This window comes from Protopterus annectens, chromosome 3.part0 (assembly GCF_019279795.1).
Source record: "Protopterus annectens isolate FY-2018-M chromosome 3.part0, PAN1.0, whole genome shotgun sequence".
NCBI lineage: Eukaryota > Metazoa > Chordata > Ceratodontiformes > Protopteridae > Protopterus > Protopterus annectens.
In genome coordinates this window covers 1,400,519,516-1,400,591,604 of record NC_056731.1, presented here as the reverse complement: position 1 = coordinate 1,400,591,604, position 72,089 = coordinate 1,400,519,516, and positions in this window count along the sequence as shown.

Below are 72,089 nucleotides of genomic sequence, written 5' to 3'. Positions count from 1 at the left end.
CTCACAGCTAGGGTGGAAGAAGTATAGACTTTCTTTCCCCATCTATCCAAAGCCCTGGCCTCTTTATCTGGAGGAACCGGATTTTTAACAACAGAAGCCTTAACACCCTTAGGCCCCTGACTAACAGTTTTTGGGTCCGCCCTAGGACTCTTAAAAAGATACTTATGGGCTTCAGGCACCCTATAATACCTATCCGGCTTAACAGGAGCAGGAGGCAAAGAATCAGGATTAAGAGAAGCCTCTGCAAACACATCCTCCACAACATCCAGAACAGGAGGTATAGCCAAAGGCCTATGCTGGGGTAAAAACAAAAATTCCCTAAGCCTCTTCCTAGAATCAGAGAAGTCCTGACCTTCCCACTTAAAATGCTCCCTCATGGAATGAAGAGTCTCTGAAAAAGAAAAATCCTCAGGAGGAGAAGCAGAAGGAGTAGAATCATCCACATCAGAATCAGAATAAGGAGAATACTCCTGCAAGTCTTCAGCCGAAGACTCTGAAACATCTGAAGCCTGCTCAAAACTCCCCAACTCAGGTTCCACCCTAGGCCTCTTATCAGGAGGGGGCAAAGAACCCCTAATCAAGGTAATCAAATCTTCTGCCATTTTAAGCATATGCTTCTTGGGCACAGATCCTGAAGAACTAGGAGTGACACCAACTGAAGCTAAACCTGGCCTGCCTCTGGGAGAAGCCTTGGAAACAGAAGGAGAAGGCCTAACCACCCTAGGAAGGGAGGGGAGGGGAGTACAGTAACCTGAGAAGCCCCTTCAGCCTGACCTGCCTCCTGAGAGGCCACATCCTGCAATAACAAGGTCTCCCCCTGGGACTCCAGAGAAACCTCCGGTGGAACCACCGGCTCCACCGACACCTCTAAAGAACCGGCGTCCGGTACAGACGACTCGTCTAACCTGGGCTTAGCTGCCTTATCCTTGCGCTTCTTCGAAGAAGCGGACGCCGGAGCATCCGGCGGCATATTATAATTGCACCGCTTCCCGAAGACTAACCTGGCACAATCTAACCTTCTCTTAATAGTGCACTTATTGAATCTAGCACAAAGCGACACCCAACAACGTCGTGCTCAGGCCCTAAACAAGGAATACACAAAGTATGATAATCTCTATGCGGTATCTGTTTCCCACAAGAAATACAGTTATTCACTTTTTTCTGACATCCGGTAAACCACTGAGGCAAGAAAAAACTAAAATATTCCCCAACGGGGTACTTAGCCAACTTTGACTCGGTCTGAAACTCAATTGAAAAATTTCAGAACGCCGAACGGCACTTGCAACGCTGCTTCTGCATCGGACCATGCGGCAAAAAAGACTGAGGATATGACGTCGGTCATGCGCATTTGTACCCTGACGTCCTGATGTCAGTCTAATGCGCCTTGACCGACGTCAGCCTTATACTTTGATATTCGGGCTGACCGAGGACAGCGGACTACCCAAGTGTAAGGACTGCAGCAATGTGAGATGAAGAACATGTGAATGAACAAGATGTTATACAACTTGCACAGAAAATCACAAAAATATTCTAAATGCTGAAATTTGAAACTTGGTCACATGAACTTTGAAACTTTTTACATATGATATGTTATTAGATTCAGTACTACTGGAAATAACTCATGTCATAAGTCAGAGCTGAAATTTGAGTGTTATACTGCTGAATCAGTACATCCATTCTGACAGAAAGTAAAGCAGATTGTTCAAGATGTTTGAACATAGGAAGGGGGGGGGGCGTAGTTTGAATTAAGTAAACTGGAACTTTTAAATGCAATATAGAATGCAAATGTTTTTGACACTGTAGAAATAGCAAGATATTCTCTTTGATCTTAGTAATGCACATATTTTATAAATTAATGAGCTAAAGGATGTTTAAATATTTTGATATCTGCCATATTAAAAGTGTTATAGAATGTTAAGATAGAGACACCTGTAATTTTAAAATGAAATCAGAGCTTTTGTTACATGTATAATATAGGTATCTTTTGGCATGATAAATTTATACATGCATCAATTTTCCTACTGTATAATAGTTTGGCAATATAACATTACCTGCAAGTTTACAGAAATTTTTACCTCTTCATGTCGGACTCTGTTCAGTTTATTTACAGATTTAATTATGATAATATTGAATGAGCGAATAATTTAGGAATATTCAATAAATAATTATACCATTACAGAAATATATAGTACATTATGTGGCAGATTTAACATTTACAATATAAATGGATTAGTTAAACTTTTACGTAGTGATGGGAAGGCAAATGGTTTTAAAAGGCAAAATGTATAACTAAGTCAGCATTCTCATTATTTTTAACTTGCACATATACATACATGAAAAGAAGATGAAATCTTTTCTCCTTGTCACTATGGCTATAACTAAGGAACTTCCTGCTTTCATAGGAAACAGTGATGAACTTTGAACTCTTCCAGGACACAGATTTTCATCAAAACAGGTCGAGAAACAGGTGGGAAAGCAAGCAAGCAAAAATCAAGTTTCTCATAATATATTAATTATTTTTAAGTCACAGTAGCTTTTGGCTACTTTTTGATGAAATTATAAGTATTGGTAGTGTGGAGTCTGCATATCCTCCCTGTGGTCACATGGTTCCCTCCGGGTGGTCCGGTTTTCTCCCACATCACAAAGACATGCTGTAGGTGGTTTGTATACTCTAAATTGGCCCTAGGCATGAATGCGTGCACCTTCCGTGGAAGGTTGGGCGCTGGGCTGGCAACTCAACACCGTAAAACTCCACTGCCAATCATGAGCGGACAGGTGATCTGCTGTGGCGACCTCCTAACCAGGAAAAGCCAAAAGAAGTAGTTTGTAGAAATGAAGAATTTACAAAATATGGAATGTTAAGATAGTGTTGGAGAAATGCATTAGCCTTACATACAACTACAGTAATATGGTGGACAAATGTGTCATATCTCTTGATAAAATAAATCTTTTTAGAATACACAGTATGGATAGTTTTAATCTATTATCTATCAATGTAAGTGGATTAAATGATGGCAATAAAAGGAAATCATTAATGAGATATTTAAAATTAAATGGAGATGTATTATATTCTTGCAAGATACTCACCTGATATAAAGAGATAAAATATTTAAATAAGTTAAGTTACAAAATATTACCTTTTGCTTCTTTTAACAAAAAAGAGGAGAGGAAATGCTATACTTTGGAGAAAATATACTGTAATGCCCAAGGTCATGGAATCCATTAACAACTGCAAAGGAATGTAAACATTTGCAGTGATTAAATATAATGACAAACATTATACATTAGCGAATTTTAATGGATTCCTGTATTTGGTGAAAGAGTGACTATTACCACAAATTCATTTTAGCAAGTAATTTTAACTGCATATCTAGTACAGAAGACAAGTAAACAGAAGAAAGCTAAAATTCTAGCATCAGCTAAAGCACTAAACAGTAACAACAATAATTTACTTGATTTAATAGTAAAAGCAGATGACAAGATACTGTTCTTCACACATTATTTTTGTGTATATGGGATGCAAACTAGAATTAATAGGATTCATACCTCGACAGATTTACTTAATAAAGCGAAGAATTTTAAAATTATTTCTTGTCCTTTATCTGATGATAATGCACAAAGTATTAATATATTAATGGAAGCAAGGAAATTTTAGACTTATAGAATCCCAGTATACATGTGATGAAATTAGAATAATTTAAGGGTTACCTTAAGGAAAAAATCAAGAATTGTATTTCTGACTGATGGTCAGGTTAGTAAGGTCATATCATGGGACTCCTTAAAAATGCACATTTAAGGTACAATGGCAAAGAAGGCTAGTAATAATATGAAAGAGTTGGATACAGAGTTGTTAGAAATACAAGATGGAATACACAAAGCGAGGTTTGAGCAACAAACAAATTAGATAATAGTGGTCATTAAAATTAATGACAAAAATATCAAACAATTTTAACATAAAGTGGAGATAGCTTTATAAAAAAATAAAATTACACAGTTATGCAAAGACTCCTAAAAATCTTCATAGAGTAGCTGCTAACAGAAGCAAGAAGTTAAGCAAAAAGGCACAACTCAATAATATCCAAAATCCTCACACTAATAAGCTTACATCAGATATAAAAATTCAATGAGATCTTAAGATAAAAATAATAATCCTGACGATTATAAAATTAAGTGTTTAAAGAAAAATGTTACAAATAAACAATGACCAGCAAAAATCTGTACTGAATAAGCATATTACCCTAAAATAAAAATCAGTATTAAACAGGTATCGGAGCGAAACACAGCTGCAATAGTCCAAAAGCATCCAAGAACGATGACTCAGTCCAAGACCAATTCTTTTATTACAGCAACAGGACAAGTTCAGTAAGCGCTTTCACTCAGTAAGGCTTCATCAGACCATAAATCATTCCATATAAATTCTTATTATATACAAAAAAAGGCTCCAAAACTACAACTAAAACCATTTTTAAAGTGACGGCCCCCCATTCATATACAAATACACTCATCTAAACATACTTTGATATAAATTCATATAATCTACTCACTTAACACATATAATAAAAAACATCTATATAAAATCATAAAATGTACATATTTTCTACACAAGACCCTAGGATAAGATGTATAAAAAACAAATATATTTATCTAAAAAATATAGTATCACCAAAAGTGTTCAAAACTACTGAAATATATTAGGTCACTGTATACATAATGAGTACTATCTTAGATCTCTAGATTTCAAGAAAAGTTTCAGGAGTATACATAATTAAAACTACCTTAAACCTCTAGATTTTAAAAAAGGTTTCAGGGGTATCTTGTCATTAAGACCTGGATAGGAGTCTGCCCTAAATCTGATTATCCATTTAGCCTCCTGTGTTTCTGCTTGATTCCTAACGTCACCACCTCTGGAGCTGGTACATATCACTTCAATGACTCTAAAGGTGAACATGTGTATATCACCTCTCTCTAGCACATGTTTAGAGAATGCCTTAATCTTAATCTGATACATATGCTCACATATCCGGTCTCTAAGCTTCCTGTCTGTCTTACCAATGTAGTATCCATCACATGCTACACACGTAGCAAGATAAACCACATGTTCCGATACAGTTGACAGAGACATGAAAATCATACCTAATACCATGCAGAGGGTGTACAAAACTACCCCCAGAATCTATTAATTGGCAGAAATTACATCGGTTACAGGGAAATATTCCAAACTCACAATAATCATTCTCTTTCCTTCCATTCTTAGGGTAACACAACAACTTCAAGTTGGATCTATTTTTATATACGAAACATGGCGTGTCACCTACTACCTCCCTAATATCAGGGTCCATAATCAGCACATCCCAATGTGACCTGATGACGTCTTTAACATCACCCACATCCTTGGTATAAAAAAGGGGTACTCTAGCACTATTGTGCTTCGGTGAAACTACTGAGCACTCAAATTCTCCCTGGTCCGTAACAGTACCTAAAAAATAGGGAGTAGCCACACCTCTTCTCAAAGTGGATATCCCACTAATGCCTGTTACAATCTCCTCATTCTTATATGCCCTTGACCTAAATCTTTCACAAAGGTCATTCAACTCAGTGATAAAGCCTTCCTGGGAGGGATTGTAACAAGATGTCCTCATGGCTTGACCTCTGACCATATTCTTGAATATATATCCTGGGTGCATACTATATCTATGCAATAAAGCATTACAATGGCATGACTTCCTCAACACCCCAGTGTTCAACACCCCATTGGCCATTCTCTCCACATACACATCCAAAAATGAGATCCATACATCTGAGAACTCATAGGTGAACTTCAAAACCCTGGAAAGGCCATTCACTTTATTAAAGAATGTAGTTAAATTCACCTGCAGTCCCTGTCCAGATGAAAAATAGGTCATACACAAAACATCTATAAAAGGATACCCTCCGAAAATCTATCAACTTAAACAATCCTCCTCCCAGGCAGCTCTATTGAGCTGCCATATGTGCCTATAACAGTTGGTGATAGTTCACCATGTATGGGTCGCTTCTTAAATTGTGTTTCTGGGACTGTTGATCCACTACTTCTGTACAAAGTGACTAGCGATGATGTCACAGATGTGCCTGAAGAGGCATTTGATCGAGCGGAGTTATGTTCAGTTGTTGAGAAGCTGGAAGCTGATTTTATGAAGCTGAAAAGGCTTCAAACCCAGCGGCAACAATTTGAGGTGTGCTTGCAGAGGAGGATTATACTGAGGGGACTCAGGGTCCTGAAGATGCCAACTACAGGGACTATGTATCCGGAATTTCTGTACAGATGGCAGCAGCTAAACATTGAGGTAAGCCTTAAATATATGGCTCTCCTTAATTTTTTATGCCTGAAGAGGAGGCATTGTGTATGTCAGTAAGAAATCAACAGAAGTTTTTGTTTGATCGCTTCCCCGAGAGAGGTGGTGGATAGAGTGTTTGTCAACGACAATGTGCTACTTTATGAAAAGCGTTTGTTTGAGCAGAAACGCCACAAGCTCCAAAGAGACATTAGAGACTTTTGATTGGGTCAGGTCTTTTTACTTGGCCTACAACTGATGTTGTAATCCGTGATAATGTTAACTGGACCATGGGGTCTGAGGGTGCACGCAATAATGTCCCTGACAAAGGGAAGTTACGTATTAATAAAGCTAGAAATGTTATTAATGATGATAGTGTTATTAATGTGATTGGTAATAATAATAATTTATGTATGAGTGCAAGTAAATCAATAGCTGATAATGCAATTTTAGTGGAGTTAGCAGGACCTTCGGGTTTGAAGCTTGATAAAAATATTGAAACCAGTAGTTTAGGGAAAATAGATAAAATTAATCAACCCAGTGTCCGTAGAAAAGTGCCTAATAGCACTGATCCAGTTGATTTACAGGTTGGTGTACAGTCTAATGGTGCTAATGATGCTCATTACCCTTTCCCCATCAATGCTACCTAGGAGGGAGGATGAGATCAATGAGAAGGGGGCAGGCAGAAGAAGAAGTTATCTGCAGAGCCCCAAACCAACCACAGTTTGAAGAAAATGTGGGGGAAGACAGGGACGTATTAATGGTTAACATTTTGTCACGTCCTTTGACAGGACGAGATTGCTATCCTATCTAAAGGGCTTACTTTTATTCCCACCTGTTATAGTGACTTTACTGATACCTTAGTTGATTTAAGATGCTTGTCAGGAATTTGTATTTGAAATTAGAGTTTAGGGATAGGACATTTGATTGTTATGATGGGTTCATAGGTAGGTAACCAGGTTCATAGGTAGGTAACCAGGCTATTGGCCCAAGGGCCTACATAAGCCTAGCCAACAAGGTTCCCTGGCTTACGCCACCCAAGAAAGTTATTTTCCTGTGCCACTGTCGAGCAGAGACACAGAAGTGATCCCAGTGTGTATTTCCTATTTCCCATCCACTCATCAAAATTTTTCTTGAAGAGTGCTAATGAAGAAATTTGCTTAACATAGATGGGTAGCCTGTTCCAGAGTATGGAAAGTCTCTGGGACAGGAATCTATCCCTCCAGCATGTCCTGTTTATTGTGGTGACAAGGTTTAGGTCCCTAGAGTGTGTAGCTTGGCGGGATTGGGATTTCTTTAGGTGTAGCATGTCCAACAACTCTGGGTTTGACATAGCTTTATATGTTAGGCAGAGATCACCTCGGAGTAGGCGATATGCTACAGAGTAAAACTGGAGTGTTTTTGAGACTGTCAGTGTAGGGCATTTGTTTGAGGCCAGTAATCCTCTTTGTGAGGTACTTCTGTGGCCTTTCCAGCTGCTGCAAATGTCTTGTGAGGTACATTCCAAAAGGGGCATTGTACTCCTTAATGGGTCTAATGACTGTTTAGTACAGGGGAACAATAACCTCTTTTTTCCTGGATGAGAACCCTTTTATGATGAGGTGTGCCACGTAGAAGGACTTCCTGACTACTGTGGCGATGTGACTATCAAATGAGAGACTACTGTCCACCTGGGTCCCAAGGTCTCTCATCACGCATTTGGTGTTAAGTAGATTGCTGCCTATGTGGTAGTTCATGGGTACAGAGTTTTTACCAAAGGGGATGACACTGCACTTTTTGGCATTGAACTTGAGGCCATGGCTCTGACACCAGGTATCTGTCTCAGCGAGGCCCTTCTGTAGGATGTCCACATCATTTGGGGACTTGACTATGGCTCCTAGTTTGCAGTCATCTGCGAACTTCATTAGCCAGAGGCCTTCTGTGTTAGGCTGTACTTCACAGAAGTAGATACCAAACAGGAGAGGTCCCAGGACGGAACCCTGTGGTACTCCACTTGTCACTGCTTTGAGGTCAGATTTGGAGTCTGCAACTTTTACATTGTGGGTTCTGTCAGTGAGCCAGTTGGCAACCCATCTTGTGACGTAGGGATTTATACCTAGTTTAGTGAGTTTAGCTGTAATTCCAGAATGGGGGATAGTGTTGAAAGCCTTGGTGTGGTCAAGATAGGCGGTGTGAACCACCTTACCTTCATCTACGGCTTTGGTGACTGCCTCAAAGAAGTCAATCAGGTTCAGGAAGCACGATCTGCCTTTCACAAACCCGAACTGGGTGGTATCCAGAGTTTGGAGGTTACCAATGCCTTTGTTTATGAGTTCCATGATGATATGTTCCATGGCCTTGCAGACCAGGCTCATCAGGCTAATAGATCGATAGTTCCCGGGATCAGTGGTGGCTCCCACTTTGTGGAGTGGGATAACTGCTGCTGTGTGCCATTCAGTGGGTACAAAGCCTGATGTGAGGCTATTTGAACATGGTGCTTACGTGGGGAGCCAGTTCGTTCTGAAGTTAGTGTAAAACGCAGCCTGGGATGTTGTCCGGTCCCCCATGGATGCTGTGTTTATGGCTTTAGAGTGTGCAGCTTTTACCTGCGTAGTTGTGATGACAGGGTCTCTGCATTCCTCCTGTATAGATATGGGCTCTTTAGGGGGTGGGATAAAGTTAGCACTCAACCTATCTTTAAGAGACCCAGCCTCTAAGTTCGTAATGCACCACCTCTTGTAGCAGCCTTTAGTAGGTTGGTGGAGAATGACTTATATAAGATGAGATATGACAGTAATTGTTATAGAAGTAGAAAATGGAATTTGACGTTGAAACAAAGGAGAGCCCTGATCGCGCTGAAAAATGATAGTATGTTAGCAATTAGACCTGCTAAGGGGGCAGTGTGGTTGTGATGGATCACAAGTTTTATGATGATACTATGAAAAATATGTTGAGAGATGATAGGTTCTATTATGCTATAGAAAGTGAAACAGTGGAATTGCACATAAGTAGGTTATCCACGATGTTAGATGACTTAAGAGTCATATTACTGAAGGACTGTATGACTATTTAACGGTTAGTGACCCCCTCATACCTTTGATGCAGGGCCTCCCTAACATACACAAGGATGGCAACAGGCCTCCCATGAGGCCTATTGCATCAGGCAGAGGATGGTCAACTGAACACTTGTCCATTTACGTTGAAAAGTTTTTACGTCCAGTTGTGGACATGAATATATATGTGTTAAAGGATACAAAACCGTTTTTATTAGACCTGTATAAGCATATGCAGGGAGTGGCTGCTGACTCCAATTATGTTATGGTAACAATGGATGTTCAATCCCTCTTCACAGTTATCCCCAATGGTGAAGGAGTGCAGAGGGTGCATGATTACCTTGGGTGCCACACTGAGTTGAGTGCTAATGTCATGGATCTCATAGTTTTGTCTTTAGAGGTTGTGGAGAACAACATCTTTTGTTTGGATTCTCAGTGTTATTTACAGAGGGATGGCGTAGCTATGGGCACTTCTTGTGCCAATAGCTACGCCAACCTCTATATGGCCGCCTGGGAGGAGGATTGTTTAAGGTGATAGATTTTCAGAGGGTATCTTTTTACAGAAGTTTTGCGGATAACCTATTTTTCATCTGGACAGGGACTACAGGTGAATTAACTACATTCTTTAATACAGTGAATGGCCTTTCCAGGGTTTTGGAGTTCACCTATGAGTTCTCAGATGTATGGATCTCATTTCTGGATGTGTATGTGGACAGAATGGCCAATGGGATGATGAACCACTGGTGTATTTAGGAAATCATGCCATTGTAATGCTTTATTGCATAGATATAGTATGCGCCCAGGATTTTTATTCAAGAATGTGATCAGAGGTCAAGCCATGAGGACATCTCATTACAATCCCTCCCACAAAGGCTTTATCACTGAGATGAATGACCTTTGTGAGAGATTTAGGTCAAGTGCAAATAAGAATGAGGAGACTGAAAGAGGGACTAGTGGGATATCCACTTTGAGAAGAGGTGCGGCTACTCCCTATTTTTCAGGTTTTAAGGGAACTGTTACAAACCAGAGAGAATTTGAGTGCTCAGTAGTTTCAGCAAAGCACAATAGTGTTAAGAGTACCCCTTTTTTATACCAAGGATGTGGGTGATGTTAAAGATGTCATCAGGTCACATTGGGATGTGCTGACTGTGGACCCTGACATTAGGGAGGTAGTAGGTGACATGCCATGTTTCGTATATAAAAATAGATCTAACTTGAAGAAGTTGTTGTGTTACCCTAAGAATGGAAGGAAAGATAATGATTATTGTGAGTTTTGCACATTTCCCTGTAACCAATGCTATTTCTGCCATTTAATAGATTCTGGGGGTAGTTTTGTACACCCTCTGCATAGTATTAAGTATGATTTTCATGTCTCTGTCAACTGTCTGTTGGAACATGTGGTTTAACTTGCTACGTGTGTAGCATGTGATGGATACTACATTGGTAAGACAGACAGGAAGTTTAGAGACCGGATACGTGAGCATATGTATCAGATTAAGATTAAGTCTATGGTTAATGCACTCTCTAAACATATGCTACAGAGAGGTGATATGCACATGTTCACCTTTAGAGTCACTGAAGTGATATCTACCAGCGCCAGAGGTGGTGACATTAGAAATCGAACAGAAACACAGGAGGCTAAATGGATAATCAGGTTTAGGGCAGACTCCTATCCAGGTCTTAATGACAAGGTACCCCTGAAACTTTCTTTAAAATCTAGAGGTTTAAGGTAGTTTTAATTATATATACCCCTGAAACTAAATCTAGAGATCTAAGATAGTATTAATTATGTATAAAGTGACCCAATATATTTCAGTAGTTTTTAACACTTTTGGTGATAATATATTTTTTAAATAAATGTATTTATGCTTTTTTATACATCTTATCCTAGGGTCGTATGTAGAGAATATGTCTATTTTATGATTTTATATAGATGTTTTTTACTATATGTATTAAGTGACTAGATTATATGAATTTATATCAAGGTATGTTTAGAAGAGTGTATTTGTATATGAATGGGGGGGCCGTCACTTTAAAAATGGTTTTAGTTGTAGTTTTGGCGCCTTTTTTGTATATAATAAGAATTTGTATGGAATGATTTATGGTCTGATGAAGCCTACTGGGTGAAAGTGCTTACCGAACTTGTCCTGTTGATGCAATAAAAAGAATTGGTCTTGGATTGAGTCATCGTTCTTGGATGCTTTTGGACTATTGCAGCTGTGTTTCGCTCCAATACTTGTTTGTATTACTGATTTTCATTACTGGATTGTGTGGGGTGTAGAGAGTACTCCTTGTGAGTTTCTACTTTTTGGATTTACCCTAAAATAAGTTAAAGAAGCTTTAAAAAAGGGGAAAATGGTAAAGCTGCACGGTTAGATTGTTTAAGTATGGAATTATACAGTCTGCTTACATTAAACATTTTAGAACTACTGAGCGACATTTTCAGGATAATTCAGTGACAAAATAAATCCTCCCTCATGGAAATGTTCTGTAATCTCATCTATACTTAAGCAAGGCAAGGATAATAAGTCAGTTTTCTTATATGGAGACTTTAAATATTTACTTCCATCTTTGCTAGAAGATTAAGAAATATTATAGATTAATTAATAATGATCAAACAAGATTTATACTCAATAGATTAACCTATGACAATGTAAAAAAGGAGTAACTATCTTAGATTTAGCAGAAGGAATGAAGAAAAAACTTAGCCCTAACAAACTCAGACACTGAAACAGCTTTTGATTCTACAGACTGGAACTACTTGTTTAAAACTTTAGAAGTGTTTGCATTTCCAGAAAAATTTACTGGAATATTAAAAAATGTGTATAGAGACTCGAAAAAAGAAGTTATGTCCTTACCATAATGTTCCATCTGTGTTGTCGATTTGCATTCATTCTTGACTGATGGGTTCAGTTCTGACCCCTTGGAACCAACTCAGCTGTTGTACATAGCTTGTGCCAGCCAAAATACTCTTGAGCTAAGGCTCTACCCCACAATACCCCTCTTACCATTACCCCAGAATGAGTTTGCAGAGAAGTAGAGAAAATACGGAAACCATGTCTAAGATATAACCCTATAGCATCAAAGGACTAGGTCTGATCCTCCATAAGTCTCCTGGAGGGAGCAAGAGGGTGGGATATCAAGAATGAATGAAGATCAACAACACAGATGGAATGTTATGGTAAGGACATAACTTCTTTACCTGATTATGTCAATCTTCATTCATTCTTGACTGATGGGACAAAGTCCCCAGCTACTTTTGAACCTGAGTGGCCCTAAGGAAAGATTACCCAGAGTACCACAGAGCCAAAGGATGCTCTTCCACTGGAAACCATGTCTAATTTGTAATGATTGATAAAGGTACAAGTAGCCCATGTTGCAGCTGCACATATTTCTTCCATAGAGGCCTTGGAATGAAAGACCGCAAAAGTGGAAACAGACCTGGTAGAATGCACCCTAAGTGTAGTAGGCAATTTGCATTTATTTTAATTGTAGACAAAGGTAACACGGTCTCTGAGCCATTTTGATAAGTTAACCTTTGAAATAGGTTTGCCCAATCTGTGGCCTGAAAAGAAAAGAAATAACTGGCTTGATCTTTTAGAAGATTTTTGTTCTGTCCAAGTAAAAACATAATTGTCTGTGGACATCCAGTAGATGCAAACAGTATTCACCTAAGTTTGAAAAATATGGAAAGAAAACTGGCAAGTCTACAGACTGGTTAAATATTAGATTCTGATACCACTTTGTGAAGGAATTTTGGGAAGGAAGGACGGGTTGGTTCTTAGGGAAACTCTCTCCTTGTGAAAAATGATGCAAGGATGTTTTACACAAAGCTTGTAACTCAAAGTCTTCTAGCAGATGTGATAGCTACGAGGAAGATGTTTTTTCAAGACAAAAACTTCATGTCGCAAGTAGCTGCTGGCTCAAATGGCTGTAGAACTAGGCTTTGTAAGACTAAGGTCAAATCCCATGGAATCAAAGGATCTTTGAATGGAGGTTTTAAATGTAAAGCTCCTTTAAAAAAAAATTCTGCATAAATGGTGAGACATCAAGTCCGTCATTTAAATTAGAAATAGCGGGTAAATGAACCTTAACTGTGGAAGTAGAGGTTCCTGATTCAAATAAGGTTGCTAAATATTCCAGGACCTTATCAACTGGAGCTAAGAAGGGGTCTATATTGTTTGTACACGACCGAATTAAAAATCTTTGCCATTTGCTTTGGTAAAGCTTTCTGGTGAATGTTTTACAGGAAGCTAGAAGAATCCTTTGTACTGAAGAGGATAAGTTATTGTCTGGCAATCACTGGAATTGGAGATATCAAGCGGTCAGCTTAAGATTTTGGAGATTGGGATGCACCAAGCCCTGAGGGTGAGATATCAGGTCCGGAGCTGGGTCCAAAAACCAAGGGTGGTGAACCAGATGAAGTGAAAGAAAGGGAAACCAGACTTGGCAGGGCCAATAGGGTGCAATGATAATTACTCTGCTTCTCAACCTTTAGCTATCCTCAAAAACTAGGGAATCAGTGAGATGGGGGGAAGGGATAAAGAAGCCCTAGGGGCCAATCGAGGAGAAGTATCTCTCTCAGGGACTCCCCCTGAGGGGAAATTAGGGCAACACTGCTGCATTTGTTTATCGGAGAGGCAAAGAGCTCACAGCACGGCTGTCCCCAACAACGAAATATCTTTATCGCTATGTTGTGGTTGAGAGACAACGGGATATGCACTGCTACTAGAAAGAGGTTGGAAGCAACATCCCACTGCTAAATTCTTAGAGCTTCCCGACATAGCGGCCAAGATCTGGTTCCTCCTTGTTTGTTGATATACCAGGCCACCGACATGTTGTCTGACTGAATTGCAATTGTTCCTGAAGGAAGGACAGACTGGAATGCTTGCAATGCTAAAAGCACTGTCCTCAATTCTAGGACGTTGATATGCAGAGTGACCTCTTGCAAGGACCAAGTGCCATTAACAGTCTTTCCCAGATAATCCCCACCCCAAATCAGGGAAACATTTGTGGTTACTATGGCTTTGGGTGTAGGAGGAGAAAAGATGTGACCCCATATTTTTTCTTCTGGCTTCATCCACCAAGATAAATCCTTTTTTCAGCAATTTATTAGGATTGGATGATGCACTGGATGCATTAGAATCGACCACTGTGACACCAAGAGCCACTGAAGCAGCCTTATGTGATACCTTGCTAGGGGTACTAAGGGTATAGTTGCTGCCACGTTCCCCAGAGTTTGCAGTACCAGGCGAGCAGGAACTTTGTTTTGGGAAATGATGGCTTGAACTTGTAACCTTAGCTTCATTAGCCTGTGGAGGGGAAGGGAGGCTGTGCCGGAGATTGTATTCAGTTTCGTTCCGATGAATTCTAGATCCTGTGTAGGACTAGACAGTGAATTTTCAATGCCTCGGCTAGGTGTAGCACAAAGTCTGTGGCATGAATCAGTAGATGGCTGGAGGAAGCGGTGAGCAGCCAGTCATTTAGATACAGAAACACTCGGACTCCTCGCAGTCTCAAGTGAGCTGTTATGACTGCCATGCATTTGGTGAACACCCTGGGGGCTGTAGCGAGACCAAAGGTCAGTGCTCAAAATTGGTAATGACTGGCTGCTAGCCGGAAGCGGAGATATCTTCTGGAGCATCTGTCCATCTATATGTAGTAATACGCATCCTGAAGATCTATAGAGCACATCCAATCGTCCTTCTCCAGAAAGGGAAGGATGGACTGAACCGTGACCATCTGGAATTCTGTCTGTTGCACAAATTTGTTCAATAGGCTAAGATCCAGAATTGGCCTCCAGTCCCCTGAATTCTGTCTGTTGCACAAATTTGTTCAATAGGCTAAGATCCAGAATTGGCCTCCAGTCCCCTGTCTTTTTGACATGAAAAGGAATCCTGAGTAAAATCCAGATCCTATTTGGTCTGGCGGGACTTCTTGGATAACTCTTTCTAGAAGCAGCTTTTGGATTTCAACTGCTGCTAGATCCCTCTGACTGGGTGGAATATCAGTGATTTGCTTTCAAAGTCTTGGAAAGAGATTGAATAGAATACGGTAACCTCTGGTGATAATTTTCTGCACCCAGATATCTGAAGTTATCGTAAGCCAGGCTTGACTGGTGTAGTGAAAATCTTTCCCCAACCGCTTCCACAGGTAAGCAATCAGACCTCCTTTCAGTAACACTGGTAGGGTTGTCCAAAAAATGAATCTCTGGAACCCTGATTATGCAGACCCGTTCTGTCACGAGGAGGACATCTTCCGGTAGAGGTTCCCCCCTCTACCCCGGGGGGAGTACTCACCCATCTGTGTCGCAAAAAGAATCATTGAGTAGTGGAAAAATGAATGCCCACAGCAGAAAGGGTCTTTCCTTCCTTCTCGCACCTGGCTAGTGTTTCTCTAGCTTTTGAGCCAAACAATGAGGCGGCGTCAACGGGAGCATTGCCAAAGGAAGACTTGAAGGGTTCCGCAAAGTCACACAAGCGCATCCAGGCATGTCGCCTTATGGCCATGCCTGTACCAGCTGACCTAGATGTCCCTTTGGCTGAATGGGCGATAAGCCACATGGATGAAGTTGAAATAGACTTCAGGGTAGCAAGCTGCAAAGCAACTTTGCCCCGAACCTCGTCAGATACTCCTACTATAAGGGTGTCCGAAAGCTCAGTTATCAGATCTCTTTGGAGTCTAGTAAAATATGCCAAGAAGTTCAAAGGCCTAACAGTGAAGGTTGATGATGCAAAAAAACACTTCCCAAATCTGTCCATCATCCTAGACTCTTGGTTAGGGGGATGGACAGTAGAACTCTCCTCGGCAAGATCCTTTTTGGTGGCCGCCACCACAGCATCCACTACTAGACCCTTTGTCCAATGGAGTTGATTATCTGGGGCACTTAAGAATTTATCTGGCTTCCAGGGAATGAGCCTTCCACACCCGCTGAACAATCAGTTTAATTAGATCATCAGTGGGTGGGGTCACCCAGGAAGTAGACGGGTGGGCACAAAAAGCTTGCAAGAACACGGACTCCTCAGATGATGGGTTTCAGAGCTTCCAATCATCCCTCTGGTTTTAGTACTTCTAGGATGTTTCCAAACAAGACATCTTCAGTGGGTGACCGTGAAATCCTTCCCCTTCATTGTAATCTGCATCTTCTGTGACTGATCTTTTGGAGAATCGAGGTGCTTCCTCTTTCATGTCCTCTTATGGGGTGGCTCTTCGGGGGGAAATTCTGAAGAAGACTCCAAAGAGCAGGGACCCTGAACAGGGGTGTCTTGAAGCTCTTGTGCCCACTGTCTAGACAAAGTAGATTGTGACAGCTATGAGCCAGAGGATATGAAAATATGGCACTTTGACGAGGAAGGAGCCAGCTGGGAACCTGCTGAAATCAAACTTCTCTCCATGATCTGGAAGGCAGGCCCACCTGAAGAGGAATGGAAGCCCGGAACAGAGAAAGACAACCTTGGAACTGGAGTCACACCCCACTGCAATGAGCCTCCATCCAGAAGCAGGGGGAGGGCATGAAACCGTCAAGGTCCCAACAGCCAAAGATGGCACCATAGGAACAACTGGAACTGTACAAAGGGTCTCAGAACAGACAGCTGAGCCATGATCCCATGTATGCAACAGATCCGAAGGAGCCGAAGACAGCAGAGATGGCCCTGGTGCATAGGTGAGGTCCACAGTCGGCACTGAGGTAGCTGGCACCAGGAATGTCAAAGTGGAGGGCTCCAAACCTTTGAAGGAGGATAAATTGGTGGAGTCTTTGGAGAGTAAGCCTTGGTTCTAGGATGAACAGAGGTCTGAGTAGGTGCAGGAAGACCCCTAGCTGCCAAAAGCTGGTCTATCAATCTAACTACATCTAATTCAGACAGACTCCTGGAAGAACAGATCGACATTCCTGAAGGGGACTCTAGGCCTATAAACAAAGAGGTTGGGGAGTTGACCCAAGAAGGGGAATATCTAGTCCTAGAAGCTATTACTTGTTCGACTTTTGGCACTATCGGATGTTGTGCAGAAGGGGAAGCCGGCACCGAATGAGAAGAGAGTGATGCTGGTGCAGAAACTATTGTTGGTGCCAAAGATGTCGTAGGTGCCAAAACAATGGTCAGTGCTGAGGTAGTCTGTATCTGTTTCATAATGATCGGTACCAAAGACGTCGGTGCCGAAGGTGCTGATTCGGTCAGTTTAGGCATTTTGGCCTTCGGTTCTGAGAGGAAGGATGGAACATGAGCTTTGTGAGGCTTTGCCTCATGTGCCGATGGTGAGATCGGCACAGAATGGCTTTTTCTTTTTGTGTCTGGGTTAGAGGATTTAGAAGACGCAGCCTTAGAGAGGGATTCACTAAAAGAACATTTTAACAAACCTTTCAGGATGAGCTTGTTTCGTCTCTCCGCTAATGTACAGGCAACTAAAGCCCTGACAAATTTTACATGTAATGTCTAGATGTGGGGCACCCAAACAGTATACGCGAGAAAGATGTCCATCTGAACTGGGCATCTTTCTGCCACAGTCCTGACACTGCTTGAAACTGGATGTCCCTTTTTCTCTGCCATATTCATTTCAGAAAGGAGAAAGGAAAATTAAAAAAAAAAAAAAAGCCTTATTCTAAGATCTACCCAGCAATGGTATACCAGAAGTGCCCAAAGTAATAAGACAGAAAGAAAGATACCAACGCTGGTATCCAAAGATTACCAACGGTAAAAAAAGAGGGGAAGGCCTGTTACCACCAATGACTAGAATTGGCTTACGGTAAGGGGGTGGGTAAAATACAGTTGAAGATAGTCAAACTCACAAATAACGGCAAGACTATCAGAGAGGAAATACAAGCACCTTTTAGTCAAAAAACACTAGTATTGGCTGAGTCCAATTTTCAGAGAGGCAAACGAGATCTGAGGTAATGGAAAGAGGGGTGCTGTGGGTAGAGCTTTAGCTAGAGGGTGTTTTGGCTGGCGCGAGCTATGTACAATGGCTGAGACTGTTCCGAAGGGTCAGAAACGAACCAAACAGTCAAGAATGAATGAAGACTGACAACATCAGATACATATGTTAAAATTGGATCTTATATTTCTTAAGGATTGACTTTAAAGAAAGGCACAAACCAAGGGTGCCCCTTGTCCCCTCTACTATTTGCATTAGTTATCGAACAAACCCTTAGCTAGTAGTACAAGAAGCAATGAAAAACTTGATGGATTCTCAATTAATGGATTAATCTAAAATGAATATTTCTCCAAGTTTAGTTTGAGACACCCATAAAAGCATTATATGCAAAAAAAATCAAAATCATGTAGAATTAATCAGGAAAACATATACACACATACATAAATACACAATGAATTTAAAGGTTTTGTTCATTTTACTGTCAATTCTAGTAATGTCCAGAAAAAAAATTGCATGTTACTTAAGCAGTCTTGGTCCCAGATTAATTTTTATAGCCTGATAAGAATTTCCTCATTTACAGAACTAAACAAAACTCCAGGCAACTCAAAAATTCATCACTAGCAAGCATACAACTCCACAGTTAATAACAAATCACAACTTTTACAATAAAATTAATGGAATTAATAATCCAAACATCCACAAATAAAATTATTCTGTTACAAAAATCTGCCTTTTTCTAACAATCAAGGAAAGAACTATACTTTATTCCAGCTCTGTGACAGAGAGGGACAACCAGAAGAACCTGGATCAATAAGTATCCCAGGTACTGGAAGAAATGGGCAGTAAAGCGTGAATGTAAGTGGCCTCTGCCAGCTTTACTATCCTGGTAATGTGAGAAGATGGTAGTCCAGGTGAACCAAATGCTCATGTACAATAGCTGTATGATGTGGACTTAGCAATCCCAATGGAAGTTCACATGAAGCATGTGTATGGAAGCAAGTGCATGCCACAGGGGTAACGCAAGATGCCCCTGCGGTGATGCAGTTGCCCACATCAGATACCAGAACTACAGCCATTCAAGGAAAAAAAAAAAAAACAGGTGCATGACTGATTACACTATCAGCTCCCACCCACAGGATGAAGGCCAAAGTCCTAGTGAAGCTTGCTAGTCAGGAGACAATGGGGAGAAAAAAGATAAGAACTTTATATGTATACCTTTTGTTTCCGATGAGCATGATGACCATGTTGGAATTGGAATGCTGACGAGCATCTTCTAACCAGGTTGTTAAATGGTTGAAAGTGTCTCTTCTGCAAGAAGTAATCATACATCTGAGTGAGACTGTATTTGCTCTATGACTACCATCAAGCCAATATAAATAAGCAAATGTAAATACATGTAAATAATCACAGTACAGTGAACCCACAATTACATCAGTAAAAAAAGAGAGAGAAACACAAAAATGAATGTAATGCATTCTATTCTTATCTCAGTTTCACAAGCTCTGTGGGACAACAGAACGAAGCAATAAACAAATACCTTATACATAAGCATCTGCAAAATAAGCTTATACTGAGGATGCTAAATACTGCTTTATTACTTTTATCCTTTGTTCTTGTAATGCTGTGTTATCAGATATCCAGAACCTCTGCCCCATAGTATATAATGCAATTAGTACGTTTCAGTCACTAAAAATGTGGACCATTCACTACTCATCATACTGTCTGTGACAAAAGTGACATCAAACTGCGCTTTTGTCACTCAAACAGCAGGATCTCTGCCACATGTCAAATCACCAAGAACTGGCCTTATGCAAAAGGTGTACCTGTGATTAGCAGCCTACTGGATTTGTTATTGCGCAATGTAAGCAAGTTTAACAAGAAGGGTCTTAGCTGTATATAAAAAGTAAAGCAATAAAAAGGTCATACAAACAAATCAGTAAAAACTGCAGAGAACTCAGCCAAGCTAGAGTTTTCACTGCATAGTACCTTAATGACTCCTTAAGGACATACACTTTTTCAGCTTACATGGCTTCTGAAAGCCCAACTCTATGGGTACACTCAGGCCAATAAAACTAAATCCTACTAGCTTCAACCATGCAACTTTCAGACTTTTTATTGATCCCATCACTACAATGTAAATGGATTGGATTATATGGCTATACTTAAGACACAACTTAAAATAAGCCTGATTTTGGCTTTATCGGCTTTATCTACTTCCTCTCCTAGATAGTACTACCTCTGATTAACAACAACAATAATGCATCCCTCTCTCTTCCCCAATGCTGTCCTAACCTGCCACATTCATTCTCCTTCCTTGTTGTCTCCACATCTACTATAACAAAACTTCTTTTTGTTTTTCAACTTCTCCCGTTAGGGGGTCACCACAGCAGATCACTGGTCTGCAGACTGATTGACAGTGCAATTTTTATGGTGTTGAACTGCCAGCCCAGTGCCCAACCTTCACAGAAAGCACACGCACACACACACACACACACACACACACACACAAACACACACACACACACACACACACACATCTTTAAAACTCTCTCGACCGCATGGAAGACATGCGGACTCCGTACAGAATGAGCTCCAGCCGAGAACTGAACCACAGAACGTCTTGTTGTGAGGCAACAACTCTAATCGATGCACTACCATGGCTGACTTACTATAAGAAAACTTCTACAGAAAGAAACATCAACCTCTTTAGCTGTTGACCAACTTCCAACAGAACACCTGCAAACAGCAGCAGCTGATACAGAGGCTTTCTCTGTAGCCATAGTGAAACTGATCCACCTCTGAGAACCATGTCCCCTTCATCTAGAACAAAATCCAATATAATACCCCTCAAACTGCACAAACCACAGACACTCTTATGCAAAACGTACGTACGGAAGTTTATTATAAGCATTTTCATCCAAATGTAAACAATGGACTTCGTCAGATCATACAATACCACTCTACAAAGGTGGCACATCAGAATTTTCCAACTAGAAGCCTACTGCCATCCTATCCCCTGTATCAAAATACTACAAAAATGCATCCACTAGCAACTTATGCAGTACATTAACAACCGTCTCTCAAAATCCCAGCATGGTTTTACATCTCACAATAGTATTACCACTGCTCTCAACTTGACTAATATCATAAACCAATACAAGAATGCCTGCATCTTCACTATTCTTAGATTTATCAAAAGCTTTCAACATCATAGCCCATTAACATTATCTTACTGAACTTTCTTCCCACTTGGTCTCACCCAGCCCTTTTCTCTCTCTCAGCCATCTGACTGACAGGCAACAAGCAGTCAAATGGACATAAAATATGTCCTTCCTACCAGTCACAGTCAGTATTGAACAAGGATCAATATTAGACCCTCCTTTACTCAACACAAACTATATACTGACATCCTCTTTGCTAGCACAGCAATTCAACCCTGAAATATGCAGCCACATCCTTCCCAATAGTTCAGGAAATTACCTAAAATTTGTTTACTGCTAATGAAACTTGGTTAAAAATATAAATCTCTTAAATCTGGAAAAAATATATATGCTTTACACAACTAAACAATACCAAAATGAAGCACAATCTTGAACCTCATCCAGCAACACAAAAATTGAAACTGTAACCCAAACAAAACTTGTGGGCATCCTAATTGGCAATGCACTTAAATTTGACTAAAACATATTGCAAGCCATAAACAAAACACCATAAACTAGGCTCCCTATACAGAACCAAACACTACCTGATATACGATACAAGGCAAGCACTAGCATCTGCTTACCTTCTTCCATCTTTATATGCCTTGCCTGTTCTTACAAAACTTAATACACAAACGATAAAATCTCTGCCTTTTACAATAAAATATCCAAGTCTGCTGTCAGTCTTACAGGACTCATCATTTCAGAGCCCTGAAATAACTAAACTGGTTTGAGCTAGCCAACTATTTAATAATCTCAACTTATTTCTGCATACAGTCTTGTACCTATACAAGAAAAATGTCTAGCACTACTCATCAGAAAGAGATCCTTGTTCAACCAATAAGCTCCTAGTAAACATTGCAAAGTCTAAACTCAGCGAGCGACTCACTATTTACTCGTGGTTTGTTTAACATTTGTTAACAAGGAAAGTCCGACTTGGAACAAAGCCATTTTTCACTGGAGGCCCGGGGAGAAATGCTCCAGACGCATGTCTTTCTAATGTGGGAGGAAACCGGTGTACCTGGAGGAAACGCAGGGAGGACATGCAGACTCCACACAGAAGGTACCCCAGCCGAGAATCGAACCGGAGAACCTCTTGCTGTGAGGCGACAATGCTACCACTGCAAAACTGCGCCGTCCAATCTCTCATGGTACAAATCTAAACTCTGGAACACCATCCCAACACACCCAAAACGGACCATAAAACTTTCTGCCTCCAAGCCCTTACTAAAACATCTAACTGCATGTGGTCATCCACACACTCCTCCCCGGTCACTATTTTTTGTCATCTCATATTCCTTATCCCTTTATAAAGAACAGTTATATAAAATCTTACCATAACCATAGATGTCCTCTTTCATGTTGCAGTATTCTCAACACTCGGGTCTCCTCTCTTGCTACCTGAACATCTAGCCAGTATAAAAGCTTGCAGTCACTGCTGGGTACCTGGGACGTCTGATGGTGGCCTCTAGAATGTGGGCCATAAAAGTGAAGCCTACACATATCAGACCTCAGAACTGAGCATCCCAGTCAGACCACAGTCCTAGGAAACTGTGCAGGTCCAATGCCATCCAGTAAAAGGAAGAAGAGGGGAAGGGGGGGGGATACTGCAACATGGAAGAGAAGGACATCTATGGTTATGGTAAGATTTTACAAAACTATTCTATGTCTTTCTATTCTCATGTTGCAGTATTCTCAACATTTGGGGGAGTGCCAAAGCTCACTGGGAAGAAGAGTGGGGTGGCATGGAAATATTTTCAATAAATCCATGCAGGATTGCCCTGGCAAATCCAGCCCTGGATTTGGAAATATTGTCCAATTTGTAATGCTTGGTAAAGGTGTGGACAGAGGTCCATGTAGCTGCCTTTGAAACTTTGGCAGTGTCCATACCTTTAAAGTAAGCTCCAGATGAAGCCATAGCCCTAGTGGAGTGTGCTTTGATTTTTTGATCCTAAGGATTTCTCATGGTATGCATAGCAGAAGGAAACTGCTGTGGAAATCCAGGCTGATATTGTCTGCTTTGTCACAGCTTTCCCCTCTGGGATGAAAGCAGACAAAACAACTGGTCTGATTTTCTGACATGTTTGGTTTTGTCCCGATAGAACCAAAGCTGTCTATGTGCATCAAGGAAATGTAAGACTCTCTCACTGTCACCCTGAGGGTGAGGAAAAAAGGTGGGGAAGTGAATGGCTTGGTTTAAGGACAGTTCATTGACCACCTTGGGCATGAAGGAAGGGTTGGTCCTAAGGCTTACCCTGCCCTTGTGAAAGATGAGGAAAGGAGGGATGGCCATTTAGGGCCTGTAACTCTGACACTCTTCTAGCGGAAGTCAGGGCAACTAGTAGTACTGTTTTCCAAGTGCAGTGTTTCAGGGAGGCCCTAGAAGCTGGTTCGAAGGGAGCCACTGTGAGCTTCTCCAAAACGCAATTCAGGTCCCAGGAAGGAGGGACGGGTTTCCTGGGGGAGTCTGAGATGCAAAATTTCCTTCAAAAACAGTTTAGCAGGCAATCGAGAAGCCAGTGGGGGAATCCAGAGGCAGGCAAGCTGAATTAGCACCAAGGTAGGCTTTAATAGAGTACGCCAAGCCTGACTGCAAGAGTTCACACAGGTATGACAGTACCAAAGGGACATCACCCTGGAAAGGGTCCAACTGTCTTTGTAGACACCATAAGGAGAATCTTTTCCATTTAGACATACAAGATCTCCTTGTATTAGGTTTCCAGACCTCCTGCAGGACTGAGAGCACATCCTCACTGTAAAGGTGTCTGTAAGGGATCAGAATGCCATCACCCCACAGGGTAAGGTTAAGAGATTGTAGGTGTATTAGGGATCCCTTGTCCTGTGTGAGAAGGTCCATTCTGTGAGGTAACTTGTGGTGATTGCCCCTGGCTAAATGCAGAAGGGGGACCCAGTGCTGTCTCGTCCAAAAGGGAGTCATCAACAAGATCTTTGGTTTGTCCTGCTGAATTTTCAGCAGGATTTTCTGAAGTGGGAAGGGAGGAATGCGTACAGAAACATCCCCCTTCTAAGAGATTGATAAGGCGTCTGTTGCTCTTTCCAGGAGATTTGGCAGCCTGGTGCAAAAGGACAGAAGTTGTCTATTCATAGGGGAGGCAAAAAGATCTATCTGCGGTATACCCCATTTGTGGAGTATGTCCAAGAACACATCCCTTTGAACATACATTCATGGGACTTTGACATGGACCTGCTCAATGTGTCTGCCTGCGTATTCTGTTCTAAAGGGATATACACAGCCTGAGGTGTGATTCCCTGTGTAGTGGCAAGCCCCCACACTTGGAAAGCTAGTCTGCATAGCAAGTAGGATTTTGCTCCCCCCTGCCTGTTCACATACCACAGAACTGCAGCATTGTCTGTGAATAATTTTAATGCCCCCGGTTTTAGTATATGTTGGAAAGCCTTTAAGGCAAACAAAACTGCTCTCATCTCTCTGATACTGACATGTTCCTGTCTGAAGGAGTCTGGCCAAGTGCCCTGGACTCAGAACCCATGGCTGCTCCCAAACCCAGATCTGAGGCATCCGTATACATCTCCTGCACTGGCAGGGGAGGCTGTAGGGAGAATCCTGGATTGCAGCTTACTTGGTCCACCCACCATTGGATCTCTTTTTCAGGCAAGGAAGGAATGGGATTTTATACTCTAGAGGATGAGAGTGTTGTGTCGATACTGACCTTAGGTACCACTACAGCTTCATCATGTGGAGCCTTGCCAATTGTAACATGAGAATAGTCAATGCCATGTGACCCAGGAGTCAGAGGTACTGCCTGGCAGTCAATTCTGTGGCTTTGAGGACAGTAAGCAGGTACTGCTTTAAACCTTCCACCTTTTGGGGTGGCAGAAAGGCCATCAAGACATCCGTTCTTGTCCTGCACCCCAAGAAAATCTGGTCCTGAGAGGGAGGTCAGGTTGGGTTTGAGATAATTTATACTGAATCCCAGTGCTTGAAGGAGTGAAATAACTATTTTTAAATGTTTTTGCAGGGATTCTGTGCAGTCTACCTGGATGAGCAGGTTGTGTAGGTAAAGGAAGATCCGAACCCCCAGGGTCCTGCAGAAGGCCACCACTGGTGCCAAACACTTTAAGAAGACCCTTCGTGCTGTAGAAGGTCCGAAGTGCAAGGCACAGAATTGAAAATGTGAGGCCACAGAATAGCGCAGATATTGCCTGTATGTGGGCCCTATTTGTATATGTAGGTAGGCATCCTTGATGCCCAAGGTGGCAAAGGATCCTTGAGGAAAAATCAAAGGGAAGAGGGCTTGCAGAGTGAGCAATCGAAAGGTGGCACCTGCAAAAACAGGTTGAGCTGGGAAAGATCTGAAATTGCTCTCCAGGGACAATCTTTCCTTGGGACTAGAAAAAGTCTTTAGAGTAGAAACCCTTTCCCCTTTCTGGCACAGGACAGGTTGAATTGTTCCCTGAGCAAAAAGGTTGTCTAACTGGCTGAAAAATTGGCAGTTGTTCTTTGCGGGGGTTGTGGAATGCCTCTTGGTCAAGACCCACCTGTCTGTGGTGATGTTTTCCCATGCAGGAAGGCAGTGAGCGAGCATTAGGGAAAGGGGGATGGAGTAGAGGGGTTGGTTTAAAAATGGCAGGTAGTCACATAGTCACAGACAACCTGCCCTGTCTTGGAAATTGAGGCTTCTGTGCTGGAGTCTATGCAGGCCTGGAAGGGGTGGCTTGCTTCCTGGCAGTCTTTCTGCTCCTAGAAAGAGGAGGGAGTGCATAGTGCTTTCTGATGAATTGGGTCTTTCAGGGGTAATTCCTATGGAATTTGGGGATAGGAGACACAAACAAGTGTTTGCGTCCCTGTAGCTCCCTCCCATTTTTTTGCAGAATTTTAAATAATTCCACCACCTTTGACCCAAAAAGGGCAGAGTTATCTAGGGGTGCATCTAGGGTTTGCCCCAATATCATTAGGAAATGGCTGTAACCTAAGACAGGAATATTTCCTGAGCACAAAAGCAGGTGCAGCAGACCTGGCAGAGGCTTCTGCTGCATTGTAACTGCACTTAACAGAGTACCTTGTGAACTGTGAAGATAAAGACACGAGGCTGGATGGCTGAGCTCTGGCTGGAGAGACTGGAATATCACTGAGAAGTTTTGTGCTCTTTCCTAAAAGGGCTAGGGCATACTTGGATATGTGGGTTTGATTATTTATTTCCCTAAATGCCAGAGTAGGAGGAGTATAGACTTTTTTTCCCAGGCATTCCATGGCCTTACTGTCTTGGTCTCTGGGTAGAACTGTGGAGGATGGAAGGAGTTTGGAGGCTTTATCTGCTGATGCAGAGACAATGCCAGGGTCTGCTGCAGGGCACTTAACCAAGAATTTGGCCCCCTCAGGGACCTTGTTGAATCTGTCAGACCTATGTGCAGTAGGAGGCTGGGAGTGTGGGTTGACTGAAGCTGCATTGAAAGCATCCAGAATTGCAGGAAGTACAGGGGGAATAGCTGAAGGGGCAGGAGAATTAATCTGAAGAAGTTCGTAGTACCTCTTCTGTACTTCAGTCATTTCAGATGAATCCCATTTGAAATGCTCCCTCATCTTTGAAATAGTCTCCCCAGAGATAAGGTCCTCACATGGGGAATTAGTTTTTGCAGCTTCTTCTTCAGGGGAGGCCTAGCCAAGGGGAGACAGCATTTGGGAAACACAGGAGAGGGAATCCTCTGAGGAAGAGTCAGAAAATTCCTCAGCTTCAAGCTGGGAAGGGTCCAAGGCCTGAAGTCTAGGACTCATTACAGGAGGGCGGCCAGGGGAGGCTAGGGTTGTAGCAGGCCTCAGAGCCATAAAAGCATTAAACATGATTTCAGAAAAAGGCTGCCAATCTGGCTGGCTCTCAACTGCAAGGGAAACGGTTTACTTTTTTCTTTTCTTTTGAGGGAAGGCCTAGCGGGTGTCTGGGCCAATGTAGCCCTGGATTTGGAAGCTTGTGAAGTAGTGCAGGGATCCAGCTGAATAGCTGGTATGAAAAGAGGTTCCCCCTCACCACTGAAAGCAGACTACTGCTTTACCTCCGAGGATATGCCATCCACGCTGCGCTGTATGGCTTCCACACTGGTACTCGCTATACCCATATCTGCAGCAACCGAGAATTCCTCTAGGCTGACATTAGCCATAGTAGGGACGTCGGGCAAAGGAGGTGCAGCTACAGACCAAGGTCTAATAACCTTGGCCTTTTTCTTGGGCAGCTCAACGGGCTGACCGGACGGCCTCTCCATACCCAAAGCTAAGCGCTTAAGGTGTCTCTCCATACCTAAAGGTAAGCGCTTAAGGTGCTGGTTCTCGAGGTAAACATTTAACGTGTGCAAATGGCTGAATAGCATTTTTGGAATCAAGGCCTGGCAGGTGTAGCAGGACATATGGTCATGCGTAGGCCCTAAACAAAAAAGGCAAAGCTCGTGGGCATCTTTATGGAGGGAGATCTGACAATCGCACCTACACTTACCCTTCCTGGATGACATGAACCTATACACAATGCAGTGATCAAAAGTAACAAAATGTCCCCAACGGGGTACTTAGAGAAATTTCGATCTGATGGCCAGTACAGCAGGAACAGCTGACGTTCGACTGGCAGCAGAGAACTTCTGAGGTCTGGTATGTGCAGATGTCATGTTTATGGCCCACGTTCCCTAGCCCAACGTCAGATATCCCATGTACCCAGCAGTGACTACAAGCTTTTCTATATCGGCCGGATGTTTGGGTAGCAAGAAAGGAAACTTGAGTGTTGATAATACTGCAACATGAGAATAAAAGGACATACTATACCCCTTTCTACATAATAAACCTACCACACACCTCCTCAATTACCTTCCTATACTAATCCCCATTTTACATTTCAATTTCTTTCTGATCTCCTACTTTATCTTTTTCAAATATTCTTCCTCATCTTATAACCAGGTTCTTTGTCAGTATGTAAACTAGTATTCTTGTCCCCAAATATCCTTGACTCATCACCTGTACAATGCCACTCCCTCCCTCTTACCTAGCTTTAACTATTACCTACCTACTGTTTCAACTTATCGGTTTTATTTACTCCTAACATCTATGAAGTAACACTCCTTGCCTACGTCTCAGAAGTTATATATCCAATGCCTGCTTGTCACATATACTGCACATGAACTGCTTGCATTCTACAGAGGATTATGATTGGATTTTTGATCATAGCCTGTTTAGTGTGTGTCCAGGACAATGATGCCAAGAAATTCACCTTGGGAGCAAAGGACAAGAGGTGAATCATGGCATCTGTGTCGAGAAAGTATAGTTGCGTAAGAACTTAACAGTAGATGTCCTACTAATCATTGTTGCATTATCAGTGGCACAACAGAGTAGCACACTCGCCTTTGATGCAGGCTGTGGGTTCTATCACACATCAAGCAGATCAACTGCTGATACTGCAGTGCAGCTAAGGGCGTGCTGTACTCCTGAGTGTGCTGTTCTTTGGATGAGACATTAAACTGAGGCCCCCAAAATGTGTCATTACCTTTGGGAAAAACCTGGTTCCCATGAATTAACACATCGATGGTAGTACACTGAACACAGTAGGCATTATAAGAGATCTGGGAATACAGGTTGACAGAAACCTCTCTTTTGACCAGCACATTGCCACTGTGGTCAGAAAGTCCTCCTATGTGGCGCATCTCATTAATAAGGGTTTTGCATCCAGGAAGAAAGAGGTCATTGTCTCCCCTCTACTATTCCCTCATTAGGCCAATCATCGAGTACAATGCCCCATTTGGCATGTACCTCACTAGACACCTGCAACAACTGGAGAGACTGTAAAAATACCTCTCAAAGATGATCTTAGGCCTTAAACACTTATCCTATATGGACAGACTCAAAAAACTTCTCTCTCTCATATCGCCTACTTAGAGGCAATATCTGTTTGACTTACAAAGCCATGTCTGACCCAGCTCTGTTAGAAATGGTACATCTAAAGAAATCCCAATCCCTCCGCACCACATGCTCCCGAGACCTCAACCTCATTACCACAATCAACAGAATGCGCCGGAGGGAAAGATTCATAACCCAGGGACTGCCCATGCTATGGAATAGACTTCCAATGCATGTCAAACAGAGCAGCTCACTGGCCCTCTTCAAGAGGGGTCTTGATGAGTGGATGGGAAACAGAAAATGCATCCCGGGGATCACTCCAGTGGCTCTCTACTTGACAGAGGCACTGGGAACTAAGGTCGGGTGGCACGATGCCAGGGTAATCCTATGGGCTAGGCTTGTAAAGGCTCCAGGGCCATTAGCCTAGTACACACCTATGAACCTGCCTGAGTTGGTGGTATCTGGGGTGGATGTAAAAGACCCCAAGGCACCTATCAAAACGAGTAAGGGTCCTTTATTTATATAAAAAAATAATTCAAATTTACAAAATAAATATTTACATATATCTAAATGTCCACATATATAGATATACACACCTGTTTGCATACATTCATAAATTCCTTTACAATAATACTAAATGTTCATCCCTATTAGACCCCTAACTCCTTTTTCTATAACCATCTAATTTTACTTAATACTGTGGATAAAATCTATTTACCATTAAACATACTTTCATTTATTTGTTCATTCTATACAACCCATACAACATAAAATAATTTTATCTATTCTTTTAACTTATTCTTCTGTGCTGATACCATCAATATCTAATCATATCCATGTTTATCTCTTCGTTTACATTTCAAAAACACATGTTCTGTAGTTGATTCTTCTTCACAGTGTAAACACGTTCTGTCACTTTTCTTTTTACAACGCACATTTCCTTTGACTGGCAATTTATCTATTACTAGTCTTCACAAAAATCTTGACATTCTACTTTCTGACTACACCATTTGCTATTCATTGTTTTTGCTTTAATTTATTTTCATCTGTTAGATTTTCCCATGGTTTTACATAATAATGTTCATAAGTTCATAGGTGTGTACTAGGCTAATGGCCCTGGAGCCTTTACAAGCCTAGCCCATAGTAGTGCCCTGGCATTGTGCCACCCAACATTAATTCCCAGTGCATCTATCAAGCAGAGCCACTGGAGTGATCCCTGGGGTGAACTTTCTATTTCCCATCTACTCACCAAGATTTCTCTTGAAGAGGGCCAGTGAGGTGCTCTGTTTGACATGTATGGGAAGTCTATTCTGGAACATGGGCAGTCTCTGGGTTATGAACCTGTCCCTCCAGCATGTTCCGTTGATTGTGGTACTGAGGGTGAGGTCTCTGGAGCATGTGGTGCGGAGGGATTGGGAATTCTTTAGATGTAGCATTTCTAACAGAGCTGGGTCAGACATGGCTTTATTTTTCAAGCAGAGATCGCCTCTTAGTAGACGATATGAGACAGAGAATAGATGGAGTTTGAGTCTGTCTGTGTAGGACATGTGTTTAAGGCCTAGGATCCTCTTTGTGAGGTACTTTTGTGGCCTTTCCAGCTGTTGCATGCGTCTAGTGAGGTACATGCCAAATGGGACAATACACTCGATGACTGGCCTAATGAGGGAAGAGTAGAGGGGGATGATGACCTCTTTCTTCCTGGATGCAAAATTCTTGGTAATGAGATGTGCCACATAAAAGGACTTTCTGACCACAGCGGCAATGTGGTGGTCAAAGGAGAAGTTGCTGTCAACCTGTGTCCCCAGATCTCTTATAACGCCTTCAGTGTTCAGTGGGCTCCCGTCAATGTGGTAATTAGAGGGAACGGAGTTTTTCCCAAAGGGGACGATGACATTTTTTGACATTAAGCTTAAGGCCATGGTTTCGACACCAGTCACTGGTCTCAGTGAGGCCTTTCTGTAGGATGTCTACATCACTTGGAGAGTTAATAATGGCTCCCAGCTTGCAGTCATCTGCAAACTTGGTCAGCCAGAGTCCCTCCATGTTGGCCTGGACTTCTGAGAAGTAGATGCCAAACAGCAGAGGACCCAGGACCAATCCCTGTGTGACTCCAGTCGTGATTGGTCGGCAGCCTGACTCGGAGTCTGCTACTTTCACACTGTGGGTTCTATCGGTGAGCCAATTTGCAACCCACCTAGTGATATAGGGGTTGATGCCTAGTTTGGTGAGTTTATCAATAATTCCTGAGTGGGGAATGGTATCAAAGGCCTTGGCCAGATCGAGGTAGGCTGTATAACTGCCTTGCCCTCATCTACATCTCTGGTGACGGACTCAAAGACGTCAACCAGGTTGAGCAGGCATGATCTACCTTTCACAAAACCAAACTGAGTGGGATCTAGAGTTTCGAAATTCCCTATATACTTGTTAATTAGGTCCATGATGATGCGCTCCATAGCCTTACAATTATCAGACTCGTCAGGCTAATGGGGTGATAATTCCCAGGGTCTGTAGTCGCTTCCCCTTTATGGAGAGGGAGGACTGTAGCAGTGCGCCATTCGGTACGGACAAAGCCTGAGTTAAGGCTGTGAATGAACAGGGCACACAGATGTGGTGCCAGTTCACTTTGTAGTTTATGTAGAACACATTCAGGGATATTGTCGGGTCCCATGGAAGCTGCATTCTTGGCCTTGGACAATGCAGCTTTAACCTGTGCTGCAGTAATGCTGGGTGCCTGGCATTCCTCTAGTATTGTGATTGGTCCTTTAGGCAGGGGGAGAGAGGGGTAAAGATGGTACTGAATCTGTCGGCCAGTATGTTGGCAATATCTGTTGGCTCAGTATAGGTGGTACCATTGTGCAGTAAAAGTCAGAGCAAACCTGGGTATTGCCATGGAGATTCTTGATATAACTATAGAAGGCTTTATAGCTGTTTTCAGTGTCTGCCACAATTTTGCCCTCATAGCTGACTTTAGAGGTTTTGATGAGGGATCTCAACTTTTTGTTGAGGCTAATAAGGGAGTTTTTCCAGTCTTTGGACTTCACCTTTTTATGTAACAGTTTCTTCCTTCTATTGTAGAGTTTATTAATGGTAGGGGACCACCAGATTGGCTTCTTTTTTTTTGGAGGACAGCGTCTTGGTTCTGTTGGGTATGGCTAGCTCCATGGATTTATGTACGTGTTTGTACAGTGCATTGTTGTATGATTCGGCAATCATGCATCTATTTTCCATTGACAGGTGCCGTGAAGTTAGCCACCTCTGTTTTTAGGAGCCCAAAGGCAGCTTTGGAGAAGTTTTTCATGGTGGTTACCTTTGTGGGGGGTGTACATGAGATGTGGATTCCTATGGTGATTAGTTTGTGGTCAGATCCAACCAGGGAGGAATTGACTATTGGTGTAGAGCAATAGTTGCCCACGTTAGTAATAACCAGGTCAAGGATATTGCTTCCTCTAGTGGGGGGTAAGAATGAGCTGGTCCAGGGCATTGGAACTGATGAATTCCAGGAAGCGTTGGGCCAGTGTATTGGTGCATGAGTAGTTTTCCCAGTTGGAGGGGTAACTTGAAGTCACCTAGTATGAGCGTGTTGGGTTAGACTCTAATAGTTTCCAGGGTGTTTAGAAATATGGAGTGAGAGTCTTAGGACATGGCTGGGGACCTACAGCAGGATACAAACTGAATAGCTGTCTTACCCAATGTTAGTTGTACCTGAAGTATCTCAGATGTATTATGCTGGGCTACTAGTCTGGAGGTGTGCATATCCTTTATGAATATGGAGACGCACGCCACCACGTTTGGAGCTTCGGTCCATGTTCTGGGGCCAAAAGGTTTGGAATGAGTTACGGCTTGGTAGCGGAGGGGTGCTTTCTGCTGCTTTAAACCAGGTCTCTGTTACAGCACAAATGTCGATGTTCTCCATTTTGAGGAGTGCTTCGAGCAAGTGCATCTTGAGATTTAGACTTCTAGCATTGAGCAGCATGACCCTCATTTTGCATTTATTTATAGCTGTTACAGTGGTAATTTGGTCTTTGGAACATCGCCTGAAAAAGGCACTATAGGGGTGGCAAGAGCCTTAGCCAGTATCCGGAAACTTGGGGGTGACAGATGCAGGCCATCTCTGGGCAAAGCACTGAGGTCGGTCAATCATGTTATCCCAAGCAGACAGATACTGGATCCCCTTAGAATGACACCAGAAACTTAGCCAATTGTTGAAGTCAATCACTTTCTACTTGTATTGCGGTATCATTCTGGGTGACGGTAGGATGCTGCTCAGGGCTAGGGCCATACCAACAGCTCCTCCAAGTCTCTTTTCATATATGTTTTATCAATAAACTTTTTTTTTCTTTATAATTTTTATTTTCCATAAAAAAACTCTTGGAAATATTTTATTTAATTTAACTCATTTTTTTTTTACCATAGCCCCAAATTTACCATAGTTATACAATGTTACTCCTAATCTCTCATATTTCTCATTTACCCACTTTAACACACTGTACATTTTAATGAAGCAGCATATACAACCTGATTAATTAACCCTAAACCTCCTCCTTCTTTATATACATACAAAACTCCTCTTTTCACTGGGTTTAATCGAGAACCCATTATAAATGAAAACAATATCTGCAATAATTCCTTCTCAAACACTGCTGGCAACATAAACAAACTTGCTAGGTACGCTGTTTTCCCCATCAGTACTGAATTTAGCAAATAAGCCTTTTTTCCTGAATGACAACTTATAGGTTCTCTAGAAAAGACAGGTTTGTTTTAGTTCTTCTGTTTTTTCCCCACTGAATTCTACGTAGATCTTTGTTCCCTTCTTTTATTAAAATTTTGTGTTTTGCAATTATTATGTCATCTACATATGTTAACAGAACTGGAATTCTCAAACCTTCGGGTGTTATATACACTGCCTCCTTCATTTTGTAATTTCATATACTATCACTTTCATAACTAATGCAAAGAGCATACAACTCATTGGACATCCCTGTCTTAAACCACTCTCCATATGTACCTCTTGGTTCAACCAACCATTTACAAGTACTTTATACGCGGACAAATATATTTATTAATTTTCTCATTTGTATTATATTCTTTCATTATTACCCATAAGATTTCATATCCAATTGTATCAAATGTCTTAAGATCGCCTAACATGATTTTTGGTTTTTCTTTTCTATTTATAATATCATCCACAATTTCTCTTTTGTATTTTCATAAAGACCTTATAATCATTATTCAATACTACCAGTCTCCAGTTTGCCTTCCATCTCCCTTCTTCCATATGAATTTAACTATTCCACTACATAATTCTTTATATATAAAACCTTCATTTAACCACCCATTCAAACATCTTTAAAAATATTTTTTCCAATCTCTTAAATTTTTATACAGTTCATGCCCTATTTCGTCTGGTCCTGCAGCCAAATCTACATTTACATGTCCTAATACTTCATCTAACTCATTTAAAGAAACCTTTTCCAACTCTTGAGTCTCTCTCTCATTTTTTTTTTTAACTACCTTATTTTTTCTTTAAACATTTCTTGTACATATTGTACTAACTATTCATAATCTTTCCTAAGTTACTTTATTTCTAACACTCACCACGCTACCATTTTCCTTTATTAATCTGCTTAAGTAACAATACTCTTTTTCCTTGTAAAATATTTTTGCTTACATAATTCTTGTATTTTTTCTTGATTATTTCATACAATTCTTTTTTGTCACAGTACTTTTTATGCTCATGTTCTAAATCTTCCAATGCATCATTATACGTTTGTATATTTTTCTTTCCCTACTTTCTCACATCACATTGCCACTGTATTTAAAAAAAAAACAAAAAAAAAACCTTTGTTTTTCCTTAAATATCATTCACCATTCAGACCAATTTTAAATGTTCTCATAGTAACATGATCTCCCCATAACTGTATTACTAATCTTTCATTCTTCATTCCATGCTTTCTCATTTATCCTTGTTATTCCTTTGCCTACTTTTATACATTTCTTGTTTTCCTTTATCTCTAGCGATAGCGCAAGGTGATCAGAAAATCCTTTCAACTACCTCCCCTTTTCCTATATCTAAACATTCTGACACTATAAAATAATCTACTTCAGTTCTATACATACACCTTTCTTATGTCCATGAAACTTTGTCCCAAAGTTTAACTTACCACATCTTATAACTTCTAATACTTTTGTTATATCATTCCCTTTCTTTTTACTCTTGCCCCTTAATATTCATGTTTATCACTACACAGTCTTAAATCTGAGGAAATAAGCTTTCCTTTATTTATGATTAGTATAAGCATATAATGTTACAATTATAGATATATATATATATATATATATATATATATATATATATATATTTCCATTTTAAATATACAGTGGTTAATCATCCAATTTTTACTAAGGTTACATCCAATATCTTTACTGTATTCCTATAGAATATAACTATTCCAGAACATTTTTCATTTCCCAAATTCCAGATGATCTTTCTTCCCCACATTGCTGTTTGCAATCTTTTTTCAGTTGTGAAATATCTTCTCTCTTCTAATATAATTACATCTACATCACATGTATTACACCACTCCAAAATTTATATTCTTCTTACTATATTCTTAATACCGTTCACATTTACAGAAATCACTCAAATTTTCATTTTCACTTTTTCTTAGATTCATAGTTTCATAAGTTCACAGCAAATTACTACGCTAGCTTTCTTAATATAGGCCATTCTAACCCTAGTCAATTTCCCTCGCAAAGGTAAGAATCAAACACTGGAAAGTACAGTTTTGTACCTACCATAAATGTAGATGTTCGAAGATCCACATTGCTGCAGTCATAACCTGTGGGTAGTCCGCTGTCCTCGGTCGGCCCGAATACCAAAGTGTTAGGCTGGCGTCGGTCATGGTCGCTCAGATCTGACGTCAGTACGCCGTGGTACTAAAGCACATGACCGACGTCATATCCTCAGTCTTTCTTGCCCCAGATGTCAGAAGGCCCTAAAAAGAAAGGCCATAGCCAAAAACAGAAAAACATCCAACCACCCATGTACAAACAATATTTACAACCCAAACCACACAACCACCCCAAACTACAGTGGGGAAGGAGGGAGGGAAAATTGGACTGCAGCAATGTGGATCTTCGAACATCTACATTTATGGTAGGTACAAAACTGTACTATGTTCTTCATCTCACATTGCTGCAGTCATAACCTGTGGGTAGAATCCCAAAGCAAAGGTAAAGGGAGGTTGGCAAAATCATAAAGCATTGGGAGCTGCTAACATGCCCTGTAAAACTGCAGTGGCAAACCCAGCCCTAGATTTGGAATAAAGAGGGAGATGGTAATGTTTAGAAAAAGTGTGCACTGAACTCCAAGTAGCAGCCTCCAAAATATCTTTAGTAGCTACACCCCTTAAAAAAGCAGTAGAAGTGGCAGTAGCCCTAGTGGAATGAGGTCTGATTCCAGCCGGAATCTCCTTACCATGATGAGAATAACAAAAAGCAATACAATGGCCAATCCACTTAGAAATAGTTTGTTTTGAAACAGGTTTCCCCTGAGAGGCCAAAGCAAAAGAAACAAACAACTGTTGAGACTGTCTGAACCCTTTAGTTCTGCTCAAATAGTAACGCAACTGCCTGTGAATATCCAAAGAGTGCAAAATTTTCTCCCCTTTATTTTGGGGATCAGCATAAAATGTAGGCAAATGAATAGATTGGTTCAAGGCCACATTTGAAACAACTTTAGGCATAAAGGTAGGGTTAGTACGAAGGGATACCCTATCCTTATGAAAACTCAGGAAGGGTTCAACTGCCATTAGAGCCTGTAATTCAGATACCCTTCTAGCAGATGTAATGGCCAACAAAAAAGCAGTCTTCCAAGACAAAAACTTCAACTCAGATGTAGCTGCAGGTTCAAAAGGAGGTAAGGTGAGTTTTTCCAACACAAAATTGAGATCCCAGGAAGGAGTAGGAGCTCTACGTGGGGGTCTTATGTTCTTTGCCCCTCTAAGAAATTGCTTAAACAAAGGATGAGAGAATAATGGTGGGTCACAGTCATAGTGAGCAGAAATGGCTGCAGCATGAACTTTTACAGAGGAGAAAGACAAACCCTTGTCTAATAATTCTGTAAGATACTGAAGAGAAACACTCAAATTAGGCACTGAAACGTCAAAGCTCTTTGCTTTGCTCCAAAGAAGAAATCTCCTCCATTTATCAGCATAAACTTTCCTTGTACTAGGCCGTCTGGCCTCCAAAATGACATTCAAAACTTGTTGAGGAAGCTGCGACCCTCCAGGGTCTAGAACAGAATATGCCAGGCTGTCAGGTGCAGGGACTGTATCCTGATATTGAGGAAATGATTGCCTGCCTGGGACAAAAGGTGTGGAATTGATGGCAAAGGCCAAGGAGGCTCCCGTACTAAACTCCTCAGCAGAGGGTACCAGTGCTGACGTGGCCAATCTGGAGCTATTAGAATCATGGAGGGCTTGTCCTGTCTGGCCTTCAAGAGCACCTTGGGTAGGAGAGGCAGAGGAGGAAAGGCATAGACATGAAGATTGTTCCAACTGAATGATAGAGCATCCACTTTCCAAGCTTTTGGATGAAACATCTTTGTGCAAAACTTTGGCAGCTGGAAATTCAGTGGAGAAGCGAACAGATCTATGTCTGGAGTCCCCCAAATCACTGTCAACTGTCGAAATACATGAGGATCCAACTTCCACTCGTGGAGATCCACCATCTGTCTGCTCAAAACATCCGCTAAGGAGTTCTGTGCTCCTGGCAGAAACCTTGCCTGAAGAGTGAGGTGCAAACTGAGAGCAGTCTCCCACAAAATCATAGCTTGTCTGCAAAGAGGGTACGAATGGGTTCCCCCTTGCTTGTTGATGTACCACATGACAGTTGTGTTGTCTGTTTGAATCAACACGTGTCCTGGTTGAAGTAGATCCTTGAAAGCCATCAATGCAAACTGGACTGCTAACATCTCCTTCATGTTGATATGTAAATGTTGAAGTCTGGCAGGCCACGTGTCTTGAACCCATTTTCCATTGAGGTGTGCTCCCCAAGCTTTGTCTGAGGCATCTGTCGTTAAGATCTGACTCGCCTCTGGTCGGGTCACAGAGAGTCCCTTGTTTAGGTGACATTCCTGAGCCCACCACAAAAATTCCTTTTGAATGCAAGGTATTATTTGAATGACAGTGTCCAAATCGTGGCAGTGTTGAGTCCATACACTTTTGAGATACCATTGTAGCTTCCTCATATGCAGTTTGGCATTGGGAAGCACCAGAATACAAGATGCCATGAACCCCAAGGCTTGAAGGACTGTCCTTGCAGTCAGCCTGGACAGGAGAGACAATTGTTGGAAGTAAAGGGTAAGATTTCTTTGCTTGTCCGGGGTCAAAAAGCCATCTGAGAGGCTGTATTCAGTCTCACACCCAGAAAGCACATGTCCTGAGAGGGTACTAGACTGGACTTTATTTCGTTCACAGAATACCCTAGGCACCTTAACACTGCCATAACATACTGAAGATGGTGAAGTAGCTCGTCTTTGTCTTGAGCAAGAATCAGGCAATCGTCCAAATAAGGATAAATTTGTATTCCTCTTAACCTTAAGAAGGCTATCACCGGAGCCAGAACTTTTGTGAACACCCTGGGCGCAGTAGATAAGCCAAAGGGCAATGCAGAGAACTGATAATGTAAAGTCCCAGCCCGAAAACGCAGGAATCTCCTGCAGCTGGACCTGATAGGAATATGAAGATAAGCCTCCTTGAGATCCAGAGTTACCATCCAGTGATCTTTGCCTAGCAGAGGCAGAAGTTGTTGCAAAGTCAACATTTTGAATTTTGGAATGTCCAGGTATGTGTTGAGAATAGACAAATCCAGAATTGGCCTCCAAGTGTTTCCTTTCTTTGGTACAAGAAACAGGCGAGAATAAAATCCTAGGCCCACTTCTGACGGAGGGACCTGCTGGATAGCCCCCATTTGTAGAAGTAAAGAAATCTGTTTGTGAGCCTCCACCTTTTGCTGAGGAGGAACGTCTGGCATGCCTTTGAAAGGGGGCAACGTGTGGAAATAAAACTTGTAGCCTCGGTTTATAATGTTCAACACCCATATGTCCTGGGTGACTAAAAGCCAATTTTGCCTGAAAAGTGCTAACTTTCCTCCCAGAGGAGCTGCCAGACAGGAAGGATCGGGCAGCTGAAGATGCAGGTCATTGGGTCTGTTTACGAAAGGACTGGCCCCTGCCCTCACCTGTAGACTGTGCAGGGGAACTCCACGTCCTAGGCCTAAAAGAACCCTGTGCATGAGCTCTGCCCCTACCACGTCTAGACCTACCCCTAGACTGTAAATCAGAAGAAGGGTAAGCCCATCCCTTAGTAGGCCAATTTCTGCTAAACTTAGGGGGCTGCACCTGCAAAAAATCCTTAACAGTCTGCATAGACTTAGCTTTGTCTTCCATTTTCTTCAAGACTGACTCCACAGGAGAACCAAACAAGACTTCAGACTGAAGGGGAGCATCCAAAATTCGAGCTTTAACATGCTCTGACAAGTTCTGATCCTTAAGCCAGGCGTGCCTACGAATAACTGATCCAGTGGCAGCCACCCCGGAAGAGGCCTGTAAAGCATCAAAACCACACTGCAAAGAATGCTTACCCACCTGATCAGAGGCATGAACCAAATCCTGTAATTCTTTACACTCTATGCCCTCTGCTAAAGCATCTACCTTAGATTTCAACTGACTAAGGAGAAAATTCTGGTACTTCAGCATATGAAACTGGCAATTCAAAGCCCTCATTGCAAGAGTGGAAGAGGTATACACTTTTTTACCCCACCTATCCAAAGCTCTAGAGTCTTTATCCATAGGAACTGGATTCTTTACAACAGAAGCCCCGACACCCTTAGGTCCCTGGCTAATAGTTTCTGGGTCAGCCCTAGGGCTCTTATACAAATATTTATGAGCCTCTGGCACTCTGCAATACCTGTCTGGCTTAACCGGGGCAGGAGGCAAAGAGTCTGGATTAAAGGAAGCCTCAGAGAAAACATCCTGAACCACATCCAAAACAGGAGGAATAGCCAAGGGCCTATGTTGTGGTAAAAATAAGAATTCCCTAAGCCTCTTTCGGGAATCTGAGAAATCCTGACCTTCCCATTTAAAATGTTCCCTCATAGAATGCAGGGTTTCTGAAAAAGAAAAATGCTCTGGAGGGGAAGCAGAAGGACTAGAATCCTCTGCATCTGAATCAGAATAAGGGGGAAAATCCTGAATGTCTTCAGCCGAAGACTCTGAGTAATCTGAAGAATGTTCCAATCCTTCCACCTCTGGCTCCACCCTAGGCCTCTTATCTGGAGGGGGCATAGAACCTCTGATCAAGGAAATCAAATCTTCTGCCATTTTAAGCATGTGTTTTTTTAGGTACAGAACTTGCAGAACTAGGACTGACGCCAGAGGAAGACAAACCAGGCCTGGCCTTGGAAGGTACCTTAGAGACAGAGGGAGAAGGCCTAACCACCTTATGTAAAGAAGGGATTACAGCAACCTGAGAGGCCCCCTCAGCCTGACCCGACTCCTGAGAGGCCACATCTTGTAAAATTAAAGGTTCCCCCAGAGACTCAACTGAAACCTCGGCTGGATCCACAGATTCCACCGTGGTTTCTAAAGAACCGGCGTCCGGAACGGACAACTCATCCTGCTTGGATTTTAACGATTTCTCCTTACGCTTCTTAGCGGTAGCGGGCGTCGGAGGATCCGACGGCATACTGTAATTACACCGCTTACCGAAGACAAGCCTAGCACAATCTAACCTACGTTTAATGGTGCGCTTATTAAATTTAGCACAAAAGCGACACTCGACAAAGTCGTGCTCAGGCCCCAAGCAAGGAATACAGAGAGAGTGGTAATCCCTATGAGCTATCTGTTTCCCACAAGAAATACAATTATTCACTTTTTCTGACATCCGGATTTAACTGAGGCAAGAAAAGACAAAAATATTCGCCCTTCGGGTACTTAGCCCAACTTGGTTTTCGGTCTGAAACTCAGAATACGAAAATTTCAGGACGCCGAACGGCACTTGCAAACGCTGCTTCTGCTTCGGACCATGTGGCAAGAAAGACTGAGGATATGACGTCGGTCATGCGCTTTAGTACCACGGCGTACTGACGTCAGATCTGAGCGACCATGACCGACGCCAGCCTAACACTTTGGTATTCGGGCCGACCGAGGACAGCGGACTACCCACAGGTTATGACTGCAGCAATGTGAGATGAAGAACATCTTGTGTCTGTGAATCAAACACCTTAACTATTATACCAACCCCCAATTATTACCTGTATATATTTTTTTATTCATTTTCTTTCCTTTCTTCTTTTGTACTTATCCCTTTAAATTTTTTTTTGCCATTTCACCAATAGAATTTTTTTCTTTTACTACCTTCCAATTTATGTCATCACCTTAAAACCTTCTTCTACGTCCTCTATTTTTTTCTCTTCTATATTTTCTTCTATTTCTATTACTAAAATTTCCTTTTCCTTGCTCGTTTTCATTTTTTTTCAATCCATCCATAAATGTCCAATTTTGTTGCATTTAAAACATTTCAATTCACATTTTTGCACCATTTCCACACAAATGTATTTCTTTTGTCACAGCTACTTAACAAATGTCCTTTTCCACACACACAAAAAAAAACATGCCCTTGGTCGTTCCCAGTATTTTACAACACACCCCTATTCCCCTTCACATTTATCATGCTTGCTTCATGTATAATTTTTTCTCTATTTAATACAATATTAAAATCCCAGGCAACAGTCCATAAACCCCCTTTGTCATAAACTTTTGCAATGCCCAGTACTTCTTTACATAAAGCTTTCAAAAGTCCTTTCAAAGTATATTTTCTACCTCTGTTTGAAATTGTACATGAATTTTCCTTTTTGTTTTCCTGTTAAATGCTTTTATCACATAAAAATTCCATGGGTTACAGTCTTTTTTTTACATTCTCCAAGAAAACATTCCACTGAAAAAAATGTCTCAAATATAATGTCACAAAATGTCTGTTAATAAGAATAGATGCTCTTACCTCATGTGCTTTTACACACAAAGGGGTTATTAAATTGTCCCACACTTCATACCTGTCCATTTGTCTTCTTTACTTTGAATCCTTACCACATAGTTCTATTTTTCATTTTCTTCTGCCTTCTTTTCTGCTACTCCACTTTTGCCTTCTTTTACTTTCTCTGAATATGTTTTCTTTTCCATCTCATCATTATTCTTCAGGACGGTCTCTGCATCCTTCTTTTGTATTTTCTCCATAATGTCCCCCCCAAGAAACATCTTCATTTTCTGGCTCAATCTGTACCACCATTTCTTTAAGTAAATCATCCCACAACCCTTCTAACTGAAGGGTTGTAATTATAAAGCCATCACTTGCCGACTCATCTCTATCAAACAGATTTATTTGAAACATCTGCTCAGAATACTGCACACATTCTCTGGTCTCAATATTTGCTTTTGCTTCCATTTTTCTCATCACTCCATCATCTTCCCTCTCCATCTGTCTTCCATGTTTCTCTGGGCTGCCTCTGCGTCTGAAGAAATATGAACTGTTCCTGCAAAATGGGTCCCACTCGCAATAATGAAGAGTAGGCAAAGTTCCCTAGTGCCCTGGCCAAATTTCCCTTAGTAGTATCAATACTACCTCCAGCTTCCCCTGAAAAAAGGCCACTAGCCCAGCGGGAGTAACCCGGTCAAAGGATAAAATAAATAAATTAAATATTCCAAACTGTTGAGTTATCTTCCCAAATAACCTTGACATCTGGCAGGTACCAAAGCCAAAACTTTCCACACAGCCATATGTCAGACGAATGACCGAAACCCATGGGTTTAAGGGTATATAAGCGCAAGTATGAGTGTGAAAACCTTGGACTATCTCAAAGCCAGGAGACCTGGTGACACCTGAGTAATGATGCAAGACGGGCAAAGATCAGCTAAGAGGAGAAAAGGCAAAGAATGTCTTCCCCTCAGTCCATGAGTAAACAGAGGAAAAAATCCTAGTTAAAAGATGAAAAATGGAGATGGACGTTTGATAAGGAATATTGCAACAGTGATCAGTATGAGCTCTACAGTTATGGTAAGTTCTTACACAACTGTATAATCAGTAGAGTAGCTAGGGCAGGGTGAGAAGGGCAACGGCCCTGGATGTAAAGTGTTGAAGGGTGCGATCAGTTGTTCCAGATCTCTCTCTCTTACAGAATACCAGGTTTTAAAAGTTGGTATTGAGCTGTAGCACTCCATGTGGGTCTAAATTGTAGCAAGCGGTTTGCTACAGTTTAAAAGTAAAACAGAAAATCTCTTGTTCTTTCGCTCTCTTTTTTTTTCCAACTAAAACCTGAGTGTTGTAGTGCTCTGTACAGGCATGGTGTAGCAACTGTTGGCTACATTTGTAACAAACATTTTGCTACAGTTTAAAAGAAATTTTTTTTTTCAATAAAATATGCAGAAGAAGGTCAGGGGTAGGGCACAGAAATTGGACCTGAATGGCTAGGGAGGATTTGGGTATGGGTGTTCTGCATCTGGCCACCTCCTGGTGAATGTGCCAGTAGAAAGAACAGACTTTTTTTTTGCTCTTCAATAGAAGAGTTGGGGGGCGTGGATTTGACTGAAATAAGCTGATGGCTACAATAGAGTAATTGGCTTCTTACAGTAAAGAGTTTACTTATTTACAGTTTTGCTCTTTATTTGAAGAGCTGAGAGGGTATGGTGCCAGTTCATGGAACTGTCCCTTCCTTAGATCACTGTTGGGCGATCCCCAAAGCTTAATGAGTGGTAAGAGTGGATAGATTAGGCAATAGGGAGCTATCATTTAGTCCAGAGAGAGCAGATCTTGCAATGGAGAGTCTGGATCTAGAGAAGGCATCTACCCTATAGTGCTTAGCATAGGTGCGTACAGAAGACAAAGTTGCTGCCTCTAAGATGTCTCTGCAATTAATTCCTTTGCAAAATGTTCCCAAAGAGGCAACTGCTCTAGTGGAATGGGCTTTAATTGAGGAAGGTAAAGATTTTCTATGATGGGTATATCAAAAAGAAATAGATTTAGAAATCCAGTTAGCACTGCTTGTTTAGAGATTGGGTTTCCCAACTTACTTGGCTTCCTGGAAAGTACAGTTGTGTGAAATCTTAACATAACAGTAGAGGTCCTTCTCTTAACTGTTGCAGTATTCAAAACCTAAGGGATCTCCTGTCATGGATAGCCCAACATATGGCCAGTATACCAATGCCTTTAATACTTATAGGCAAATACTGCAACGGTGAAAAGTAGGACATCTACTGTTATTGTAAGACTTTACACAACTGTATTTCCCTCCATATCACTGTTACAGTATTCATAATCTAAGAGAGAGTACAAATGCTCAAGAGGAAACCTTGGAGGAGACGGCACAGAAATCCATGCAGGATAGCCCTTGCAAAGTCAGCTCTAGCTCTGGAAATAACATCCAACTTGTAGTGCTTAATGAAAGCATGAACAGAACAATTAGCCTCAAGGATGGAACTGGTACCCAGCTCTTTGAAAAAAGCACAGGAGGCAACAGCCCTGGTAGAACGAGCCTTTACTGATGAGGAAAGACACTTACCAGGAAAAGAATAACAAAAAGAAATGGCTTTAGAAGAAGAGATGGTTTGCTTAGAAATGGACAAAGACCTGGGATGAAAGGAAACAGGCTGATCAGATTTGCGAATAACTTTAGTTTTATCCAAATAAGATCTGAGCTATTTATGCACATCCAATGTGTGAAGAACCTTCTCACTGGCAGACTGCAGACAAGGAAAAAAGAAGGCAGATGAACAGAATGATTAATGGGCAACTCACTGATCAACTTAGGATCATAGGAAGTTACTAGGCTATTGGCCCTCTGGCCCTTATAAGCCTAGCCAAGAGATTAACCCAGGTTTACAACTTAGCACCCAAAGCCCCTGTCCAGCAGGGACACAGGTGGAATCCCAGGGGTGTATTTTCTGTTTCCCATCCAGTTATCCAGGTTGCGCTTGAAAAGGGATAATGAGGTACTCTGCTTGACATGGAGATGGAGTCTATTTCACAGATGGGGGGAGTCTCTGGGACACAAATATTTCCCTCTAACAAGTCTTACTGATGTTACAGACCAGGATGAGGTCACGCATGTGGGTTACTGGAGTGGAGCTTGACTTGCGGATATGTAGCAGTCCCATCAAGGCGGGGTTTGAGATTGCTTTGTATGCCAGACAGAGATCACCTCTGAAGAGTCTGTACAGGGACAGGGCTTTTAGCCTATTTGTGTAGGGCAGAGGTTTGAGGCCCTCGACTCTTCTGGTGGGGAACCTCTGTGGTGTCTCCAGCTGCTGCATGTGCTTTGCGAGGTACATGCCTAAGGGGGCACTGTACTCAATAACTGGCCTTACAAGGGAAGAATACAGGAATATTATGACCTTCTTGTCCCTGGGTGAGATACCCTTACTTATGAGGTGGAGTAGACTTGGACATAAAAGGGTTAGTATGAAGAGACAACCTAAGAAAGGAGGAATAGCTATGAGGGCCTAAAGTTTTGACACTTTCTTGGCTGAAGTGAGTGCCAAAAGAACAGCCTTCCAAGTACAATGTTGTAAGGAAGCTGAAGCAGCATGCTTGAAAGGAGCCAGAGAAAATTTTTCAACAACAAAACTGAGGTCCCAGGAAGGCAGAATACACCTCCTGGGAGGCCTGATATGAAGTATGCTTTTAAGAAATTGCTTTACCTCAAATCTAGAGGCCAGAGGAGAAATTAAAGGCAGATAAGCAGAAACTGCTGACAGGTGAGCTTTAACTAAAGAATATGGTAACCCAGGATAGAGCAGATCCCACAAACAAGAGAGAACCAGATAAACCTGCCTGAGGGAAAGGGGAAGCAAACTGACATACAGAACCTGGCTTATCCTGAAAGAAGGTTTCTGGGATGTATGAGTTTGAGTAGACTTGGCAGAAGGCACATGTCTAGAATGGTTTACTACAATTTTGTTGAACGACACTTATGCGGATTCCAAAATCACGTAATCACATGGGCGACAGCACAACCTTCTGAATGTGTAAAAGTGAAAGCATGGAAGTGAGTGGTTCTTCCACAATCACAGTTCACTTTAAATGGTGATTTTAAAGCAACATTCAAACCGGTTCAAATGTCGAATGTCGTTCTTACCATATTCGACATGTGGTAAAAATGTTAGTCACGTTTTCAGCCATTTCAGTTGATAAAACAACTGAAAAATATTGTGTATTTCAACAAAATGATAGTAAACTGTCTAGAACCCTTTTTCCCCTAGGTGGAGGGTGAGAATGCCTGTGAACAAATGCAGATCTGAGCGGTTAACTCTTCTGAAACTTGGGAATGAGAAAAACAAAAATGTTTCAGCTCCTGAAACCCTTATCCTGCATGGACTTGAAAAGTATACCAGCAGCACCACCAAAAAGATTTTTATTATCCAAAGGAGCATCCAGCAGTTTGGCCTTAATGTCATCAGACAAAGCCTGAAGATGAAGCAAAGACTAACACCTCATAACTGAACTAAAGACATCAGCCCTGGAAGAGGCATCAGCTGCATTGTAGCTGCATTTGATAGAGTGATGAGCAACTTGAGTGGTAGAGCCCAACAGGGAAAGGGCCTAAGCCTTTCCTTCAGTCAGGAAGATTGGAAACCTGAGAAAAGAGGGCCAAAAACATACCTGACCTTATGATTCTGTTAGTTGATGGCCCAAAAGGATAAAGTGGCAGCAATATAAACCTTTTCCCCAGCCTCTCCATGGCCCTACTATCCTCATCGGAAGGAAGTAACTTGGTAGAGGGCAAGAGCTTGGAGCAGTTGTCATTAGAGACAGACACTACAGAAGGATCAGTAGAACGGCATTTATAAAGAAATTTACATTTGTCAAGCACCTTGTTAAATCTATTGGTTTCTCAGGGCTGAGAATCTGGGGCCACAGAAGCTGCTAAAAAGGTATCCAGGATGGCAGCCAGAACATGGAGAATAGCTGATGGCTTAAGATACTCCACATAGAGAAGCTCATAATACCTTTACTGAATATCAGAGACTTGAGAACAATCCCATTTAAAAAAAAAATTCCATAATGCAGGCAACAGTATCCCCAAAGAAGAGTTCCTCTGAACCATAGTCCAAGAGAGAAGGGATTTGAAAACGGTAAGTCAAGGACGATTCCCCAGAATACAGATCCACAGCTGAAGAGTCTAGTTCCCTGGGTATTTTAACAGGAAAGACATGAATCTGGAACCATTCTCCCCGGGCTGCCGCTGAAAACTGGCTTTGTTCCAAGTCGGACCTTCCCAGTAAACAAATGTTAAATAAGAGGAGAAAACGACTAGGGAGGGGCAGGCATAGACACCCCTTCAGGAGGCATTATAGGTTCATAGGTAGGTACTGGGCTGTCGGCCCTGGGGCCTATACAAGCCCAGCCAAAAAGGTACCCTGGCTTTTGCCACCCAAGAAAATTATTTTCCTGTGCCACTGTCAAGCAGAGCCACAGAGGTGATCCCCGGGGTGAATTTCCTATTTCCCATCCAATCAAGATTTTTCTTGGAGTGCTAATGAGGAGCTTTGTTTGATATAGACAGGCAGTTTATTCCAGAGTACGGGAAGCCTCTGGGACAGGAATCTATCCCTCCGGCATGTTCTGTTTATTGTGGTGACAAGGTTTAGGTCCCTAGAGCGTGTAGCTCTGAGGGATTGGGATTTCTTTAAGTGCAGCATGTCCAACAGCTCTGGGTTTGACATAGCTTTGTATGTTAGGCAGAGATCACCTCTGAGTAGGCGATATGCAAAGGAGTAAAGCTGGAGTTTTTAAGACTGTCTGCGTAGGGCATCTGTTTGAGACCAGTAATCCTTTTTGTGAGGTATTTCTGCGGCCTTTCCAGTTGTAAATGTCTTGTGAGGTACATACCAAAAGGGGCGTTGTACTCTATAATGGGTCTAATGAGTGATGAGTAGAGAGGAACAATGACCGCTTTTTTTCTGGATGAGAAACCTTTTGTGATGAGGTGTGCCACGTAGAAGGATTTCCTGACTACTGTGGCGATGTGATTATCAAAGGAGAGACTACTGTCCACCTGTGTCCCAAGGTCTCATCACACTTTCGGTGTTAAGTATACTACTGCCTATGTTGTAGTTCATGGGTACAGCGTTTTTACCAAAGGGGATGACGATGCACTTTTTGGCATTGAGCTTGAGGCCATGGCATTGACACCAAGCATCTGTCTCAGTGAGGCCTTTTTGTAGAATGTCCACATCGTTAAGAGTTTCGATTATGGCTCCTAGTTTGCAGTCATCTGCAAACTTCATTAGCCAAAGACCTTCTGTGTTAGCTTGAACTTCAGAGAACTAGACACCAAACAGGAGAGGACCCAGGACTGAACACTGTGGTACTCCACTTGTCACTGGTCTAAAGTCAGTTTTGGAGTCTGCTACTTTCACAGTGTGGGTTCTGTCAGTGAGCCAGTTGGCAACCCATCTTATGACATAGGGATTTATACGTAGTTTAGTGAGTTTATCTATAATTCCAGAGTGGGGGATAGTGTCAAAAGCCTTGGCAAGATCTAGATAGGCTGTGTGAACCACCTTACCCTAGTCTACGGCTTTGGTGACTACTTCAAAGAAGTCTATCAGGTTTAGGAGACATGATCTGCCTTTTACAAACCTGAACTGGGTGGGGTCCAGAGTTTGGAGATTACCAATGTCTTTGTTTATAAGTTCCATGGTCTTGCACACCAGGCTAGTCAGGCTAATGGAGCGGCAGTTCCGGGGGTCCGTGGTGGCTCCCTCCTTGTGGAGTGGGAGTATTTAAAGCCTTAAATAACCCCAGAGTAAAATCCTGCCACTCGTGTTGGGGATCATTAACTACAGGGGAAATATGCTTGGTTTTCTGTTTCTTTTTTTGTGGGAAATTCACACAAAACACCCACCCTTGGGAGGGTTAAGACCCCTGGCAACATTCAATAAGCATAATAGGGATCTCCTTTCTAAGATCTGCGGAATCTCCCTCAGATATAATCAGTCAAGGTTCTCCCTCAATGTCAGGAGAAGACATTTGTAAAGCCTCCATGGACAAGCGAAAAGTCAGATCCCTGCTGGCCTCCAACAGGATCATGGCAGAGGAATCAGATACAACCACCAGATGATCCTCTGGGCTTTCACTAGCCTCAAGAGAGACGTCTAGGGAAGGCTGGACATCAACCATATCAGACCTAAGTTTTTTTGGCCTTTTTCTTGGCAGATGGCTGGCCCTTGGGATGAGAAGACTGCCATTGCACCTGGCTCCAAACAGTTTAAGACATTGGCTTTCAAGGTAAATAGAGGAAAGATGACAACACAGGGTCTTAGAGACAAAAGCCTGGCAGACAGAACACTGTGTATGGTCATGGGAAATGCCCAAAAAGAAGAGACACTAGTTGTGATATTCTTTATGGGGAATCTGCTTCCCACACAGACATTTTCCCCTTCTGAAAGACATGAACCCAACAGCACTAAATTAAAAAGAAAGATAAGAAGAAACCCCAACAGAACACTAATCTGAAACATGGCTTGGTAACCAGCACAGTAGAAAGGCATTCAAGACAGATGTTCAATAATGGCTTTCAGACTAGCGACAAAGTTGTTCTAAGTGTGTGCATACGGACGCTACCTTTATGCCCTATGCCTTGTGCAGGGAGTGCACGTGTGATGTACGATGCCTGTAAGTACTAAAGGCTTTGGTATATTGGCTGAATGTAGGGCTATCCTTCACAGGAGATTCCTTAGGCTATGAATACTGCAACAGTCATATGGAAGGACATACAACTGGTCAGTCTTGTGAATTGTCTTGGTCTTAAGTAAGATCTGAGCTACCTGTGCACATCCACAGAATGGAGGATCTGCTCTCCCTTGTTCTGAGGATTAAGAGGAAAAAAGGTAAGAAGAGTGATAGTCTTACTGAGTGACAGCTCACTGGCCACCTTATGTATAAATGAAGGGATGGCCCTAATAGAAACCTGACCTTATGAAAGATAATGAAAGGAGAGGATGCCATCAGGGTCTGCAGCTCAGAAACTCTTCTATCTGAAATAAAGGCTACTAGGAGGATGGTTTTCCATGTACAAAATTATAGAGAAGATGCTGGTTCAAAAGGTGGTAAAATGATCTTTTCTACAACAAAGAAAAGGTGCCAGGAAGGCAAAATATCTTTCCTAGGTGGGTTTAAATAGAGAATTCCTTAAAGTAACTGTGTTACCTCAAGCCTAGAAAGTAGTGAATGGTCTAGAAGCAAGCATGCAGAAATGTACAATAAGCATGCCTTAATCAAGGAGTACTTCAGACTGGCTTTTAGAAGCTCACACAAGTAAGAGACAATAGTATGAATCTCATTTTGTGCAGGGTCCAGTTTATTAGCCCAACACTGGGCAAAAACCTTTTCCATTTGGATATAGAAGACTTTCTAATGGTAGGTTTCCTTGCCTCGTGAAGAACTTGAAGCATGTCCACAGAAAATTGTTATCTGAAAGGGAATGGAATCCTACCATCCCATACTGGCAGGTTGACAGCATGGGATGAAGTAGAGAGCCCTTTTGTTACGTCAGCAACTCTACTTTGTGGAGTAACTTGTGGTGATGGCCCATGGCTAAGTGATAACAGTGCCATCTGGGCCAAAAATGGAGTCACCAGCAAAATTTTTGGTTTGTCACTCTATATCTTTAAAAAGACCTTGGGGAGTAGAGGGAGAGGGGAAAGGAAAAAGAAACCTCCCTTCCCAAGTAAAGGGCATGGCATCCATCCTCCATGCCTGAGGATAAGTCATCCTAGAGCAAAACAGCTGTAACTGTCTGTTGTGAATGGATGCAACTATGTCTGTTTGAGGAGTACCCAATTTGCAGACCATGTCTAGAAAGAACTTGTTCAGTATCCATATGTGATGATCTTATCTGGATCGGTTTAGAAGATCCACTAGGATGCTGCCCTGAGAGGAAACAATCTGCTTGGAGGGAGAAGTTTGCTTTTATGGTCTGTTCCCATGTTAGAAGAGCCAGTCTGCATCACTGATGGGACTTTGTCACTCCCCCTTTTATGTACCTCATGATTGCAGTGCTGTCTGTGAAGATTCTGAGGGTTCACAAAGACCAAGTGTGACAAAATCTGCAGGGCCTGATACAGTACGCACATTTCCTTCATGTTAATGTGTTCTGTCCTAGATGTGGTGGCCATTGCCCCTGGACTCACAAGAAGCCCATCCATGCCCCCAGTCCAAGTTTGTGGCATGTGTGTGCAGGTCCTTGGAAGACATTGCCAGCACAAAGGGAAGGCCTGGGTTGACATTTGCTTGCTGTAACCAACACTGAAATTATTTCTTTAGAAAGGAAAGAAGCAGAATCAGAGTGTCCAGAGGATGGCAATACTCACGCCAGATAGATTTTAAGTACCACTGGATCTTTCTCATATGGAGTCTTGCGAAAGGCACATTTGGGTATTGATGATCCTATGAACCCCAGGGCCCTGAGAAAGTACAGTTGTGTAAAATCTTACCATAAAAGTAAATGTCCCTCTCTTCACTGTTGCAGGATTCTTCAATGAACGGATCTCCTGCCAAGGATAGCCTAATGTCTGGCAAATATACCAAAGCCTCTAGATTTTATAAGGCATTGTATATCACATGTATGCTCCCCATGTAGGACACAGAGCATAAAGGTGCTGTATGAAAGCAAATACTCAACAATGAATTGCCCCTAGGAAGGAAAAAAAGACCCCCCCCCCCCCCCAAGGACAGCATAGAACATGTACATCCAGAAGAAAAATAGTTCAGAAGGGAAAATAAATGAAAGTCCCTCGGTCAGGAGTGTAACATAAGACAGGGCCAAGAGTCATAACAGAGGTGGTGAAGGGATGAAACAAATACTGAAACAGTGAAGAGAAGGACATCTACTGGATTTTACACAACTGTACTATGTCCTTCCATATCAGTGTTGCAGTTTTCTTCACTGAAGGGAGAGTACAAGAGCTAAGAAGTCGAATGGGAGGAGAAAGGCACAGAACAACCCTCTACAAACCCATGAAGGACAGCACTGGCAAAACCTGGCCTGTATTGACCTTGGAAACAACATCCAATTTGTAATGCTTAGTAAAAGTACGAATAGAGGACCAAGCGGCAGCTTCAAGGATGGAATTGGTGTCCAAACTCTTAAAAAAGGCACCAGAAGACGTAAAGTCACTAGTAACAATGTGTCTTTACAGATGAAGAAAGACATTTGCCATGAAAAGAATAATAAAAGGAAATGGTCTTAGAGATCCAGGAGGAGACCGTTTGCTTGGAAACCGCTAAACCCAAAGTCTGGGGATGAAAAGAAAAAGTTGCTCAGATTTGCAAATAACAAGAAGTTATGTACTCACCATAACGTTCGATGTATGTGGTCCATCTCACCTCACATTCTTACTCCCGGGTTCGGAGCCGAACATCGGCTCCGACTCGGTCAACTTATTTTTCTAGCACGAAGTCTCTAATTGGCTGAGCTAACCTGGTATCCCATGTTGCACCGCTCCACAACCCCAGATCTAGTTTGCAGCAGCTCATAGTCCCACCTCATGCACAACCACAGTTCAGAAGAGTAGAACACTAACCAGGGCAGCAAAGAAAAAATGACCAATACCGAAGGGTACTGAAGACAAATGTCGCCTCCAAATCCTCCAAGAGGGGGGACAGGTGGGAGGGAATGTAAGAATGTGAGGAGAGATGGACCGCATACATCGAACGTTATGGTGAGCACATAACTTCTAGATGTTAAGTGGTCCAATCTCGCCTACATTCTTACTCACGGGACAGTGTCCCCAGCACCTCTATCCTGGGAGGCTCAATGGAAGATGCTCCTGAGAACAGTGGAACCAAAGGAAGCCCGGTCCCTAGAAGCCACGTCTAACTTGTAATGAGTAATGAAGGTGTGGGGAGAAGCCCACGTGGCCTTAGCACAAATTTCATCCAAGGATAGCCTGGAATGATAAGCTACTGAAGCGGAAACAGCCCTGGTGGAGTGAGACTTGACGGGGAACGGTAACTCTCTGCCTGCTGACGAGTAGACGTAGGAGATGCAGTCAGAAATCCATCTGGAAATTGTAATCTTAGAAAAGTACAGTTTTGTACCTACCATAAATGTAGCTGTCCGATAGGTATGCATCTGCAGTCCTAACATATGGGTTGTCCTGCCTCAGGCAGCCCTTCGGTCGGCCGGATTCCAAAGTCTGGGTCTGGCCTCGGCTGATGTCGCACTTCACCCGACGTCATAGCTGCTGTTTATTGGGTATAAAGGCATCAGCCGACGCCATTTTCCTCAGCGTTTCTTGCCCCAGATGCCAGGTGCCCTCTAGTAAGGCTAAATTTGGATAAATGCAAATAGTTCCAAACAGTAGAGAGCAAACAATATAAAAAAATATATATATATATATATATATATATATATATATATATATATATATATATATATATATATATACAAACAAATACACCATAACAGATTCCCCCAGCTAGCTAAAAGATGGGTAAATACCCTTGGAGTACCACAGAGGGGAAGGAGGGTGGGTAATCCTGACTGCAGATGCATACCTATCGGACATCTACATTTATGGTAGGTACAAAACTGTACTATGTCCTTCAAGGATGCATCTGCAGTCCTAACACATGGGTAGAATACCATAGCCAAACTTGCAAAGCCTGCTCGGGATCTAGAGTATAAAGGAAGATTGTAATGCTTGGCAAATGTATGCACGGAGCTCCAGGTAGCAGCTTCTAAAATGTCTTTGGTAGCCACTCCTCGTAGGAAAGCTGTAGTGGTGGCTGTAGCTCTTGTGGAATGAGGTCTGATATTATCAGGAGTTGTCTTTCCATGAAAAGAGTAACAAAAACGAATGCAATTTCCTATCCATTTTGAGATTGTCTGTTTTGAAATTGCTTTTCCTTGCATTCCTGTTTTATATGCTACCAAAAGCTGGTCAGTTTTTCTGCTGGTCTTAGTTCTGTCCAGATAGTAGCGTAATTGTCTGTGCACATCCAAGGTATGTAGCAGTCTTTCCCCCCTGTTCTGTGGGTTGGGGAAGAATGTAGGTAAATGAATTGCTTGGTTTAATGATACTCTGGAGACCACTTTTGGCATAAAGGTAGGGTTGGTTCTCAGAGAGACTCTGTCCTGATGGAAGATAAGGAAGGGTTGTACTGCCATTAATGCCTGTAACTCAGATACCCTTCTTGCTGAAGTGATTGCTAGTAGGAAAGCAGTTTTCCAAGACAAGAATTGTAATTCTTTCGTTGCTGCTGGTTCAAAAGGGGGAAGAGTTAACTTTTCCAGCACAAAGTTGAGGTCCCATGTAGGTAAAGGCGGTTTCCTTGGAGGCTTTACATTTTTGATTCCTCTCAAGAACTGCCTGAGTAGAGGATGAGAGAAGACAGGAGGATCCAATTTGTATTCTGCTGAAACTGCTGATGCATGAATCTTAATGGAGGAGTAAGACAGGCCATTATGGAACAGCTCTGCTAAATATTCCAGGATGTGTGCTATGTTTGCCAATGAGACATTTTCTCCCTTTGCTGCACTCCAAATGAGGTATCTTTTCCACTTGGCTGAATAAGTCTTCCTTGTGGAGGGTCTGCGTGCCTCCAGGATAATGTCCTTAACCCTCCGAGATAAATCTGGGTTATTTTGTTTTATGCAATATTCCAAGCAGCTAGCTGCAGTGTTTTCAAGTTTGGATGTAGGATCTTGTAGTTGTCCTGTGTTAGTAGTAAGGGACACAGAGGTAGATGCCATGCGTGTGTCCGAGACATGCTTCTCAGTAGCGGGTACCAATGTTGTCTCGGCCAGTCTGGAGCTATCAGAATTACCCTTGGTTGATCCTCTTTGATCTTCAGTAGAACTTTGTACATCAAGGGAAGAGGTGGAAATGCATATGCTGTCAGGTTTTTCCAGCTGAAGGAAAGTGAGTCCACCCTCCAAGCAAGTGGGTGGTATGCTCTTGTGCAGAATTTCTTCAATTGGTGATTGTGTGGGGAGGCAAACAGGCCTATCTGTGGTAGTCCCCATTCCTTTGTTATGGCTTTGAAAATATCTGGATGCAGCATCCATTCGTGAGCATCCGTGGTAGTTCTGCTTAAGGTGTCTGCTAGAGAATTTTCTTTTCCTGGTACAAATCTGGCCTGGAGTAGAATGTTGAGGTTCAGGGCCACATTCCACAGGTCCATTGCCATCCGGCATAGAGGATATGAATGCGTACCTCCCTGTTTGTTGATGTACCACATGACTGTGGTATTGTCCGTCCTTATGAGCAGATGGCCCTGTTGAAGGAGTGGTCTGAATGCCTGGATCGCATATTTCACTGCCAGCATCTCCTTTAGATTTATGTGTAGATTCAGCTGGTCTTGGGTCCATAGGCCTTGTATACACTTGTCCACCATGTGAGCCCCCCATCCTAGGTCTGAGGCGTCCGTGGTGATGGTCTGGCTTGGCTGTGGTTTGTGGAAAGGCAAGCCTCTGTTCAACTGACAGGCCTGAGCCCACCACAGGAATTCTTGCTTCAGGCATGGAATTATTGGAATCTGGTCTTCTAGACTGTGCTGGTGTTGAGACCATACATTCCTTAGGTACCATTGTAACTTTCTTATATGTAGCCTGGCATGCGGAATCAATATTATGCAGGATGCCATGTAACCCAGGGCTTGCAGGACTTTCCTTGCAGTAAGCTGAGTTTGTTTTGTTAATGACATGAAATAGCCTGGTAGTTGCTTTTGTTTTTCTTCTGTGAGAAAAGCCATCTGAGTTGATGTGTCCAGTTCTGCCCCCAAGAATGTTATCCTTTGGGATGGTACTAGTCTTGACTTCTGCATGTTGACTGTGTATCCCAAGGCTTGCAACAGTTGTATGACATTTTCCAAATCTTTTGTTAATTTTGCCTTGTTGTCCGCTTGTATTAGGCAGTCATCCAGGTATGGGTAAATTTGAATTCCCTGAAGCCTGCAATGAGCAATTACTGATGCCAGGCATTTCGTGAATACTCTGGGCAGTAGATAAGCCAAAGGGCAATGCTGAGAATTGATAATGCTCTGATCCTGCAAGAAATCTGAGGTGTCTTCTGCAATCTGGTCGATAGGGACGTGCAGGTATGCCTCCTTGAGATCTACAGTCACCAGCCAAGACTCCTTGCCCAGCATGGGAAGAAGCTGCTGGAGGGTCAGCATTTTGAATTTTGGAACAATGAGGTATGTGTTCAGTGCGGACAAGTCGAGAATAGGTCTCCATTGATTTTCTTTTCTTGGTACCAGGAAAAGCCTGGAGTAAAATCCTTGGCCTTGTTCCATAGGTGGCACCTTTTCTATAGCTCTCATCCTTAGTAAGTTGTTGATTTGTCTTAGAGCGTCTGTTTTTTGGCTTGGTGGTAGGTTTGGCATTCCCCTCTTTTTTGGTAGAGTGTGGAAGTGAAACCTGTAGCCCTTGTCTATTGTTTGCAAAGTCCATTTGTCTCCTGTAATGTAATGCCAGTTGTCTGAAAATAAAGCAAGCTTTCCGCCCAAGGGAGCTTCCAGTTGTTCCCTGGTAGGCAGTATCAGAGCCAAGTCATTGTGTCTGTCCTGTGGAGGTGGTTGTAGTTGAATCTGTGGCAGTACTTCTCTGATTGGTAGGTTGCCACTGACGTCCCCTGTAGGCACCCCTAGATTGATTTCTGCCTCTTGGGCCTATTTCTGCCTCTCTGTGCTCTGGAGTTGTCTGGAAAGGACCAATTTTTCGAAGGCCAATTTCTGCTAAACCTCGGAGGTTGGACCTGTAAGAAATCCTTGACTGTTTGGACAGATTTTGCTTTTTCTTCCACCTTCTTTAGAACCTCCTGTGCAGGGGAGCCAAACAAAATTTGTTTCTCCATGGGAGCATATAGGAGTTTCGATTTAACATGGTCTGGTAAAGATTGTTCTTTTAACCATGCATGTCTTCGAATCACTGTTCCAGTCATAGCTGATCTAAAGGAAGCCTCCAGTGCATCATAGCCACATTTTAAGAAATGGTTACTGACCTGCTGAGAGTTATGTACCAAATCCTGAAGAGACTTGCGGTCTATAGGTTCAGGAGAGGACAGTTTTTTATTTAGCTGGTCTAACAAAAATTCCTGATACTGAATCATGTGAAATTGACAGGTTAAGGCCCTAGCCGAAAGAGCAGCAGAAGTATAAACCTTTTTACCCCATCTCTAATGCTCTAGATTCCCTATCAGAGGGGAGAGGGTTTTGGCAGAAGCAGCTGCCACACCTTTGGCCCTGTGAAATGGTTTTGGGGTCTGCAACAGGAGCCTTATACAAATGGTAGTGTGTGTCCGGCACCCTGTAATATCTGTCAGGCTTGGCAGGAGCCGGAGGAAGAGAATCAGGAGCAGTACAGGCATCATTAAATGCATCATCAACTACTGTTAGTACTGGAGGAATGGCTAAAGGCCTATGCTGTGGTAAGTGTAAAAAAGTCCTTAGCCTTTTCCTTGAATCTGAAAAATCCTGGCCCTGCCATTGGAAATGCTCCCTCATAGCATGCAAGGTTTCCCCAAAAGAAAATTCTTCAGGAGGAGAAGCAGAAGGAATGGAGTCTTCTGCATCAGAATCCTCATAAGGAGAATATGGGCCTTCCTGAGGGTCTGTAATGTCCGAATCCTCCGAGGAGTAGTCTGTAGAGACAGGTTCCGGGGGTTCAGTCCTAGGCCTCTTATCTGAAGGGGGCTGAGAGGCCCTGTCTGGGTGAGGTTGGGATCCCCTGATCAAAGAAATGAGATCCTCAGCCAGGCTGAGTATTTGTAAACTAGAGGTAGGCCTATGTGGGGGAGTTTTAGCAGGTAAGGCCTTAGAAGATTTAGCTGCTTTAGCCCTGGCAAAAGCCTTGATGGACATAGAAAGCAGGGGGTCTAGCAGCCCCACGTGCAGGGGTAGATATGTCTAAAGGAATAGTATCTGACAAATCCTGGGTGCCTGCTTCTGTAGCAGTAATTTCAGTAGCAGATTCGACCATGCTCTGTGAGGCCTCGGCTATAGGAGGCATGCTTTCGGCCGAAGGAAGAACCGAGGACTCGGTTTCAGCCGAAACCGAGACACTCGCGGTTGGCCTAACCGCGGTTTCAGCCGAAACCGCGGACCGCGAGTGTCGGTCCTTTTCCTTGCGGTTTTTAGCTATTTGTGTAGCCGAAGTCTCCGATGGCATTTTGTAAGCAAAAGCGGGACCAAAAAACTCCTCTGCAAACTCCGACCGACGTCTAAGTGTCCGTCGGTTGAAGGAAGCACAGGCTAGACAAGCTGATACGCTAAGCAAGGAAGGCAGTAAGAGTGGAAATCCTTATGAGGTATTTGTTTCCCACAAGTTAAACAATTATTTACTTTTTCTGACATCGGCTGAGGCAAGAAAGAGTCCCCAACGGGGTACTTAGCTTTTTAGAAGTCTTCGGTAGTAGAAATCTCTGGATCTGACCGACCGGCACTTGCGAACAGCTTCTGCTTCGGGCACCACGCGGCAAGAAAGACTGAGGAAAATGGCGTCGGCTGATGCCTTTATACCCAATAAACAGCAGCTATGACGTCGGGTGAAGTGCGACATCAGCTGAGGCCAGACCCAGACTTTGGAATCCGGCCGACCGAAGGGCTGCCTGAGGCAGGACAACCCATATGTTAGGACTGCAGATGCATCCTTGAAGGACATCAGGGGAACCTGTTCTATTTTCTGAAAAGGACACAGAGTTGGTCAGACTTACAAAGTTGTTTTGTCCTGTGTAAGTAAAAACAAAGCTGCCTGCGTACATCCAACTGATGAAACTTAAACTCAGCCTTGTTGGAAAACTGAGGAAAGAAAACTGGCAGCTCAATGGACTGATTGAGATTAACGGCAGAGGTTACCTTTGGAAGGAAGGATGGATTAGGTCTCAAGGAAACCCTGTCCTTATGAAAGATTAAATACGGGGATTTGATGGACAATGCTTGAATCTCTGACACCCGTCTGGCTGATGTGATAGCTATTAAGAATGCAGTCTTCCAAGACAGAAATTTTAATTCACAGGTGGCAACTGGTTCGAAAGGTGATGAAGTCAGGGCCTGTAAAACAAAATTTAAATCCCATGACATGATGGGTTCTGACACAGGAGGCCGAAGCAACAAGGTGCCCCTCAAAAAGGCCTTACATAGCTTATGAGCCATGAGAGAAGGTTCGTAAGAGGTATGAAAATTAGAAATAGTGGCCAGCTGAACCTTAATGGTAGCAGGAGCAGAACCCTGCTGAAAAAGTGTGGATAAAAAAATCTAAGACAGCCGGGATGGGGGCTGTGAAAGGATCCAGTTCCTTGGCCTGAGCCCAAATCAAAAATCTTTTCCGCTTGCTGGAGTAAATCTTCCTGGTAGAAGACTTATGAGAAGAAGATAAAATGTGTACTACCTCAGGTGAAAAACAATGAAGTCTGACTAAAGATGGAAGTGGAGTAGCCAGGCTGTCAACCTGAGGGTCCGCATGGAGGGATGGGACTGTCCCGACATGTGCGTCAGTAGGTCTGCTGCTGGGTCCAGAGTCCAAGGACTGTCCACTGCATACTGATGAAGAAAGGAGAACCAGACTTGGCGAGGACAGTGTGGGGCAATCAGAATCATCTTGCTTCCCGAGGAAATGGCTTTCTAAATCACTCTTGATACCAGAGGGAATGGAGGGAAAGCATAGAGCAGACCGGGAGGCCAATCGTGGACTAGAGCATCCCTGGGTGATTCCCCCCTGTGGGAGGATCAGAGTGAAGTAGTTGCTGCACTTGGTATTGTGGGGATTGGCAAAAAGGTTGCAGCAAGGCTGACCCCACCTGTTGAAAATCTGTTCCGCAACTTTGCGGTTAAGGGACCACTCGTAAAGCATCAGAATAGATCTGCTTAGCCTGTCTGCTATCATAGTGGCCTTCTCATCTCTAGAACATTGATGTGCAGATGTACCTCGTGATCCTGCCAGGTGCCTTGGACCGTCCTGCCAAGATAATGTCCCCCGCATCCCATCTGGGAGGCATCCGTGGTCACCGTGGCAACTGGAGTCACAGGAATAAACGGATTCCCTTTGTTCAAGTTGGTGGAACGCAGCCACCAACAGAGGTCCTGTTTGCACCAATCAGTGAGTAGGATCAAATGGGACAGGGGAAGTTTCTGAAAGAACCATTGGGCAGAGAGGAGCCACTGTAGAAGTCTCATGTGTAATCTGGCTAGGGGCACTAACATAATGGTGGCTGTCATGGATCCCAGGAGCTGTAGGACCCATCTGGCCTGAACCCTCTTGAGGGGTAGCAATGTGCGAACCTGACCCTGCAACACCTCTATCCTTTCTTGAGGTAGGAACGCCCGCATATGAGTAGTGTCTAGCTCTGCGCCTATAAATGTGACACGCTGTGAGGGCAGCAAGGCAGACTTTCCCCAGTTCAAGGCAATTCCTAGTTGATGACAAAGGGCAATGGTCTTTTCCCTGGCCTGAATGAAAAGATGTCTGGTGGGGGCAGTGAGGAGCCAGTCGTCCAGGTATGGAAACACTTGGAATCTTTGACGTCTCAGGTGAGCTGTCACCACTGCCAAATACTTGGTGTACACCCTGGGGGCTGTGGTGAGGCCAAATGGCAGGGCACGAAACTGGAAATGACTGGCTCGCAGCCGGAAGCGCAAGTGACTCCTGGATGCCCTGTCCATTTTGATATGGTAGTAAGCACCCTTGAGATCGATGGAGCACATCCATACTTCTTTCCCAGTAACGGAAAAATAGACTGAAGGGTGATCATTCGGAACTTGGACTTTATAATGTAGCGATTCAGTCGGCTGAGATCCAAAATGGGTCTCAGGTCCCCTGTTTTGTTCGGCACCAGAAAGAGTCTTGAGTAAGTCCCTAATCCGATCTGGTCTGAGGGGACAGGTTGGATGACTCCTTCTTCCAGCAACTTTGAAATTTCTAATGTTGCGTGATCCCTTTGACTGGGTGGAACATCTGGGATTCTCTTGGGTGGAGGAGGGTCTGACAATAAGGGGATGGAATAACCTCCGGTAACTATACGAAGCACCCATCGATCCTGACTGATACTTGCCCAGGTTTCCGGGTACAACGAAATGCGGCCCCCGAATGGCTCCGGAATAGCACAGTCGGGCAATACATCAGGGATGATGATAAGAAGGCCCGCAAAAGGAATCACGGTCTCCCGGACTGCGAGGGCCTCCTCTGCCCCTAGGGCGGCGTCTCCCAGAATAGCCAACCCCTCCTCTGCCTCTGGAGGGGGACTCACCTTGACCGGCAGGGAAAGACTTCTGTGACTTTTTGAACCACATTTTTCCTCCCCTCTGAGCCTTGGGGTAAGGCCTAGATGCGAAGGAAAAATGGACCCCTACGGCAGACAGGGTCTTTCCCTCTTGCTCGCATCTGGTGAGGGTGTCTTTCACTTTGGTCCCAAAGAGTGAGGACCCACCAAAGGGGGAGTCAGTGAAGGAAGACTTTAAGGCCTCCGTGAAATGACACAGGTGCATCTAAGGCTTGCCTCCTAAGGGCTACACCTGAGCTAGCTGCCCTGCTCGTCCCCTCGGCTGCATAAGATATGAGCCTCATGGATGAGTTGACAATCGAGCCAAGAGTAGACAATTGGGCGTTAACCGTCTGTGCTAATCCCTCAGGTACATTACCCGTTAGAGTATCTCCTAACTCTTTAAGGTGATCTCTCTGGAGCAGAGTAAAATGACAAAGATAGTTCAGAGACCTAAGTGTGAAGGTTGCTGAAGAGAGGGTACGCATCCCATACCGATCCATACTCCTGGAATCCTCGTTAGGAGGATGGACAGAGGAAGAAGACTCTGCTACTTCCTGCTGAGTGGCCAACGCAACCATGGCATCCACAGAAACCCCTTTGGACAGGAACTCTTTCCCAGGGGGAGCTGAAAGAAATTTATTAGGGCGTCTTGGTACAGGTTCCACCGAGTCAGGAGTCTCCCACGCCCTTCGACAGATCAAATCTAGGAGCTCATCGAAGGGTGGAGACCCAAAGGCCTTGAGGAATACAGACTCCTCCTTAGGGGGGGTTTTGGACGACCAGCCGCCTCTCTGCCTCAAAATCTCGAGGATGTCGGAGAAAGAGACGTCATCGGAGGACGACTTGGGGGACCCCCTCTGACTCTTCGAGGTCGATATCACATGTGACAGACTCATCCTGGGAGTCTATGTGCTTCCTCTTGAACAACTTCTTTCTTGGGGGCTCCTCAGGCACAGGCTCTGAGGGGCCCTCAGAAAGTTGGGGACCGCTCATGGGGGTATCCCCAGACCTTGGGGCTCCGCCGTCAACAGATAGGGGGACATCAGAGGCTCTCGCCGGAGTGGAAGGGGATGGAATGACCGATCCAAGTGATGTCACTGAGGATCTGGCCAGTGCGCTCCTCATGGCCTCGAAGGTGGGTTCCCCCCCCCCCCGAATCAGAGGATCAACCAACCTCCGAGGCCAAGACTGGAGCCAAAGTTCTCCAAGCCGAAGCGCCGAGAGGGAGGCTCGGAACAGACATAAGTCCCGAAGTATCCCCCTCGGGCCCGACAGAGGAAACCCAGGTTCAGAAACCAGAGGACGGAGCCAACATGGTAGGAGCAGACGTCGGCACCGATAAAGCCTTAAGAGGTATCGGAGCCAGCAGAACATCACCCGGAGCAGAACACTCCAGCTCCGAAGACAAGGAGGTGCTTGGAGGAGGAAACATGGGTGCACTCATCGGGACTGGCTCCGGAGCCGACTGGGTCGGAGCCGAAAATAATTTTGCCAAAACCGGTGACTGCAGGAGCCTCTGGACTACCTTATCCACATCCAAATCAGAGAGTCTGGAGGATTTGGAGGAGAGAAGATGACTGTGATCTCCTATCTGGAGATCCTTGTCTGACACTAGGAGACCGGCTCCGAATGGGCTCTAACAGGATTGGAGCCGAGGCTGATTCAAGAACCACAGCTACCTCCTGCGGCCCCGAGGACAAGGGAGCCGAGGAGGTAGAATACAATTTGGTAGTCTTCTCTGGTGGCTCCGATGAAACTGATGCAGCCGGAGATATCTTCTTAGCCTTAGAAGTCTTGGCTTTAGTCTGTGAACCAGAGGAAGAGTCCAATGACTCCTCAAAGGAAGGCTTTAGAAGACCCTTCAGTATAAGTTTATTTTTTCTTTCCTGTAGCACCCATGGGCTGAATGCGTGACAAAAGCTACAGGACTCTTGTAAATGTATAGCCCCCAGGCAGTATACACAAACGGCATGTCCATCTGTTATGGACATCTTGTAGCTGCATTTAGAACACTTCTTAAACCCAGAGGGTTTGTGTTCCTTTTGATCCTTTGACATATCAGCAAAACCACAGTACACAACACCACAGAAACAGGACCTTAGGCCAACAACGGTTAAGGTGGGAAACTACCGCTAACAACTGTTGACAAGAATCTCTAAGTTAAACGATTCTGACACAACTAACGAGACACACACAGTCACAAGGGACAAAACGCTTTCCTCAGACAAACTACACGGGAGGACTAGGTCCTCTAACTTAAATGGGCCTAGCCCGTAGGAACAGAGGGATACCACAAAGCAAATCACTAACGCCACAAAAAAAACGTCAATAACAAGAGCAATCAGCTATTAAAATAGCTTTTGTGAGGAAAAATACAATTTTCAGTGAGAAAAAGAAGTTTTAAAGCTACTTAGCCACAGCCAAGCGAGACCACGTCCTAGCTACACGAGCGGCAAACGAGATCTGGGGTTATGGAGCGGTGTAACATGGGATACCAGGTTAGCCCAGCCAATTAGAGACTTTGTGCTAGAAAAATAAGTTGGCCGAGTCGGGAACCAGTGAGTAAGAATGTAGGTGAGATTAGACCACATAACATCTAGCGGATTCTTTAATGGACACTGGAGTGCAATCACGCTCCAAGCACTATAAATGTTTTGTACTGGAGTACAAGGTTATCTGCTCATACACAGATACTAAACTGGTCATGTACATCACCACCACAGAAAAAATACCAGTTTTATTTTTGTACAGCATCTCTAGAAAACAATTACCTGTTTGAATCTAAATGTTTTAACAACTAGCTATGTATCGTATCATTATCTTAAATGTACCTGCTGGAGCTTTTCTCCCCGGCCTCCTCTGAATATGGGCTTTGTCCAGTCAGACTTTCCCAGTCAACAAAAACAGGCAGGGAATTAAATAAATAAATTAATGAATTTAATTAAATTAAGTAAGACACACTATGTCATGAAAACAAAGGACAGACAAGGCTATTAAAACAGAAAACAGTATTTCCAAATATTTTAAGCTGCACTGGAGGGAAAAGTATAACTGTGAATGCAGTGTCATAACAGATTTGTGTGGTCATTGCTGTTGTGTAGGGAACTTCAGGCTGAGGTCCGAAGATTGTCCTGCCTTTCAGAGTTGCTTACCCTTCCCCCAAAGCCAGGCCAATGTCACTTACCTTGGGGCTTGACCTTGCCAAGGCTTTTGACATATCACTCATGCTGCTACTACTGAAAAATAGACAAACAATGTAAACCCTTATATTGCCTGATGGACTGCAAATTGGCTATCCAGCAGATCCCAAGCTGTGCAAGCTGATGATACTCTCTCTGAATGTAACACTGTAACTAGTGAGGTACCACAGACATCAATGCATAGCACTCCATTTGACAATTATTTTGCAGACATCCAAGCTAATGTCAGCAATGTAGATGACCAAGTCTGCTGATGACTGCAAGCTGGGAATGGTTATCTGTTCATACACAGACACTAAACTGCTCCAACAAGGCTGAAATAATGCATATATCTAGTGAACTGAAAATTGCCTCAAGCTAAATGCAAAAAAGCTCTGCACAGTAATATTCGCCAAAAAAGCTGCTCCCATCATAAGCAAGTATACTCCTCTTCAGGCAGATATGGTCATAAGACACTTGGATACCTATATGTGGAGGACAGGGCAAGCCTTGGCAATTGTGGAGCCCAATTTAGACAATATTGGCTTACATTTTGTCATAAGACCAGTTAAAACTGAAGTATACTATTGATCTCTTGGATTACCCACACATCCAATATAAAGTACAGTTGTGTACACTTACCATAAATGTAGATGTTGGAGTGTATTCACTGTTGCAGTCATCACACTTGGGCTATCCTGCCAGGGGTAGACCTCAGTCGGCCCGAATACCAGAGGCTTAGTAATTTCTGCGTCAGTTGCTGTCGCTTCAGGACTGACGTCAGGTCGTCAGTGGTATAAAATCAGGCAGCCGACACCATTACATCAGTTTTTCTTAACCTGTCAGGAGCCCCCAATAGGGAGCTACGTTATGGTGGAAGAACAACACCAGTAGAAAATAAAGACCAAAATGTCCTTGTATGGAGGGAGAAAGGGGGTGGAGGGAGGGAAACCAGGACTGCAACAGTGAATACACTCGAACATCTACATTTATGGTAAGTGTACACAACTGTACTATGTTCTTCATGTTTCACTGTTGCAGTCCTCACATTTGGGTTGATTCCCAAAGCTGAAGAAAATGGTGGAGGTAGTCAAGAAGACTGGGGGCTGGCTAGGATGCCCTGCAACACTACTGTGGCAAAGCTTGCCTTGGATTTGGAGAAGATAGGCAGGTGGTAATGCTTGGTGAAGGTATGAACAGATGTCCATATTGCAGCCTCCAGGATGTCCCTGGTGGGGACCCCTCTGAGAAAAGCTGCAGAGGTGGAGGTTGCTCTGGTGGAAAGTGTCCTGATCCTGACCCGTTTCCCGTGCAGTTTGTAGCAGAAATGGATGCAGTGTGCTATCCATTTGGAGATTGTTTGGATATGGCCTTGCCCTCTGCTCCTGCAGCGAAGCTGACCAGCAATTGATCAGTTTTTCTAAAAGATTTAGTCCTGTCCAGGTCGAATCTGAGCTGTCTGTGCACATCTAGAGTGTGCAGAATCCTTTCCCCCTTGTTTTGTGGGTTAGGAAAAAAGGTGGACAAATGAATGGATTGGTTGAGAACCACACTGGACAACACTTTAGGCATGAAGGATGTGTTACTCCTGAGGAAGACCCTGTCAGCTTGGAAAATGATGAAGGGCTCTACAGCCATAAGTGCTTGTAGCTCTGTTACTCTTCTAGCTGAAGTGATGGCCAGAAGCAAGGCTGTCTTCCAAGAGAGAAATTTTAACTCTGCTGAAGCTGTAGGTTCAAAGGGGACAGGGTGAGCTTTTCCAACACAAAGTTAAGGTCCCAAGCTGGGGTAGGAGCTCTTCTGGGTGGCCTTAAGCTGTTAGCCCCTCTTTGAGAGGAGAGAGGTGGCTCTGTGCCGAAATGAGCAGAGATGGCTGAGGCATGAATTTTAATAGACGAGAAGGATAGACCCCTGTGTAGTAGGTCTGCCAGATAATCCAGGATGAGAGGTAGGGAGGGCTGTGCCGTTCCGGCTCCCTTTCACTGGACCCAGGGGAAGAACCTTTTCCACTTGTCAGCATAGGATTTTCTAGTGCTGGGGCGTCTAGCCTCACGTATAACATCTAGAACTTGTTTGCTTAGGCTGGCAGCTTGAGGAGAGGTCAGGGAATAAGCCAGGCTGCCAGGTTGAGGGTCTACAAATGGGGATGCATGAATTCTTCATTCCTCTGGGTCATGAGTGTTGGGATCTGAGGTAGGTGGCAGAGGTGACAGGCTGCACAGCAGTGGGTACCAGTTCTGGCATGGCCACTCTGGGGCAATCAGGATTGCCCTCGGTTTTTCCTCCCTTATTTTGAGCAGTACAGTTGAAATAAGTGGTAGAGGGGGAAATGCACAGACCGAGAGGTTTACCCACTGGAAGGACAGAACATCTACTTTCCAGGCCTTGCTGTGAAGTTCCCTGGTGCAGAATTTGCTGAGCTGATGATTGCAGTGGGAGGCAAAGAGGTCGACCTTCAGGGTGCCCCATTTCTGGGTTACAAGGCTGAAGGTTCTGTGGTCTAGCTGCCACTCATGTGCGTCTAGCAGGTTTCTGCTTAAGTTGTCTGCCAGAGAGTTTAGAGAGCCTGGTAGGAATTGTGCTAACAGGTGTAGCTGCATGGCTGAGGCCGTGTGCCAAAAAGTCATGGTGAGCCTGCAGAGGATAGGAGTGAGTTCCTCCCTGCTTATTGATATACCACATCACTATGGTGTTGTCTGTTTTAGGCCCCGGGGAGAGTAGGGGGTCGGAAAGCTGTCAGGGCATGCTGAACAGCTAACATCTCTTTTTGGTTGATGTGCAGATGTATTTGATTTGGGTTCCATTGGCCCTGAATGCACCTGCCATCCAGGTGAGCACCCCAGGCATAGTCTGATGAGTCTGTGGTGAGGATCTCGGCGGCTTGGGGTTGGGAGAAGGGTAGTCCCTTGTTGGGGTAGCATGCTACTGCCCAAAGAAAATCTTTCCTTAGACAAGGTATCATTGGTATAAGAGTTTCCAGGTCTTGAGAGTGCCGACACCAAAGGCTTTTTAGGTACCATTGTACTTTCCTCATATGCAGTGCGGCATATGGAATGAGTAGAATGCAAGAGGTCATGGACTCTAGAGCTTGCAGGATTTTCCTTGCAGATAACTGGGTTCTGGTGGCTGGTTGAGAGAAGTAGCCTGTCAGGTAGGCTTGTTTTTCTGGAGTAAGGAATGCCATCTGGGATGCTGTCCAGGCTTGCTCCCAGGAATACAATTTTTTTTTGTGTGGGGACTAGTTTTGATTTATTTTCGCTGATAGTATACCCCTAGGGAGGTCAGTATGTCCTTTACAAAGGTCAGGTGCTGTAGCAGCTTTTCCTGACTGCCTGACTCGGGCAGTCATCTAAGTATGGGTAAATTTGAATATTTCTTTGTCTGCAAAAAGCAATGGTGGGAGCCAGACATTTTTTGAAAACTATGGGAGCAGTAGATAAGCCAAAGGGAAGTGCAGAGAACTGAAAGTGCATAGATCCTGCCCTGAAACGTAGGTATTGCCTGCATGATTCCCTGATTGTGATGTGTAGGTAGGCCTCTTTTAGGTCTAGGGTGGCTAACCAAGCATCCTTGGAAAGCATAGGTAGAAGCTGCTGGAGGGAGAGCATTTTGAAATTTGGTATCACCAGAAAGGTGTTTAGAATGGAGAGACTGAGGACAGGGCGCCATGTGCCCTCTTTTCTGGGAAACTATGGCCTATCTGCTCTGCAGGAACATGTTCTATTGCCCTCAATGAGAGCAGGGAAAAAAAGACTTGCTTTTTGGCCTCTGCCCACTGGTCTGGAGGAAGATCTGGCAACCCATTTGGGGTTGGCAGTGTGGGGAAATAAAATTTGTGTCCCTGGGACACTATGTTGAGGACCCAGAGATCGTTGGTAATGGTGGCCCTGTTGCTTGCATGGAAGGAGAGTTTTCCTCCTAGGGGCATGAGCAGGTGTGCAGAGGGAAGAGGTTGAAGTGTAAAGTCATTGTGAGTTCTTACCATAAGGGGGTGGCTTTGCACTTCCCTGTTTTTGAAGAGGAGGAACTCCATTGCTTAGATCTCTGCATTCCCTGGGGCTGTTGCCTGGGGGGGGTCTACTTCCCCTGGGTCTGGGCTGAGCTGGCCTGGAGTGGGCAGGAAAGGACCTGTGCTTGGAGGGGCAATGCCTACTGAACCTCGGTGGTTGGACCTGTAAGAAGTCTTTAAATGTCTGCATAGATTTAGCTTTTTCTTCCATATTTTTTAAGACCTCTTCTGCCTTGGTGCCAAATAAGTTGTCTTTGTTCAAGGGTGCGTCCAATAATTTGGATTTGACATGGTCTGGCAAGGTCTGTTCCTTAGGCCAAGCATGCCTTCTAAGGACAGAACCAGTGACTGCTGCCCTGCAAGATGTTTCTAGGGCATCAAAACCACATTGTATGGTGTGCTTAGTAACCTGACTTGCAGAATGCATTAACTCTTGTAACTCTATTTTCTGCACAAGCAGGAAAAGAAATGTTTTGTTTGAGGAGTTCCCATGGTATGTTGCTGATATTTCAGCATGTGGAACTGACAATTTAATGCTCTAATAGCAAGAGTAGCAGAAGTGTGTACTTTTTTACCCCATCTATCTAATGTTCGGGAATCCCTATCTGAGGGGGTGGGTTTCTTAGCTGAAGTTGCTTTGATTCCTTTAGGTCCTCGAGAGATGACCTTGGGGTCAGCAGTAGGATTTTTGAAAAGAAATTTGTGAGAGTCAAGGACTCTAATACCTGTCAGGTTTGCTAGGAGCAGGAGGGAGGGTGTCAGGGGTCAGACTGGATTCCATAAAAACATCACCCACAACATCCAGGACAGGAGGAATGGCCAGAGGTCTGTGCTTTGGTAGATCTAAGAATTCCCTGAGTCTCTTTATTGACTGAGGACAGTCCTGACATTACCATTGGAAATGCTCCCTTAAAGTATATAGGGTTTCTCCAAAGGAAATTCCTCGGGTGGAGAGGCTGAAGGGATGGATTCCTCTGCATCAGAATCCACACAAGCAAAGAGGGGTTCCACATCTTCATATTCAGAGGCATCAGAGTCATCGGACTCCTGTTCAGATAAAACTACTGGGGACAAGTCTCTTTCTTTTAGAAAGGGTAGCCTGGCTTCCCCTAATAAGCATTATAAGGTCTTCTGTCATTTTAAGCATTTGAGACTGAGGCAAGGAAGCAGGTGCCTGAGCTTGGGTTTTTTTGGGTGTGGTTCATCCCCTGGGCCTTAGAATCTCGGTTTTCTATAGAACTGAAGACACGAAAGTAGTAGTCAGTCTGTGTCGAGTATCGATAGTGCAAAGTACTTCCTCGGAAGCTGGTGCCTGCTCAGCAGCTCCAGACCCATCCAAGGTAGAGACATCCCCTAGATCCTTAGCCGAAGAAGAGCCTCACTGCATACCGGACTCCGAAACGGTCTCGGTAATGGTCTAAGAATCCACAGAAGTGGGCATCTGGGGCTGTGAAAGCACCTCACTGAGAACCAGAGAAGACGCCTAGCTTAACGGAAGCGTCATCGGCAGTTTTGGACCTGTGCGGTCCATCTGTCTTTATCCTTACGTTTTTTTCTGAAGATCGGTAGTCGGATGGTTTACTGAAGCCATATCGGAATTAGAGGACTGAGAGCGAAAATATCTAGCTACAATAAGGACCTGACGTACAGTTCTGGTGTTGAACAAAGCACAAAAGCGACAGTGGGAGACGTTGTGGTCTTGGCCTAAACAGGTGACGCAGTAAGAATGGAAGTCTGTGTGGTATTTGCTTTCCAAAGGCGAGATAATTGTTAACTTTTTCTGACATCGGTTAAAGCAAGAAAAAAGGATCCCCAACTGGGTACTTAGCTTTAGAATCAGGTAGCGGTCAACTGGAACTCATGCAAACTTCTTCTGCTTCGGGTTCCTCGGCAAGAAAGACTGACGTAATGGTGTCGGCCGTCTGATTTTATACCACTGACGACCTGACGTTAGTCCTGGAGCAACAGCAACCGATGCAGAAATACTAAGCCTCTAGTATTCGGGACGACTGAGGGCTACCCCTGGCAGGATAACCCATATGTGATGACTGCAACAGTGAAACACAAAGAACATCCTGTAGTTAATTTCTCTCACAGTCTGCTTAACTCACTCAGGTACTCAATGCAGGGCCTGTTAAACTGAGGCTCTGTGTTTACATGGTGCTTAATAAGCTGAGTGCACTCTGGATTACCAGTAAACATGTCTCTCAAACTCCTGTATAACTGCCTTGATATCCTAGTCATGAGTATCTGCCCCAACACCCCTCCCTATACACACACCTTTTTCTCTCTCGTGTCCCTCCTTTTCCTTGTTCCCATTATTTGACTCGTGTCTTACTCTCTCTCACATCCCATGTTCAAAAATAGTATGCACTATAAATTCTTTGCATATTATTTTCTCCATACTACCATTACACTATATGATATGACAATGTAAATGTGCTCGTCTTACTGACTGAATTCTTGTATCATATCTATCGTATGACTGTGTTCACTTATGCTGCATATTATCCTGAATTTTACCTCACTGCATGCCTACTCTTACATTATTAATGTGGCAGTGATACTGAATAAAGTTTATTGTTTTCTTGTGCTTCTGCCACACTGAGCATGAGAATGGTTGAAGTGGATCGATCAGTGCTCTACACACTCCAGCTTCTTTGAAAGTTGCTGCAGACAGCATCAAACAGACCATGTTGCTAAGAAGCAGGCTAACTTTGAAACATGAAACCTGGTAGAACCTCACTTATCACAGTCCCCTGCTTTCAACTCCCATGCCCAGTATCCCTGGATATCAGGAAACAATGGACAAAATCAAGTCAGTGGTGAGTGTAATAGCTGTGGGAAGACTGGGGAAGCAAAAAAGATCATGAAAAAATTCTAAGTTCTTATCTATTCTCAGCTCATATTACCCATTTCTTCCTTAATTGGCTTCTTCCAACAGTTACCTGCACTTACTCTGAATGGTTGGAGTTTCTTGACCAGTGAATTATCATACCTTGTTTCAGTCAATGCGTTTTCACAAAACCACAAAAAACTGCTGAACTTCCCTAGAACAGTCAACAATAACAATAGCAATAATTTCAGGTTTCCAATTAAAATGGCACTGCTCACACACTACCTCACTAATTATTTCTGAAAATGTATTTTTAATTATTTAATTACTGGTTAAACTTGGTAAGTGAATTACTATATACAGATCTTTTCCAGTCATATCACAGGTCACAAGGGCAACACCAAGGAGTAAATGCAGTAATAAATTACAACAGTTACCAAGAATCATGTTTTGGAAGTTGAGAGGGAATCTGAATGACTTAAGGAAAC